This window comes from Lytechinus pictus, unplaced genomic scaffold (genome assembly GCF_037042905.1).
Source record: "Lytechinus pictus isolate F3 Inbred unplaced genomic scaffold, Lp3.0 scaffold_19, whole genome shotgun sequence".
NCBI lineage: Eukaryota > Metazoa > Echinodermata > Echinoidea > Temnopleuroida > Toxopneustidae > Lytechinus > Lytechinus pictus.
Window position 1 is genome coordinate 2,709,288 of NW_026974140.1, and position 60,948 is coordinate 2,770,235.

General features: G+C 34.7%; 1 protein-coding gene across 6 annotated transcripts; it reads left to right on the forward strand.

The window, feature by feature from the left end:
• Positions 1–5,633: 5,633 nt before the first annotated feature.
• On the forward strand, positions 5,634–59,813 carry LOC129261032 (serine/threonine-protein kinase Nek1-like). 6 transcript variants are annotated; one of them, XM_054899074.2, is made up of 37 exons: positions 5,634–5,779; positions 6,205–6,301; positions 12,829–13,010; positions 15,232–15,299; positions 15,705–15,791; positions 16,173–16,227; positions 19,350–19,474; positions 20,403–20,478; positions 21,101–21,218; positions 21,506–21,599; positions 22,267–22,303; positions 22,955–23,011; positions 23,815–23,862; positions 24,364–24,489; positions 25,244–25,518; positions 26,003–26,117; positions 26,551–26,634; positions 27,589–27,669; positions 29,158–29,211; positions 29,562–29,657; positions 30,656–30,728; positions 31,816–31,874; positions 32,289–32,317; positions 32,789–32,922; positions 34,225–34,386; positions 34,714–34,878; positions 35,756–35,893; positions 39,223–39,540; positions 40,300–40,363; positions 41,299–41,359; positions 42,610–42,875; positions 43,927–44,003; positions 45,153–45,347; positions 47,426–47,565; positions 48,567–48,699; positions 53,353–53,404; positions 55,521–59,813. In XM_054899074.2, exons 1-36 carry the CDS (start codon positions 5,663–5,665, stop codon positions 53,361–53,363), a joined length of 4,017 nt encoding a protein of 1,338 aa, XP_054755049.2. In that variant the 5' UTR covers positions 5,634–5,662; the 3' UTR covers positions 53,364–53,404; positions 55,521–59,813. The 6 variants fall into 6 exon arrangements, with proteins under 6 accessions (XP_054755049.2, XP_063970289.1, XP_054755048.2 ...); XM_064114219.1 differs by having other exon boundaries at positions 26,554–26,634; XM_054899073.2 differs by lacking the exon at positions 53,353–53,404.
• The last annotated feature ends 1,135 nt before the right edge of the window (positions 59,814–60,948 follow it).

A 60,948-nucleotide genomic window follows, 5' to 3' on the forward strand; every position in this document is an offset into this window, starting at 1 on the left:
TTGTAATGGCTTCTTAATTTTTTCCCCATTTTTTATTGTCTCACCTGCATAGCAGAGTGAGACTATAGGCGCCGCTTTTCCGACGGCGACGGCGGCGGCGGCGGCGGCGGCGGCGACGGCGACGGCGGCGTCAACACCAAATCTTAACCTGAGGTTAAGTTTTTGAAATGACAGCATAACTTAGAAAGTATATGGACCTAGTTCATGAAACTTGGCCATAAGGTTAATCAAGTATTACTGAACATCCTGCCTGAGTTTCATGTCACATGACCAAGGTCAAAGGTCATTTAGGGTCAATGAACTTAGACCATGTTGGGGGAATCAACATCAAAATCTTAACCTAAGGTTAAGTTTTTGAAATGTCATCATAACTTAGAAAATATATGGACCTAGTTCATGAAACTTATACATAAGGTTAATCAAGTATCACTGAACATCCTGCATGAGTTTCACATCACATGACCAAGGTCAAAGGTCATTTAGGGTCAATGAACTTTGGCCGAATTGGGGGTATCTGTTGAATTACCATCATAACTTTGAAAGTTTATGGATCTGATTCATGAAACTTTGACATAATAGTAATCAAGTATTACTGAACATCCTGTGCAAGTTTCAGGTCACATGATCAAGGTCAAAGGTCATTTAGGGTCAATGAACTTTGGCCAAATTGGGGTATTTGTTGAATTATAGCCATAAATTTGAAAGTGTGTTGGTCTAGTTCATAAAACTTGGACATAATAGTAATCAAGTATCACTGAACATCCTGTGCGAGTTTCAGGTCACATGATCAAGGTCAAAGGTCATGTAAGGTCAAAGAACTTTGGCCACGTTGGGGGTATTTGTTGAATTGCCATCATATCTCTATAAGTGTATTGGTCTAGTTCATAAAACGTGGAAATAAGAGTAACCAAGTATCACTGAACATCTTGTGCGAGTTATAGTAGTTTTCAAAATCAGCACTGCTGCTATATTGAATCGCGTGATGCAGGTGAGACGGCCAGAGGCATTCCACTTGTTAATTTTGTTTTATTCATTTTTTTCATTTTCTTTTGTTTCTTTTTTTTTCTCTAAATTTTTTATTTTTTTATTTTTTTCCTGTTCTGTTTTTTCTTTTTTCATTTTCTCTCTTTTGTTTTATTTCACTTATTTCTTTTATTATTTTTGTTTTCTTTTTTAATATACTTTTCAAATTGTTTTTTTTGCTTGTTTCCCCCTTTTATGCATTGTCAGCATATTTTTCTGTGATTTTCTCCTGCTATAATATGCTGCAAAAGAGAAAACAAAAATAAACGGGATTTGGAGCCTGCATAATCTAGGTTGTAGGATTCAAAGAGGAAGAAAGGAAAAATCATTGTTTTGTACATTTATCTGAGTTAGCTATGCACTAGTGGTAGTGGCTGCAGAATTAATATTTCAGAAGTTTGTTATATTCATTTTTAATTAATGTTTTTCTATATATTTTTCGGGCCACCAAAAAATTATTTGAAGGTTTTGGTGGCCCGAATGGGTCACCACCCAAAAAAAAGTTAATGTGGAGCCTTGCCTGTCGTATATATTATATACATGTAAAAATTACAGTGAGCACAACAAAATAATGAGATGTATAGTAGGAAAGTACACGACGGGTATGAATAGGATTTTTTCTCTAAAAATATGATTTTTGGGGTGAAATAATATGATTTTTGGTCAAGCGTGGTTGGCAGCTCTGCGTATATTTTCTTGATATATGTATAGTATCAAAAGAAAGATTAGAGTCTAATGAAAATAGTGGGCCTTTGTTCAAGATAATTTGATGTCATTTAGAATTTAAAAAAAATTAAAATCTAGACAAAAGCCGGTCGCCCGAATTGGCAGAAATGATTACACATGTATAGGCGCCGCTTTTTTCGACGGCGGCGTCGTCAACGTTGAAATCTTAACCAAGGTTAGGTTTTGAAATGTTATCATAACTTAGAAAGTATATGGACCTAGTTTATGAAACTTGGACATAAGGGTAATCAAGTATTGTTGAACATCCTGCATGAGTTTCAGGTCACATGACCAAGGTCAAAGGACATTTAGGGTCAATGAACTTAGACCATGTTGGGGGACTCAATATCGAAATCTTAACCAAGGTTAAGTTTTTGAAATGTTATAACTTTAAAAATTTATGGATTGAGTTCAAGAAACTTGGACATAAGAGCAACCATGTATCCTTAAATATCATGTGCGAGTTTCAGGTCACATATCAAGGTCAAAGGTCACTTAGGGTCAACAAACTTTGGCCATGTTGGGGTTATTTGAGGAATTATCATCATAACTTCAAAAGTTTATGGATCTAGTTCAAGAAACTTGGACATAAGAGCAATCAAGTATCCTTGAACATCTTGTGCAAGTTTCAGGTCACATGACCTAGGTCAAAGGTCATTCAGAGTCAACAAACTTTGGTAATGTTGGGGTTATTGTGGAATTGTCATCATACATGTATCCCTAAATACCCTGTGCGCGTTTCAGGAATATGGCCAAGATTAAAGGTCAATGAACTCTGGTCGTGTTGGGAGTATGTGTTGAATTGGCATCATAACTTAAAAAGTTTATGGATCTAGCTTATGAAATCGACATACATGTAATGGTAATCAAGTATGAATGATTGTTTTGCACGTCTTAAGTCACATGATTATGGTCAAAGGTCATTTTGGGTCAATGGACATACAGTATTTAATTGTCATATTAGTGTTTTCTTTTGTGAATAATTATTCATTAGCTGTTTTCAAAGGCAGCACTGCTGCTATATCGAATTGCCTAATGCAGGCGAGACTGCCAGAGACGTTCTACTTGTTTTTGTTTTTTTCAATTTGAAAAAAAAGAAAAATCATTTAGTCTAAGGCTAAGCCATCTGGCCCATCTGAAAATTAAGTAAACAATACGGTGGTGGTTCCCAAGGCAAAGTCCTCACACCTCACAATTTGAGTTTAGATTTAACATGAATTTCTTTTTATTTCACAAAATCTCTCAGTTATAAATATGATTAATGTTCCTTATATTATTATGAGTAAGTGGAGGTAAGTGCACCAAATATCTCATAAAAATTTGAAAGAAATATAGGATTTTCTTGGAAAAAACCTCGGGCAGTCATTTTCAGATTGAAATAGATGGCTGGCTTGATTGGATGATTGGATGGCTCAGAAAATACCAGAAATATTCCAAGAGTTTGGGAAAATATTTTACGAATCAGTGGAATATTTTACCATATTTTCCCAAACTCTTGGAATATTTCTGGTATTTTCAGAGCCATCCAATATAGTATAAATATTCATGCTGTTTGACCAGCGACGCGATGTTTTGAAATCGGCCGTGAATAATTACGTGTGAGGTATGAGATACTGGCCCAAAATCACCGATTTTGAGGATAACCGGAGGATGGACACGGAGTGAAATAAGGGTGAAGAGTAAGAAATAAAACTATTTTTCTTACTCGTTATATTTTTTTCTATAATTTTTACAATAAACCATTCTCTGCATTCTCTGATCAGGATAGGGAAGCGGGGATTGGCCTTCTTCACTTCTACATACTGTGTCTTAACCCATTCCCTGAGGTGGATAATCAATATAACAAAGTTCAAAATTTAAGATTAACAAGCTTAAAATAATTCAATCAAAAATGAATTTGCCATCTTTTCAATAATTCATTTTCCTTCCTTTTTCTCTCAGTTATAAATATGATTAATGTTCCTTATATTATTATGAGTAAGTGGTGGTAAGTGCACCAAATATCTCATAAAAATTTGAAAGAAATATAGGATTTTCTTGGAAAAAACCTCGGGCAGTCATTTTCAGATTGAAATGGATGGCTGGCTTGATTGGATGATTGGATGGCTCAAAAAATACCAGAAATATTCCAAGAGTTTGGGAAAATATTTTACGAATCAGTGGAATATTTTACCATATTTTCCCAAACTCTTGGAATATTTCTGGTATTTTCAGAGCCATCCAATATAGTATAAATATTCATGCTGTTTGACCAGCGACGCGATGTTTTGAAATCGGCCGTGAATAATTACGTGTGAGGTATGAGATACTGGCCCAAAATCACCGATTTGAGGATAACCGGAGGATGGACACGGAGTGAAATAAGGGTGAAGAGTAAGAAATAAAACTACCACCATTTGATCCCACCTTTGTCATTTGGTATATCCGAACTGGTTCACCGTTCCGATGTTCGGGCAGGTGGAGCGTAGTGTAGTGGCAGTGAAGTGGAGTGGAGCCTGCACGAACATAGCTCGAGGTAGGGGGGGCTGATTCAGCCCCCCCCCCCCCTTATGATCTCAGCCATCGATTGCGTGATCGCGACGAAGATTGGCACGCGCATTACCCATGGCATTATCTACAAACTATAATATCAAATTCTGCGAAAAATCTCATTGCTCATTAATTTTGTTGATTTATGCATAAAATCATGAGTTTGCTCTAATTAACAAAATAATGCCCCTAAAATGCTAATTTTTCTTTCACATACTCTAGATAAGCATCTGATTAAATTTATGTTAAAAAAATGTCAACATCACATTTATTTTTTATGTATTTTATTGTTTTCTAAATTTCTTATGTATTTCTTTGTTTTTCGACTTTTTTTTTCAATGGAAATTGTCAGAGACTTTATTTTGACCATAAACAAGATAAAATTAATTGATTTTGAGCAGTAAAAGGAAAAATATGATACATTTTATGAATTTTGGCAAAAAACACTTTGCATTGGATTTGTACACAAATTCATGTTTTGAGCAATTTTGGGTCTGTATGCAATTACAAAATGTTGTGTAATTTCGGAACTGCGTACCCGGGGGTCACAATTTTGGTCTCAAAAGTTGCGCGAGACTTAAAAGTAAAAAGTCAGCGAGGGACGCGGTCAAAAAAATTGCGCGGCGGATTTATCGCAAAAAATGTCGAGGGGGGGCTTAATCAGCCCCCCCTCCCCCAGTCTTCTTAGGGTTAAATCTATTTAACTTTGACATACTTCACCCATTGTACATAAAAGTATACATTTCCTGATAGGAACCCAAGTGTGGATTCCAAAAATGTACTTAAAATTATGGGATAGGGTATACAGGACTCAACATTAGCTGTGGTCCGGGGTAACCAAATTGAGAGTCGGGCCACCAAATTTCTGCAATAGCCCGCAATTGGTGGCTCAGTCGCGCTACCAAAAGTTTTGATAAATTGTAATGTTTTCTATTGTTTTAGGTCACCAAATTTCCTTTCAGGCCTCCAAGAATATGAAATTGATGATTTTGTGGACCGATCAGGCCACCAAGAAAAAAGTTAGTGTGGAGTCTTGGGGTATATGCATTAGAAGTTTAGGAGCCAAGTATACCCAAAAAAAATCTTCGCCAAAAATACCAAACTTTGAGCTTTTGTGTACAATTTCTTTTCAAATTCATAAAGACCGCAAATCTGTTTTCGTACTTTCTCTCTTCAAACTTACCATGACTCAATCATTGCCTTAATTAATGCTTAAGTCACAACTGTTAATGTCAAACTGTTGAATTCCACCATACATTAGAACAGTGTGAGAGGCTAAAGCTGGTTTGTTATGTTATTTTCTGTAATTTGTCAGCCCTAACTTCATTTTCCTATTTTCCTTTTTTTACAGTATCTCCTCCAGGTTAACCCCAGCTGCCACATCATGGAGAATTACATAAAGAGGAAACAGATAGGTGAGGGATCCTTTGGCAAGGCATTGTTGGTGAAAAGCAAGGCTGATGGCAAGGAGTATGTTATCAAAGAAATCAATATTTCCAAGGCAAGTAATAGTATATAATCATATGACTGCCATCTATCACAAACAGTACTATACCCCCACCCTTCCGAATATCTTTCCCCTCTCTTCCTCAAGCCCTTTCTATCCCATCTCTTTTTCTTTCTTTCCTATTCTTTCCTCTGCTGTTACCAGTCTTTCTCCCTCATTCTCCTCCCTTGTTTTTCTCCTTATCTCTTTCTTTCTCTCTCACCTTCTGTCTCATTTGTCTCAATCTTTCCTTTTTCTGTTCAGAAATTTCTCTTCTTTCTCTGACTTTTGTTTCATCATCTCCAGACATCAGTAAATAATGCAAATAATTCAAAAATGGAAAACTGTACATATACACAATTAATATGATGACATTACATTATTTATCATTTCTTTTCTACTTTACAAATATTTATTTCCTCTTTTTATTGCCGATGTAGATGAAAAGGAAGGAAAGAGAGGAATCCAAGAAAGAAGTTTCTGTTTTGAGGAAGATGAAGCATCCTAACATTGTGTCTTATACTGAGTCTTTTGAAGGTGAGTGCTGTAGTATCAACATTGTGCTGGAAAGTTAATAAATGAATTCTGTTAATTTTAGGGGAGCATTTCTTGGTCACAACAGGATGCATCATTGTGAATATGATTAGCTGTGAATGTGTGGGCTTTTAAATACCGTCTACATCTAGCAGAAGTCGTCTGTAGCCGTGCATATTATGTGTGCTATAGCAAATGAATTCAATGACTAGGATAGTAATAATCACATTTAGCACTATATAAATGTCGATTTTACTATCCTATCAATTAAAAGCAGCAGACTTTTATTCCATATTTGCACCTGGACTGGTGCAGAAAGCATGACACCCATATTGAGGAGTTATAGAATTTTCATGTGTCTTCTTTTTTCTGTCCTGGAAAGTTGCTGTGGGTGTGTTTGGTTTCAATAGAGTTGTGTTGATCACTGAGATATGATCATTTATGTCTGGAGAGGCAAACATTGATAATTACCTTCACCATGGAAAATGTATTAACCAGGACATGACTTGAACCATTGATCTCTATATTAATTTTTAAAATTCCGTATGAAACTGGGGCCCATTTCTCAACACCTGGACAAATTAGTCATATCTTTATCCACCAACCACAGAGTTAGTTCCAATCTTACTAAACCCGTTTCACGAAAGGCTTTCTAACTAGAATCCCTTGATATCGATACTATCGGTAAAAAGAGCAGATGAGACGTAGCCTTAGTTACAAAATAGCATAATTAAAAAAAGAAAAACTATGATAAAATTGCAAATATCGTGATGAATTGGGAAATACGTTTTCAAAATAATATCAGAGGTAAATTATGCATCATACAAACTTAAACCATGAAGACTGGAGCATTCAATTGCTGAGAAAATGAAATTATGAATAATTCATTTCATGAATAAAAAAATCACATGTGGATGTTGAGATGGGTACCCCCGGGATATCAAATTTTGATAGTTTATGAAAGTAACCATAATGGGTTTTTTGTCTCACCTGCGAAGCAGAGTGAGACTATTGGTGCCACTTTTCCGACGACGGCGGCGTCAACACCAAATCTTAACCGAAGGTTAAGCTTTTGAAATGACAGCATAACTTAGAAAGTATATGGACCTAGTTCATGAAACTTGGCCATAATATAAGGTTTATCAAGTATTACTAAACATCCTGTCTAAGTTTCAGGTCACATGACCAATTTCAAAGGTCATTTAGGGTCAATGAACTTAGACCATGTTGGGGATCAACATCAAAATCTTAACCTAAGGTTAAGTTTTTGAAATGTCATCATAACTTAGAAAATATATGGACCTAGTCCATGAAACTTGGTCATAAGGTTAATCAAGTATTACTGTACATCATGCTTGAGTTTCATGTCACATGACCAAGGTCAAAGGTCATTTAGGGTCAATGAACTTTGGCCAAATTGGGGGTATCTGTTGAATTATCATAACTTTGAAAGTTTATGGATTTGTTGAATTATTTTATTTTTTTATTTATTTATTTCTGATATTTTGACAGGGTAGCCCATTCACCAATAAGTAGTGGTCTTCCATGGGGCCCTGAATAACAATAAACATATTTACAAAATGCATAACGTATGTACAGAATGTTACAGCATTAAGATTCACATTAGGATTTGAATGTAAAACGAAACATTAACAAACTTTGCAGCAAACAAAACGCAGACGGGCACTCGTTTGACGTATAATAAAATATCAATAAATCAAATTAATTAAGAAGGACATCTTGAAAATACTGATAATATACACCAACTCATCAAGGTCATGCTAACACAAAATAAGCACAACAGTGGATGTTCCGCAAGTTATTTATAAATTACAAGTTCTTTTAAACATTCTCTTAAATGAAATGACAGAAGGAGCTGTTCTAATTGAATTATCAAGCTTATTCCATTCAAATATTGAAGATACGATTGGACTACACTTATAACAATCAGTGCGAAACTTGGGCACGCGTAAATATCCACTGTCTCTCTGTCTGGTATGATGTTCATGTACATCATTTGGATTGGTTAAGTTTACCTGAAGGTAAGAAGGTGCTAAATTATGAACACATTTAAATATCATCAAAACGCGACTGAGCTCAAATCGTTTGTCTAGTGTCATCCATTTAAGACTTGTGAACAAATCAGCCGACGGTGTGTCGTATGTCTTGTTCAATATAATTCTTGCAGCCCTCTTCTGAATTTTTTGCAGCTTAATTGTATGGGATTGAAATCTATTCGACCATACAGCAGAACAGTAATCAAATCTTGGCAACACTAAACTGTTATAAAGCAACTTTAAGGACTGCACAGGCAAAGAACTTTTCGCTCTCTTTATTATGCCAATGCTTTTCTGAGTAAGTTTACATACATTTTCAATTTGTTTTGACCATTTCAGTTCTTCATCTATCAAAACTCCTAAGCATTTGGTGAATTGAACTCTATTTATCAAATCACCGTTTAACAAAATCGTGAAAGAATCTATTTTCCTGAGATTAGCACGAGAACCTATTATGACACAAGTTTTTTCAGTGTTGAGGACGAGCTGATTATCTTTAATCCATGCCATGACCTTGTTTAATGCAACAGTTAATTTTTCTTCCAAAACTGTCGCATCATTCGCACTGACGGTAAGTGTCGTGTCGTCAGCGTACATATCTATAATACCTTCATGAATACATTCAGGTAAACTATTAACATATATTGAAAATAAAAGGGGACCTAGAATTGACCCTTGTGGCACGCCTAATTTGACGATTGAAGGGTGCGATTTGGCTCCTTTGAATTGTGTCACTAGTTGTCGATCAAATAAATATGATTTGAACCAAGTGATAGTCCTCTTACTACAACCAATGCAAGTTAATTTCTTTAAAAGCAGCTCATGGTCCACGGTATCAAAGGCCTTCCGAAGATCTATGAACGCAACTCCAGAAATTAAATTGTTATCAATGTTTAACGACCACTGATTTACAAGTTTTGCAAGGGCAGTAGTTGTTGAATGCATAGGCCGAAAACCAGATTGATTTGGGTGTAATAAATCATTCACGTCCAAGAATTCACTTAGCTGTTGGTGAACAGCCCTTTCTAAAATTTTACTAACGATTGGTAATATAGAAATTGGGCGGTAATTATTCAACGAAGACATATCACCAGATTTAAATATTGGTACTACCCGAGCCTTTTTCCATTCACGAGGAACAACTCCAGTAGTAAGGGATTTGTTAATAATATCACAAAGGGACTCTGCGATAATATTTTTTGTCATCTTTAAAAGTTTGCAGCTGACATGATCTTCCCCAGTTGATTTATCTATACTCAGATTATCAATCTGTTTCAAAACAAAATCTCTAGTAATCAACTCTAGCTCAAATTGAGAGTGAATTGAACCAACATTTGTATCATCTTCTACTTGAACTCTCTGTTGAGACGTATCCCTTTGCAGGTCCTTAGTAATATTAGTAGCATTTGAAATGAAAAATTCATTAAATGCTTCAGCAATATTTGCATTGCCCGACACATCTGTTCCATCTACGTTTATGGTGTTGGGAGAAATAGGTAATGACTTTGGCACAAGTTCTCTCAAACATCTCCACATTTTCTTACTATTGTTTTGATTTTGTGAAATCTGGTTAGCATTATATTCTTTTTTACTTTTTCTCATGAGATGAATAACTTTATTTTTCAGAAATTTGTATGTGTCCCAAATATCATTATTTTTCTTAACTTTAGCTGTTTTTAGAACCTTATCACGTTCCTTCATTAGCTTGACGACCTCGTCAGATATCCAAGGACAAGCTTTTTTTCTTATCCGCTTTTTACAAAAGGGAATGTGCCTGTTGATTACATCATTGAAAAAAGTCAAGCATACATCCCAAGCAACATCAACATCATCTATATCTTTTACGACCTGCCAAGGAATATTTCTCAATTCACTATAAAATGTTTCCTCATCAAGATTTTTAAATGAACGAAATTCTGCAAATTCGGAATCTTTATACATCTTAGCACTGAAATCGCGAATTGTATACACCAAATAATTATCATCATAACTTTGAAATTTTATGGATCTGATTCATAAAACTTGGACATAAGAGTAATCAAGTATCACTAAATATCCTGTGCAAGTTTTAGGTCACATGATTAAGATCAAAGGTCATTTAGGGTCAATGATGTTTAGCCAAATTGGGGTATTTGTTGAATTACCATCATAACTTTGAAAGTTTATTGGTCTAGTTCATAAAACTTGGACATAAGAGTAATCAAGTATCATTGAACATCTTGTGCGCATTTCAGGTCACATGACCAATGTCAAAGGTCAATGAACTTTGGCCATAATGGGGGTATCTGTTGAATTACCATCATAACTTTGAAAGTTTATGGATCTGATTCATGAAACTTGTACATAAGAGTAATCAAGTATCTTTGAACATCTCGTCCGAGTGTCAGGTCACATGACCAAGGTCAAAGGTCAATGGACTTTGGCCATGTTGGGGGCATTTGTTGAATTACCATCATAACTCAGTGAGTATATTGGTCTAGTTCATAAAAATTGGACATAAGAGTCATCAAGTATCACTGAACATCTCATGCGAGTTTCAGGTCACATGACCAAAGTCAAAGGTCATTTAAGGTCATTGAATTTTGGCCAATTTAGAGGTAATTATTAGATTGCTGTCATAACTTTCAAAGTTTATAGATATAGTGTATAAAATGTGGATATAGGGGTAATCAAATATCACTGACATGTTTTAGGTCACATGATCAAGGTCAAATGTCAATGAACGTAGTATTGTATCAATATATGACTGGTGTTTTTTGTGAATAATTATTTTATAGTAGTTTTCAAAGTCGGCACTGCTACTATATTGAATCGTGTGATGCAGGTGAGACAGCCAGAGGCATTCCACTTGTAGAATGATGATAATTATACAATTTTTATGATTCCAAACATCAAAATATACCAATAGTTTACCATAAATTTTTTAAATCTTTAGATTCCGAAAAATACTATTTCACAAATTCTATGCATAAATTAGAGATAGAATTTTTCCGAATGTTAATAGGAGTCTGAAAGAAACAAATACGACTACAGTTATGGATGGCCTGACGTGGTAGAATCTTTATTGATTCAATTATTTTACTATTTCAAAATGAATGGTTTTGAGGCGTTTTACCAACAGTTTTATAGTTTCTTTATATTACAATAAGTATTGAATGATCTATCCCACTTGTTTTGCGATGTAATTTCAACTTCTATGATTGATTACGTAAGATTATCAGGGTGCTACATAACTTTTTAGAAGCACTTGCCCAGTCGGGCAAGTAAATTTTTAAAAAGTTGGAATATGCTTGCCCTAAAATCTATTTCACTTGCCCGAAAAAAACATTGAAATTTTTTTTTTACCTCTCCAAAAGAAAGTTTTACGGTTTTATAAACCATTGACCTTTTTCTCTCTTTTGACATGAACTGATCTACTTTGTTATTGCATTTCTTTACCAAAGTGATTTTATCTTGCCTGCCATGACCAAAATTAGGGTAAATTTATCATATCGACCCTAATTTTGGTCATTCTATTGAGAGAATTTTGCTTGCCCAATTCGGGCAAGTACTTTTGGTCTTTACTTCAAAACACTTGCCCGACTCTAACTTTTACTTGCCCCGGGCAATCGGGCAAGTGCTTATATGTAGCACCCTGATTATTATTTCCAAGTTTCGAAGCAGCTTTGCATGCCATAGTCTAACCTACGTGATGCCACTACGTCGTTAAGAAAGAATTTATGACAGGTTCGGAGGTGTCATAAATATTTAGCGAGGTTGTTGTACCCAATCTTGGCAAAGAGGGCTTCGTGAAACGGTTTGCGAACAAGTAGCTCACTATCTTCGATTTAGTCAAGCAGTTAGACTCATGACGGTGTAGAGAAACGGGCCCTGCAGGTTTATAGATGCAAGTCCTGGGGAGCGTATCATGAAAGGGCTTGTCGGACATTTTATCCGGCAAGTCCCGATTTATCAGACAGTTACCATAGTAAATGTTCCTCTCAGCCAATCAAAACCTAGGAAAGATGTCAGATCTGACAATTTGTCGGACAAAAATGTTGATGAAACGCTCCGCAGTTGGAAAATTCAGGGAATTACAATAAAATGTGTTCAAGTCTATGAATCATTTGGCCTTAAAACTTTAATGATTTGATGGCGAGGCCTCTTCTACAAGAAAAGTTTCTTTATTTCAATACAAATGGGCAGTTCCATAAAATGATCAACCTTTTTGTACACCCGACACCCATTTTTTTCAAGTCTTACTTCACTTCATAAGCCTATCAAGTCATGGTCATTTGAGGGCATTACAGACTTTCAAAAGAACAAGAAATGAGAGAAAGAAAATTTCATGAAAGTCCCACATATAGGTTTTTTTTTATGGAATTGCCCAAATGGAAACAATTAAAAAAACAATATGAATTATTGAGGCCACACAATATCCTGACTTTGATGAATTCAAGCCCTGAATCATGTCTTTTGTTTGTATCCCTACAGAGAAAGGTAACCTGTACATTGTTATGGATTACTGTGATGGAGGTGACCTTTATCAAGCTATCAATAGACGACGAGGCGTGCTGTTTCCTGAAGATGAAGTCATGGATTGGTTTGTTCAGATCTGTCTGGCTCTCAAACATGTTCACGACAGAAAGATTCTTCATAGGGACATCAAATCACAGGTAAAAAAGAAAAACAGCATGGATTATTTTGTCCAGATCTGTTTTTATCTCATGCATGTCCATAAATAGAAGTGAGTATTGCACCTTACTGGCAGACTCCTTCTTGTGCTCTGTTCTTACCCCTCCGCCAAACCAAGTTTGAAGGGGGTATATGGAATTAGTGTATGGTCGGGTGGTCGGTCCGTTGCAAATCTTGCGCATCGAACTACTTCCTCAATTCTCGTGAAACTTGGAACACCTATTGGTGTTGGGGTATAGATGTGCAAGATACATTTTTCGTGTGTGTCGGAAATGGTGTTGTCATGGCAACTGTATATTATGGCAAAAATGTGGTAAAAATCTTGCAGTTCAAACTACTTTTTTAAAAGTTTTTAAGCAATTCTCTTGAAATTTGGCACACGCATTGGTCTTGAGGTAAAGATGTGCAAAACATATTTTGTGTGTCAGAAATCATGTTGCCATCGTAACGGCATATTATAAAGTGAGATTAGTGTTAAAATCTTGCGTTTTGAATTACTTAATCAATTTTCAGCCAATTCTCATGAAATTTGGCTCACACATAGGTATCAAGGCCAAGTCAAATTCCTATTCTTTTCTTGTCTTTCTGTTATTCCCACTTCATTCCATATATTTAAACAGTAAAACGTTTCATGCTTTTTTTTTCTTTTTTTTTTAATCTCGATGTATATTAGTGATAAAATTACCAAATAATGTCTTCTGCTTGGTTTTTTTATTCCAAAATTAAATTTCTAGTACTGTGTAATACATTGCCTTATGTTTTAATATGTTTTAATAATCATCTTTTTAACCCTAAATAGACTGGGCTATTTCGATGCCTAAGAAGACTGGGGGGGGGGGGCTGATTCAGCCCCCCCTTATGACCTCGGCCATCGATCAAGCGATCGCGATGAAACTTGGGATGCGCTTTACCCATGGCATAATCTACAAAACAACAAGATCAAATTCTTCGAAAAATCTCATTGCTAATTAATTATGCTAATTTATGCATAAAATCAAAAGTTTGCTTTAATTAACTAAATAATGCCCCTAAAATGCTAATTTTGGGTACACAGACACTTTATATGAATCTGATCAAATGTATTTTTTTTTTAATTCAAAATCACATTTATTTTTTTATGTATTTTATTGTTTTCTAAATTTCTTATGTATTTCTTTGTTTTTCGACTTTCCGTTTTTATTGTTTTTTCAATGGAAATTGTCGAGGACTTTATTTTGACTATAAATATGATGGAATTAATTGACTTCAATCAGTAAAAAGAAAAATAATGATTTATGAATTTTGGTTAAAAACACTATTTGCATTGGATTTGTACACAAATTCACGTTTTTGTGCAATTTTGGGTCTACATGCACTTACGAAATATTGCGTAATTTCGGAACCGTGTACCTGGGGGTCGCAAATTTGGTCTCAAAAGTTGCGCGAGACTTGAATGTAAGAAGTCAGTGAGCGATGCGGTCAAAAAATTTCGCGAGGCGGATTTATCACAAAAAATGTCAGGGGGGGGCTGAATCAGCCCCCCCAAGTCTTCATAGGGTTAATGTTTTTTAAATAATAATCACAGAGCCCTGAGGAAGACCAGCTTTTTAATGTTTGTATAATTTGCATATCTATATCATGTATCTTGCCATTTGTATCTCGTAACATATTCTTGTATTTTTATTTTTTATTTGTTCTTTTTTTCTGTATCTCATAATGTCCTGTTACTATGTTTTTCGTATATCTGATATATATGCTGATCAGGCCACCCTGTTTAAATATTCGAGAATAAATAAATAAATAATCATTTAAGCAGGTAAATTATTCAAGAGTTTTAATCTTGTCTGTGTAAGCCCACTACTATTGATTACGTGTTGCTACCATTGGGGAGGCACAACTGTGTGTAGTTAATATAGGGTCTCCCAAATTTGGATGAATTCCTTATCCGGATTGGTGCTGGTCCCAACATGTCCGGATAAGAGAGATCAGACTATACTGCTAGTTCACACAAATATGGGTACAGTAGTATTTATTCATCTTAAATGTTTTGAACTATTAAAGAAAAGTGCCTTTTGAGGATATTGACACCACATTTTTTATATTGATAATATCATAACAATATATTTGCTTTTGAGTTCATCTGTGTAATTTTAACAGGAATGTTTATGAGAGGATGTTTACTGGTATCTTGGTTCATGTATTTTTTTTTTCATTTAACTATAGAATATTTTCTTGACACGGAAAGGCATCATCAAAATGGGTGACTTTGGCATTGCAAGAGTTTTAAATAAGTAAGTATCTCCACTCCCCTATTTTGTTTTTATTTTGAGATGTGAAATGATGATGGTTTGTGAATGAAAGATATCCAAGATTTATTTGTATCTTCTTGTATAGTTTCATTCACTGATCATGAACTTCTTATTTACAATCAATTTTTCCTGACAAATTTAACTAATTAACAGCGCTCTCTATGTGCATGTAATGTTTTATGTATCTTTTTCATTGCTGAATAAATAATTATTTTCTAGTATTTTAACCTGTTCTGGTGTCTTTGTTTGGTTTAGCACAATGACTTGCCCCCCTTCTTTGCCCTCTGACCCCCACCCCTCCTCTTTTTGTTATGTAGGTCTTCTTCCCTTATCATTTATTTTCTATCTTCTCATCTCTCTGTATCTCTCTCACTCTCTCTCTTTCAGTACAATGGAATTGGCAAGGACATGTATAGGCACACCATATTATCTCTCTCCTGAGATATGTGAAAATAAACCATATAATAACAAAAGGTAAGTAAAAATCATTCTTATTGATTTAGGTTTGGAATTAATTTAAAAAAATCTTTTTTAAAAGTGATTTCTTTAAGTGTTTAAAAACTATTTCATATCATCATAATCACCATTACAAGTATTTCAAATATAACCGGTCTCATAAAACATAACGGTTGAAAATAATAAGGTGGTTATGAAAGATAAAAAAAGGGGGGGGGTTCTTAAAAAATGCAGACATAATGTATTTTGTCTTTATATGAGTTGTCTTACTCATTCATGTACAACAATCCAACCCACCCCCTCCTGTGTGCTGATTAAATCGCTTCATAATGACGTTGAATAGTTACCATCATTGTAGTGTGTCTAATACTGCTTGTGAATTATTCCTTTTTTTTCCAGTGATATATGGGCCCTTGGCTGTGTACTCTATGAGACGCTGACACTGAAACATGCTGTAAGTTTTTTGCACAAAGGCACTATAACCATTTGTTCTTGCAGTCATTATTACTTGTGTTCTTATTGTAACTATTAAGTGTTGCTTTCCTAATGCATTGAATATATCAATAAGTTTATACTTCTAAGTTATGAAACTTCAGTATAATGTTTGTGTAGTTTTATATTTTCCACATTTGTATTATGATGGGTATTGTAATAGTAAAATATAATTGAATGTCTGAATGTAATAATGGCCCAAGTCCAATTTTTGGCGAAATTGAGTTAAGTATGGGAAGTTGTTCCTTATACAATGACTCATCTTGTGTTTAAATGATAAATCTGAAATCATTTCAGAAATGCCTTAACCCTAAAAAGACTGGGGGGGGGCTGATTCAGCCCCCCCCTCAACATTTTTCGCGATAAATCCGCCGCGCGAATTTTTTTTACCGCGTCACTCGCAGACTTTTTAATTTCAAGTCTCGCGCAACTTTTGAGACCAAAATTGTGACCCCCGGGTATGCGGTTCCGAAATTACACAACATTTCGTAAGTGCATGCAGACCCAAAATTACTCAAAAACGTGAATTTGTGTACAAAACCAATGCAAATGGTGTTTTTAGCCAAAATTCATAAATGTATCATTATTTTTACTTTTACTGCTTAAAATCAATGAATTTTATCTTTTTTATGGTCAAAATAAAGTCCCTGACGATTTCCATTGAAAAAACAATAAAAAACAAAAAGTCGAAAAACAAGGAAATACATAAGAAATTTAGAAAACAATAGAATACACAAGAAAATAAATGTGATGTTGAAAATTTTGAAAAATAAATTTAATCAGATGCCTATCTAGAGTATGTGAAACCAAAATTAGCATTTTAGGGGCATTATTTTATTAATTAGAGCAAACTTACGATTTTACGCTTAATTAGCATAATTAATGAGCAATGAGATTTTTCGCAGAATTTGATTTTATAGTTTTGTAGATAATGCCATGGGTAACGCGCGTGCCAATTTTCGTCGCGATCGCGCGATCGACGGCCGAGATCATAAGGGGGGGCTGAATCAGCCCCCCCCCCCAGTCTTCTTAGGCGTCGAAATAGCCCAGTCTATTTAGGGTTAAATAAAGGAGGAAAATCTGGTATGAGTGTAAGAAAAGCCCAAGTCCAGGACATGGGCTTTGCTTACATTCATATCATAGCGCCCTCTCTCATTATTTTTACTACTTACTACAGAAGTCTACCATGTATATGAATGTAAAAATGACCCAAATCCATATGATTCTAAAAATGACCCAAGTCTACCAGACAAAAGGCCCCACCCATAAATAACATGAATATTAATGTTCATAAAAAATGTTCACTTAAATTTGTTTTATGTTCTCTGATGTCCTTTGGCCAAATATACTTTAATTGCCCAAATTTAAAAAATATCAATTTTTTTCTAGATTTTCTCGAAATTACCTCCTATGGACTTAGGGACATAGGGCCTTTTTTATATTCATATACTCAATTATTTGTAATAGGTTTTCATAGGAATAATATTCACAAATCAAAGTTTTTAAGTGTAAACGTATTTGGAATCCCGGGGGGGGCACTTCCATTGACAAGTGGATACCATGCGTGACCATGGGGTTTTGAAAAGCACCATAAAGAAGTATTTTCCATGTTCTGAAAATGCACCCCTTAACAAGTATTGGCGTGTGAAACCCTACCCTTAACAAGTATTGGAAACAAAACAGTACCCTTGACAAGTATTTCCTTAACCCTATCCAGGCCGGGGGGGGGGGGGCCTCGGTTACGCAACATTATGTTAGTGCATGTCAGACCAAAAATTGCTCAAAAGCGTGATTTCGTGTACAAAGTAAATGCAAATTGTGTTTTCAACCAAAAATCATAAATGTATGATTATTTTTAGTTTTGCTGGTCCAAACGTATTTATTTTATGCTGTTTATGATCTCAGAAGCGTCCCCAACAAATTTCATTGAAAAAACAATGAAAAACAAAAGGTCCAAAAAACATAGAAATACATAAGAAATTACAAAAAACAATATAATACATAAGAAATTGATCTGATATCGCAATTTTTTTCATGTACACTTGCTAAGAACACCACAAAGAGTTTCCAAACCAAAAATTAGAACATTTGGTGCTTTATTTAGGGAGTTAGAGGGATAAGTATGATTTCGCATACTAATTATGCATAAATTAGCATAATCACTTAATAGCAATTTGCATGAAATAAATTACTATACAATTTTGTAGATTATGTCCCAGACGACCTGCGTGCCAATTTTCGGCGCGATCGCACGGCCAACGGCCGAGATCTCAAGGCCCCCCCCCCCCCCCCCCCCGGCATTTGAACTCCCAAAATACCCTGGCCTAGATAGACCCCCTAAACAAGTACAACGATCTCTAATTGTTTGGATGTGATCACGGTCGTCGGCTTTACCTTTATTTTTCATTGGGTTTAGTATCACCCCTCACACCTCGCTCAAATCTGACTCTAAACACGTAGTGTTGGGGCAAAAGTACATCCTTTAGTTTATAAAGTATTTTAGTCTTTTTATACCCTCGCAAATTGGACCGTAAACATGTAGTTTTCCTAGCAAAATATATACCCTTTTTTCATTATTTTATTGTTTTTGACACCCTTATTACATTACGTACGTAACGTGCCCTATCTTGAAAAAGAGATCCTTTTTATATTATTTTTTTGGGGGTTACGCATGGTACATGTATCCACTCGTCAATGGAAGTGCCCCCCTTGATTGGAATCACAATTTTCCAATGATTACAGATGTGTCTAATACTCCTGACAGTTAACCCTTGTAATAGGGCAGCTACTGACTATTCATATCAATGATTATGATGATGATCAAGGGGCGTCATCAGGATATTTTGATGGGGAGGGAGCAAGATGGCATGAAAACTTAAAAAGTGACATTTTTGTTCTCAGTTGAATAGTAGTGGTAATAATAGTTACACAACCTAGATTTCTGTTTTTTATAATCCTATTCTTTTTTTTTTTTTTGTATCCTCTTTTCCCCCATTACTTGAAAAATCATAAAAGGGGGATGGTTGCCCTGCCTGTAGCGCTGCCCCTGATGATGAGATATATATCTTTTTTTTTTACATTCAGTTTGAAGCAGGAAACATGAAGAACCTAGTCCTAAAGATAATCCGTGGATCCTTTCCTCCTGTATCACCACGCTATAGCTATGAGATCAGGAATCTAGTGGCTCAACTATTCAAGAGAAACCCTAGGTAAGCAGGCCAGTGGGATGTAGAAACATGATTAATTCTTGAAGATTATTCAAAGTTCTTTGATGTGTGGCCTGGCTGCGTGTTGATGTGAATGTCTTCCTTTGTTTAACTTGTACTGACATAAGTGGAAAAAGATTTGATGAAAATGCAATTTGATGGTGTTTTTACAAAAACAGTGCAATAATTATTACATTACCTGTGTTCTCTACAATTTACAGGGAATGTCTCAAAGCTTTTATCTTGATTACAGGTAAACTCAAGTCATGATAACAGTCACAAATTGAATTGTTTTAGCAGAATATAATAAGAAGTTGGCTTAGTCGGCAAAGCATATGCCTGTCAAACCAAAGATGTTGGGTTCAAGTCCACCCTGGGCAGATGACTGAAGCCAGTGTATTGTGTGTAAACGTCTTTCCCCTGTTGCATAGATGCAGGCTATGTTACAGGGGAAAACACTCCGATCCTTGGATAGGTTGTTAAATGGGAGAGTCAACACTTTTGCACGTTAAGAACCCACTGCACTTTTCGTATAAGTGTAAGGGGAAACCCGGTGTAGTGTTCCACCTGCACTCCCCCAATCAGTTATATCAGGAGGAGAGAACTGCGGGTCATAGTGATTCAGTTCGCTTTTCACCTCCTAGGCACAGGTGACGCCAAACAAATAATAATAATCAATGGTTGTTGAACGACTCTAAAAATAAACGAGTTATTGCCGAGTAGTCAGAAAATGAGCAATGTATAATGATGATCATAAATGGTAAATGGTAGTGATTTTTTTTTTACCTGATTGCTAAGAAAGCATGGAAGCTTTGATAGTTATCATCATAATGAAGTTATGAGACTTTGACTTGACTTTCAAGAATTTCCCTTGAAATGATTTCTCATCCGAATTTAGACATCACTTTCACTTTTTTTTCTTACAATACAGGGACAGGCCTTCTATAAACTCAGTTTTGAAGAAACCCTTTGTTCAAAGGAGGATAGAGAAATTCTTAACTGATGCAGTAAGTCATATTTCGTGTTCAAATGCTCATTTGAAATAATTTTGCACACTTTTATTTTATTTTTTGTGTACCAAAGTCAGAATGATATAGTTATTATGCATGTACTTTGATGTGTAAGGTAATTGTCTTTCATTTCTTTCTTGAAGTGCTTTCATAGTGCTTCTTTAGTAGTGAGATTCATGCAAGTTAATGGGTATGCATATGGCCCTATAGAAAGCAACCCGATTTTAAGTGCCAAGTTATTTTGGTGTAAAGAAAGGCTGCTCAAACAATTTTCAGAGATCACTATTCCATTTTTTTTAATGAAACCCTGGATCCACCCCAGGTAGTAATTACCTTGAAGTAGATATTGATTTTTTTTTAAAGATTGTTATTCCCTAATATTATCTGTACACTTATTTGTTTGGTTGCATCCTCAAAACCTAGTAGTGTCAGTCAATCTTCAATATTCTTGAGATTCATTATATGATTGTTCAATCTATTTGTTTTTCCTCCAATTTTTGTTTTCTTTTGTTCCCCCACTCTTTCTCTCCCACTTGCTTTATTTTTCTTTTCTTATCTGTGTTTCTCTCTCTCTATGTTTCCCCCCTTCTATCATATCTCGTGTTTAATCTTCTACTAGGAATTGAATGATGAGTTCAGTCATACAATCCTTCATCGTAATGCTCGTCCAGCTGCTAGGGGTGTCGGAGCTCCTGTATTCCAGAAGCCTATCTCTAGGCCACCAATCAGTGCAGCTGGTATGTATTCTACATATTTCTTTCATTTTGGACTTTCAACGTGAAATGGGGCAATTCCCTAAAATAATCGGCCTTGTTCATCTTTTCACCATTTTTCTCCATTTCTACTTCACTTTATAAACTGCTCAAATCATCATTTCAGAGCAACCATTACAACCTTTCATAAGAACTAGAAAACAAAGACTGATCATTCAAAATATTTTACAGGTCTTTTCACTGATTAATTAATGTCTTGGATGACCATAATATAATTTCTCTTTCCTTTTCTTTCCTTCTTCTTCCTGCAGCTAAGAAACCACCCGTACCCAAACCCATTAGTAATCCTGCAGCTAAATATGGGCCTTCAGTTGCTGTTAAGAGACCGCCAAGTGCCGGAAATAGGTGAGCATCAATGGCCCGAATTCACCAAGGTGGTTTTGAAAACCATTGATTGAACCCATGATCTTTGCAAATTTGCTGTATTAATTACACTTATTTACCATGTATGATGAAAGATGTCTAATGATGATGCACGCTTTTGTCAAATTGTGCCAAGTGTACGCCTGTTGTCATGGTCAAATACGTTATTTTATGCATGAGTCTACTGTTTTGAATTAATGAGTCCACTTTTCAAAACAGTGGACTCATGAGTAGAATAGCATGCTTGACCATGACAACAGGTGTTAATTTGGCACACTAACAAATGCGTGCAGCAGTATTAGACATTTTTAAATATATGTGGTAAATTAAGCATAATTTATATAGGGAATGTGCATAAACCATGGGTTCAACCGTTGGTTTTCAAAATCATGTTTGTAAATTTGGGCCATTGGAACTGAATTCTGTTTAATAGTGGAGCCTTCGTATCAGTGTTATCCCTCTGACCTCCCTCTTTTCATACTACCCCTCTGCTCACCAACCTTCCTCCTTCACCCCCCCCCCCCCCCCCCCTCCCCTCCAGTCTGTAATCTTTCACATTTCAATTTCTTCCATCCCAATTGGAAGTGGGGAACTGTACCCTTTACCATTACAATTGATTCAATTTGTTTTTTTTTCCTTTTCACTCCAGAAAATCATCTGAGGACAGGAAAGATGGAGGAGCAAAGGTAGAAAAAAAATCTACATTCTTATTTACTGATACAATTCATTAATCCTCAACCACCAGTTTATAGCTTTAAAGTCATTATAAAAATGTTAGTTGAAGGTAGCATCAATCTGTATTTTGTAAAATAATTTTTTTTTTCCAGTTTAGTTCACTTCAAATAAACATTGATTTTTCTTTTATTTAGCATATGATAGAGATATTTTGTTCAGAATAAAGTGATAAATAACAAAGGAAAGCTGGTGAATGGTAAATTACAACTCATATTAAAACTTCCCTTGTGATAAGCTTTACAAGGCTTGCGATACCCTTTGATAAGCTATTAAATCACATTACATGAAGCAACAGTGATTTTACTGACTATTTGTTCTTAGCCAATCAGATGCAAAGATTTCAGTAGCTTATAACATTTGTCAATGAAAGTCACTAGACTATTTGAGTTCTCTCAAAGTAAAAATTAAGCCAGTTCTAAGATTAATATGTAGGAGCATAAATCAACCAAACATCTGTTATTCTCTTGAGAATTTCCTCAAAAGGCCTCATTTTCCTCTCTCTCTTACCTCAAGCCATAATGTTGATTGCTTACTAATTTGTATTATTCCATCAGAATGGCAATTTTTATTTCAACATTTATTCTTTTTTATTTTTCTCGAAGGATTTGGAGCAGAAGAAAAGAGAATTGAAAGAAAAGGAGAATGAAAGACGGTTCAAGGTTTGTATATCTTCAAGTTTCTCTTACCCTATTTCACAAATCCTGGCCTTTGAATGAAGTACATATGTGGTAGCAATTGTCTTTTGTACAAATAATTTGAAAGACTTAAAAAAAAGGGGTCAAAGCATGTGGAGCGTTGTGGCCCAGTGGATTATGTGGAGCATTGTGGCCCAGTGGATTAGTCTTCGGACTTTGAAACAGAGGGTCGTGGATTCGAATCCCAGCCATGGCGTAATTTCCTTCGGCAAGAAATTTGTCCACATTGTGCTGCACTTGACCCAGGTGAGGTAAATGGGTACCTGGCAGGAATTTATTCCTTGAAATGCCACCGCGCTGTAAAAGGCTGCGGGGCTAAAGCCAGGGTAATAATATCCAATGAAGCGCATAGGGACGCATTTGGCAGTGATATGCGCTATATAAGCATGTTGGTATTATTATTATTATTATGAAGAATATTTTCACAATTGCAGCAATTAGAAGAAACAGGAAAAAGAAGAGAAAGATTTTAGAATTTCAATTTAGAAGAAATAACATCAATTCATAAATGATGTTAAATATGTAGTACTACTATTGACTGTGTGGGCAGATGTTCTTGAGTCAAATCTTCATTTTACTCAAGCTCCATCATGATGGGATGTAATGTTCTTTACAGTTCATTTTGAATGAAAAACGGCATCAGAATGTTATGGGTAAATTAAGAAAAAGAAAACAGCGCCAGGAGAGGATGTTGAATATTTAGACTAGTTATTTATGAAAATCCAATAAGAAGCAAAAGAATGTCATATTCTTTATTTTTTTTAAAGGAAAAACAAGTAAGACAACAACGTGAAGAATTGAATGATAAACGAAGGGTAAGTAATTCAATATGGTTGCTTATATATTTTTTTATTTCTAAGTAAATCCCAAGTATATCTGAAGATTTTCTAGCAACAAATGTTTGCAACAAATTATTGCAGTGTGAAAAAGTTATGCCTATGTCGAGGTGTAATAGAAAATTCAACAGGTTCTTCTCCAATGCCAATGTTCTCTTTAACTTTTCATTTTATCAAACCATTGCCCCTGTATAATATATTGCATAGATGTGTTTGATGTGAAATACATATAGGTTTCTTTTGATATAATGAAAGTATACCATATTTGAAAATGCAGCTTAAGCAACTCTGATGAAATAAAACAAATACCACAATATTTGTCTTGTAAATCATATAGCTTAATTCATGCTTGCAAAAATGATGTCATAGAAATAGTAAAGAATAATACTTTATGATGAGTGAAAGACAGTAAGATAGTCTTCCTACACTCAAAGTAAGAATGGGTTTGGAATCATATATATACATTTTTTTAAATATCAGATGGTGAATATCAACAAAGCTCGTGAAGCAGGCTGGAAGAATACCCTTCTTAGTAGCAGCGGTAGTAGTAATGGAGGAGGTGGTTATGGAGGAGGAGGAGGAGGTATCAGGTCTTCTGAAAATGAGGTAGGTCCACACTTATCATATACACCATGAGATGCTGAAAGCTAGATTAAGCTCCAGGTAATATCGAATTGAATTTATGTTTTTTAGCTCCAGTTTCTAGTGATTCACAAATTATTGTTGCTAGATGGTTGACAGTCTTTCACATTTATGTCATTATTTATCTGATTGATGATGATGATGATGGGTTCTTGTATAGCGCCGGTATCCGCCTCAGCTGGGCGCTCATGGCGCTTGCTCAAAAATAGGAAATATCTCACAAATTTCAATGTCTTTAAACAGTGCTTAGGATCATCATTCAGTTCAAGTACTGTCCTAGTAATGCTACAATTGAGTTATTCTTGCAATAATGTTGGAGTGGGGAACAGAAAAGTCTTCAGGTAAGACTCAAAAGTTGATTGGGTCTCTGCTCTCCTGATAAATTGAGGAAGGCTATTCCACAGCTTTGGTCCAGAGATGTAGAAGGCTCTGTCACCCCAAGTTGTGTGGCTGAGAGATTGGTGGAAAATTTGTGTATGATTTTATTGTTTTGTGGAAGTTAATTAATCTTTTTTCTTAACCATTAAGCTGTAATTTTTCTTTATTACATTAGCCTATTATAATGAAATTATACTGAATGTTTTTAAGGTGAGGATGTATTTTTTTCATTATTTAAAGTGATTTTCTGCATTTCTGGTGAAGGTAAATGTGATGATGAATGGAATAATTGCTATCAAATCATATTCATTTATCATGGCAACATTGACTTTTTTTACAGTTGGAAGAACCACCAAAGAAAGAAGCTAAGTATGAGAAGCCGTCACTTCATGAAGGAGTTAAACCAGAGCAAGGTAACTATGATCACTATCACCAATACCTTGCCAACCTACGTCAACAAGCCAATGGGGCAGCCGTCGGTCAAGGTGGTGCTGCCATGTTCAGAGAGGAACGGGCTAAGAGACAACAGGAGGAGGAGGCCCTCAGGAGGCAGATCAGGGAGAGGCCGGCATCTGCTAGCGCCGCCAAAGCCGCCAAGAGAGGAGAAAACGCATGGTATGATAATCTGAAAGTCATTAATGAACAGCTAAATGTTTTGAAAAATATTAAAGATTTGACTTTCCTTAGTTGTGATAGATCAATACGGATGGAAAACTCTCTGATTTGAGCACACTTCCCACTTTCTTCAGAGAATTTTATCCAATTATCATTTCACATTTTTTATACTGGTATTATATCCATTGTAAATGACCCCTTAATTAGTTCTTTGATTGACTGTAAATGAGGAATGAATGAGGAAAAGGAATGAGTAATATCTTACTTTTGTCAAACTTTCTCTGACATAACGAAAAGGGATGTGATCGACTTTGTAATAAATATTTATTGCATTATGAATTTCAGGTCTATGTTGTATTTTTCTTCTTCTAAACCTATTTCCTCTATTTTTTACCCTTTATTCAAAGGTGCATTAGCCAAGTGTACTGTTCATATCTAATTAAGTAGTCAACCATTAGATGTATATTTTTCTATAATCATTCAGGCAAGCTGGTGTAGAAGCAGCTGAGAGAGCTAAGATGGTTCATGATTTCTTGCTAAGGAAGAGAGAAGCAGCAGCAAACAAAGCAAGAGTAGCTGTTCAACTAGGATGGGGAGCAGTAAGTACTATTCCAAATCAGATAGAAAAACAAAATCATTGCATTCATTTACACAATTATATATCAAAAACATGTAAAGACTTTTCCCAAAATATGTATCATTGCTACATATTACTATGCAGAGTAGATATAAAAGGGCAAGTTGTAGTGAGTAATGCAAACAAATATTTTCATATCTCAAAGTTTCTTGTCATTTTCATTGATTTATTTTGCATTGAAAAACGATAAACTCATGTCATATTTATAGTAGAAATTTTAATTTTCATGAAAACACTAAATCTCAGGATAAAAAAAAATCTTAGGTGATACTTGAAGAAGAAAAACATTAGCCATGTGGAAATGCCTGTGTTATTTTGCTTACACACAAGAAATTTTCCCTTTTCGATTTCATCAATTTTATATTGTGTTTGCTTACTCTTTATTTGTGTAATAGCAGCCAGTAGCAGGCGCAGGAGATGCTAGGAATGAACCTCTTCTACCGTACGGTGGACAGAAAGGAAAGAATAAAGATGAACAGGTTAGATTTTCATTATAAAACTTATATTTCATAATGATTGGATTAGTTTTAACAAAAGTAATAATGATTATAATAATAATAATAATAATAATAATAATAGGCATTTATATAGCGCCATCTATCTAGAAATATTCTATTCCGAGGCGCGTTGTTATTATTATTATTACCCCGGCTTTAGCTCGAGCTGCCTTTCAGCGCTCATGCATTCAAGGAATTAATCCTGCCGGGTACCCATTCACCTCACCTGGGTCAAGTGCAGCACAATGTGGATAAATTTCTTGCTGAAGGAAATTACGCCATGGCTGGGATTCGAACCCACGACCCTCTGTTTCAAAGTCAGAAGACTTATCCACTGGGCCACAACGCTCCACAGGTCTTCATACATTATAATTATAAAGATAGTATTCATGATGATAGTATTAATGATAATGATGATAATAATCATTATAATACTAACAATAATGTTGACACTGATGGCAATAATAGCTTTGAATTTGTTTTATGATTTAATGATGGTGATACTTCTAATAATATTATACTACTGCTGCTAGTAATAATAATTGTGATAATTAAAATAATAATAATGAATATGATATTAAAGGGGGAATAGAAAAATAGTCCTGTCTAGAAATGATAATAATGGATGGTTATATACAAAGTGATTGTGTCATAAAATTTTGTCTCATTTCATACAAGATAATATAGTGATAATATAATCTTATTCTTAATTCATAACCTTGAAAATGAGTAATATTTAGATTAACCAAACTATACAGGTTTCCGTGCAGTATACTCTCTATTCTGATTCAATTATGTGTTTCACATTCAAAACCAAACTGGATTTTTTTTTATTCATTCAAGTATTTTGGGGGTGGCACCTCTATCAGAATATTTTGATTAGTGCTTTTATAGTGATTTATTTCCTCTCCATTTGAATTTTTTCTCTTCAAACAGGCATATTTAGATCAGCTGAATGCAATCAGAATGCAAAACTACAAAGAAAGAATTAATGTCAGAAATAGGGTCAAAGAAGAAGTAAGTATAATGATACATCTACTTAAAGACTGCCTACATAAGAAAATGTTACGGTTGCAAACGAGTTTGATTTTGAAACATTATGTGTAAATACAATTCAAGGCAGATAAGGAAAGTGGTCTTTTAGAGGATGTATTTCACAAACAGGTTTCTTTTTTGATAATTTCCAAGGAAAAAGAAAGTAAAGAGAATAACAATTCTTACATAGGTTTAGGCTGTTAGAAGCTTTAAGATTAGATAATAGATGGATATTCAAGGAAAACTAAAAATGGAGTAGGGGAAGGCGGGGTAAGTTGAGCATAGGGGCAAGTTGAGCCACCAGCCCAGGCCAAACATGAATGAGTCAGACATTGTGGTGGTGTTATGTATTGATGACCCATTACATAGCCCTTAACCCCACTGCATTGTTTTCAACATTGAAACAAATGTACTTTTTTAGAGGGAAAAATACAAATTTCAGCAAAAAGAGTAAAAAAAGGATGTGAAATAGATCAGCGCTTTTTACTCACACACGTCTTTAAATATAATAAAGAAATAAGAACAATATTGTTAGTCCAGGTATGGATTCTCATTCTTGTCGGACTCTTTTACATGATGGATGCATAAGAAATGTGTGGATGTGAAAATATCGCATGAAGTTCGGACTGGGGTAATTTGAGCCAGCCAACATGGGGCAATTTGAGCCATGGTAATTCTTATAGTAATGTATAATAAAACAAACAAACCTTAAAAAGCCATTTAGATGCAGGCAGAAAGGAGCAAATTCATATGACAGTTCTTTTACTTTTACAGGATGTTAGTATTTATAGAGAATTAGCAAGTGAAAATACTTTAAATAAAAAATTGACATGCTGGTTCTTCCCACATACATTGTGTACATAGTTTTTGTGGCTCAACTTACCCCAGAAGGTGGCACAACTTACCTCACAGATGGGGCAAGTTGAGCCATTTGACATTATTTTTTTCAAAGGTCACAATGACTTTGAGTGTGGGGACACAAAGTTATATATAGGTGAAAAATATTTCCCAAGAATCAAATTTAAAGGCAAGGTACTTATTTCTACAAAATTATTAGTCATATCAATTCTAACATGCAAAATGCAAAAAGTGACACAACTTACCCCGCCTTCCCCTATATATATATATCTGGACAATTTTTGGCTGAAGGAAGAAGGTGAATGTGATTTTGCAAGAATTTTTTTTCTTTTTTTTTACTGGGAAAGGAATTAGTGTAGTTGTAAATGGGTAGCCTTTTCTAATGCTAGTTTGATTTTACCATCATTGAATTAACCTACCACATTATAAAGTCTTAATGAATCACCAAAGTTATAACTAGAGTTTACTGATACAGTGACTTTGTGATGCAGAGAGAGCTAGTCATTTTGTTCAAATAAACTAGCTTGGATCAACCAAACGGAATCACTTTCTGAAGTATATCCCATTTCTTTGAGTTTATTTGTTTATTTTTGTTATTTTCTTCATTTACAGAATGATCCACAGATCAGCGCAGAAGCTAGAAGGAAAAAAATTGAGGCACTGAAGGTAAGAAATTGCTTTACTTTTGAAACCTCCATTCTTTCGTAGACATGTCAATCTGATATCATTCATTTACATTTGGATACGTAATTGTATTGTCACCATTAGAAATGGCATTATTAATTTTTATTCAGTTTGATTTGATTTGAAATTATAAAATATTAAACCCGTTGTTTGATTTTGTTGTCTTCTCTAATGCTACGGTCTCAAATACCTTTACGATCGCCATACGAACAATTTTTATACATAAAAATACATGGCATGAAATAAATCATTAAGTAATCGTAAAGGTATTTGTGACCATAGCATAAATGAAAAAAATGAAAATGTTAGTTTTTAATATGATTTTATGATAGGCACAAGCTGACCAGCGAGCAGCAAAACTAAAAGAACAGCTTGAAAAACAGAGAAGAGAAGCTTACGAGAAGGAGAAGAGAGCATGGGATGATCATGTAAGTCTTTTCATTCAAAGCTCTTTTACTGGTACGGTCGCAAATTCCTTTACAAACACCGTACAGACCAATTTTATACTTGGCAGTAAATGGTATGAAATCATTCATATGGTGTTCGTAAAGGTATTTGTGACTGTAGCATAATATAATAGCATGTTTGAAAATGTTGAAAACTTGGAATTTAATATTTGTTAAAATTCAATTTTTTGACTAATCAAAAGATTGGGACTCGAATTAAATTTCAGATTTGTAGCTAACGTTAGAAATGCAGTCACTGCTAACTTGGGAAAGGAAGTTTTCCCTCTCTGTCCTGACATTTAGATAGTTTTACATTTGATTTTGCAACTTTCAGCTGATGATATGACCAAAAATCCAAAGCATAAATGTTTTTTTGTTCATGTTGTTAAAATAAGAATGCGAAATGCTCTTATTTGTTGCAAGAAATTGTTCAACATATTACTGTTATAATTGAAAATTATTTATTTGACATGATATTCTTCATATTAATGCTAGGAATTTAACTTCAAGGCCTTGACACATCAAATTCATTTTCAGTATTCTTGTTCCAAACCATATTGATTAACTCATGGAGCAAATACATAATACCAATTGTTTTGCTGTAGACAGACGTAGTTAATAATTTGTGTGATCATTCAGAATAGTAGGCCTATATAGAAATTATTAATTCCACTATTTTGTGAACCATAATCCTAAACCAAAGCCAAGAATTCATTTGATGAGCAGGGGCCTGGAGCCCTAATCCTGTTTCCAAATTCAGGGCCCATGGTGCTTACCCCCCCCCCCCTATACCAGATAAAAATAATTCTGTATGATATTTTCATTGATAAATGCATGCATGTATGCTTGTAAATGAATGCTTCAACTGATCAAATATAATATTAGTGTTAATAGAGGCATTTTATTCTGAGAATCTTAAGCCATTTGTAAAATGTGAAATATTAATATATCTTCTATCCATTATTTTATTTTATTTGTAGCTTGCCAAGAAGAGAGTGACAGATAAGCCTGCTGCTGCTCCAAGTAAACCTGTTCAGGGACCAGCAGTACCAGGTTAGTTTACACTCTCTCCTATCATCTCTTCTTACGTTACCAAATGAGGAGTTGTGTTCAGTCTATCATATATTATAATGTACGCAAGAGACATGTATGACAAATAAAATGGATAAAGAATCGTAGAACTTGACAAATTAGGAATATGTTAAGTCTATAAGATACTTCTCAAGACCTCTATGTGAAAAAAACATGTAAGAGTCTAGCGTAGTAGAAACATAGAATAGGGGCATATGTGCAGTCTATGAGTTACTCTGCAAGACACGTTTGTCTTATGAAACGTATAAAGAATCGTAGAGTGGCAATCGTAGATTAGCAGCATGTTCAGTCTATGACTTACTAAGCAATTCTGGGGACCGTTTCATGAAAGTTGTCAGCACTGACAGGTTGTCTTTCTCTGACAGTTACCATAGCAACAGTCAGAAGCCATCGCCTCTATGCCAATCAAAACCAAGGATTTCACTGAAATTGTCAGTACTGACAATTTAGTCAGTGCTGACAACTTTCATGAAACACCCACCTGGTATGTCTGATAAAATATAAAGAAGAATCATGAAGTCAGAGAGGCATACATACCCATGGAAATGTCATGAGAAAAATGTACAGCCATAAAGGCATACATACAAGTGACGTTTTAAAAAGAATCAACAAAGAGCGTTTACAAGGAGTAGTATATAAAGGCAACAAGCAGAGAAGCACTGTAGGGTTAATAAGGGGCTAAGGATAGTATTGCCCTAAAAAGTTCAGTGGGAAAGCATCTTCTTATCTGAAATGGAGCATTAAATATGCAGACAACAGACCACAACACCTTAACTCGTCAATAATTCAAAACATGTCTAGGCCAGGGGGGATAGTGTGTCTGGTGAGAAAAGGGCAATATATCAACCTAAATATGACTTATTGATGTTTCATGTACGACACCTTACTGACTTTAAACTTCCTCTATTATAATGAAGGCTGTTGATTTTGTAAGAAAATGTCAGGCAATACCAAACAGCAAGTAGGAAACAAAAGGGCAGGCAGAATACTTCTTGATCGATTCTCACAATGTGAATGGAATGTGATACCTTTTGTTTCCCTTGTGCAGTTGTGCCTCTTACCGCCGTGCTGAGAGAAGTAGGTGTAGATGTTACCCAACCAGAACAGGTATGAAGTATTAAGTGTGCATGTGTGTGTTTTGGGTTTCTGCGGACGTGTATCAATCGTATATCATTATTTACGTCTTGGGAGCAACTTTTAATGTGGTCCTCTGAAAGAAGACAACCCTGGCCTTTCGGTATGAATCTGATAGCAGATGCCTCAATTATTACTGATCAACAATTTACATCACGATAAAGCTAAAGATCTATGCTTCAGAATATTGAAGCTTCCAAATAAGTTGTGTTATTGGGTCAAAATGACAATTTTCATAGGCCAACTACATTCAGGATGACAACAAGAACACTGCATTCTGATAAGTCAAACAGACTAAACACTGAACCAGAATCCATGTTTCCTTACTGATTTGTCTCTTCAATTACTTTTTTTTTTCAACTGCATGTTTTTTTGGTTTTTTTTCAGGAAATGCCACTTGAAAAGGAAGAAAACAGGTGAGCTTTTATTCATTATGTAATATTAGTGAGAAAGAGAAACAAAGAAACAGAAAGCAGTGAAAGGAAGATTGGAGGATTTTTTTTTAAAGAGATTATTCAAACTCCCTTACATGTTCATCTACCAGAATAAATTTCTCGTATTAACAAATTTCTTCTTTTTTCTTGTTCTTTTGTGCAGTTTTGTTCACAAAAACATGATATCAGCTTTCAAATGGCACGAAATACCTGTCAACTCATTTTTATTGAGATATAATTCATCATGATCATGTTCAGACAACCCACATACCCCATGTTAGAGAAAGAGAGATAAAAATACACAAAAAGTAACCAGAAATTGTCAATTGATGGAGAGGTTTAACTAAGCATATACCCTGGATTTTTTTAGGTCATGCAGAAGTTGTTTTGTTTATGCTGTTATAAATAAAATATGTCCAAATAAAATCAAACCCTGTAAATGTTTCTCAACAGAGTACCAGTAATTTCAGCAGCATCTGAAGCAAACCAAGCCCCTGCTGCTCCCAGGAAGCAGTGGGCTGGTGGAGCTACCAAAGCAGCAGTCTTAGCCAACATGCCTCTTGAAGTCACAGCTTCTAATATGCAAGGTAATGGGTGATTTCAAGTTCAGTGTTGACCTTTTGGTGTTGATGTTAGGTCTTTTTTTTTTACACGAGTATAACACCAAACATAAAATGAAGATGGTCCTGAAAAGTCACTCATTAGTTGTTGAGGTGTCAATAATGTGATCTGGATCAGTTTTACCAACCCAGAATAGGTTTTGGAGCTAGGGGAAGCAAACCAAATTGGGCTTCCAACACCAGACTTGAAATCACCCATTGTTATTACTTGTTAAAGGTCAAGTCCACCCCAGAAAAATGTTGATTCGAATAAATAGAGAAAAATCAAACTAGCATAATGCTGAAAATTTCATCAAAATCGGATGTAAAATAGGAAAGTTATGACATTTTTAAGTTTCACTTATTTTTCACAAAACAGTGATATGCACATCTGAGTGACATGCAAGTGAGACGGTCGATGATGTCCATCACTCACTATTTCTTTTGTTTTCTATTGTTTAAAAGATACAATATTTCATCTTTTACAGATTCAACTATAAGGACCAACTTGACTGAACCATATAGTATTAAACAATGCTAATTCCACATGTTCATGGAGGAATTAATCATTGTTTCACTTGACAAAGAGGAGAAAATTAGAATATTTCACATTTCATGTAATAAAATACAAAATAAATAATGAGTGGATGACATCATCAGTCTCCTCATTTGCATACCGACCAGGATGTGCATATAACTGTTTTGTGAAATGAAACGAAACTTTAAAACGTCATAACATTCTTATTTTACATCCGATTTTGATGAAATTTTCAGTGTTATGCTTGTTGGATTTTTCTCTTTTTATTTAAATCAATTTTTTGTTGGGGTGGACTTGTCCTTTAAGAATAACATACATGTACACATGTTTATTTAGCACTGTCTATGGATATTCTATTCTGAGGTCCACATTTATTTTCACTATCCCCTACCTTTAACCAGCTGCTGCATATAGTGTTAAATTCATGCAAGGAATAAATTCTGCTGAGATTTTGTAAATGAATGCTGCAGTGGTTTTATTTCTGCTAATTTTGCAAACAGTGAGGCATTCCACCACATAGGTGGTATTTTTTTCTTTATGAATGTTTTGTTTTATTGAGGTTAAGAAGTCGGTCAAGAGTGAACAAAATATCTTGTATATTTAATATTATCTTGAGATATTTTAATTTTCAGCTGTGAGCAAGTCAGGAGGTAAAATATAAAGGGCAAATTTCATTATTTGAGGTAGATATGCATTTTGTTGTTGCTGTGTTATTATGAAATTTCCTGTTTTATCATGTACCTTTATGACAGCCACTAGTGGAGGTGATATGTTGCAGCCATCGTCAGTGTCTGCATCCAATGTAGAAGCCAACAGGAAGAAGTGGAGTGCTCCAGGTAATACTGTAGTCAATGCTCTTCAGATGGCTGAGATCAAGGCAGGAACTATGACCATGGCAGCGGTAGATCCAAAAGGTATGAATAGACATTGTGTGAAGTTCTTTGGCCCAAAATGACAAAGAAAGTTTTGATGTAAGGTTCTATGGCAAGTACCATGGTAACGAGGCTCATCAGCCAATCACAATCAGGGTTTCCATCGTAAGTTACCATAGTTGCAAATCTTTATGAAACAGGCCCATGGCTTTCTTAGACAGGGAATGCGCATAGAAGTGTTATTGAAACAGGCTTTTCTTTACATATATGTAAGTTATCAATAAGATAATTATCATATCACTGCTTTAGACGAAAGAGATTTTGATGAGTTTTTTTTTTTTTCAAACATCTCACCATGTGTTTTTCCAGGAGAAACTCAACTATTGCAAGCACCTGGAATGTACGATAGAGGGAGCCCTATGGGTGTGACTGTCATTAAGGATCAACCTATGAGCCCTAGGGAGAAGATACCTGTAGTCCAAGATAACACGTGTGTCGTTGATGGGAAACAGTCAGGTGACCACAAAGAAGCAGGTAAGGATGTCATATGATTGTTGACAGCATCTTCACACTGTGGAGACTCCGTGTAATCAAACATTTGGAACTATAGGATTACCTTAATCAAATTTTTGTTATACGCAGGGACTGTTTCATAAAGCTGGTCATAAAATTATGCATAATACCTTGGTCACATTTGCTCTACGGTGGCCGTACGGCGAGTCGAAAAACAGCCGTTTTAACATTCTTTGTACCTGCTATACATAGGTGGTTTGAATAAAACGGCTGTTTCCGACTCGCCGTACGGCCGCCGTAGGGCAAATGTGACCAAGGTATTACTTTGCACACAACTGGAAAATATTCTTCGGTGGTAAGTCAGATACATGTACATATTGGAAGGAAGGACAAGAAAGTCATGCGTATCTTTAATACGAACAGTTTTATGAACGACCCCAGGTTCTTTAGAGACAATAGAGGGGAGAGTTTCATGAACTGTCTCATCAGAAAGTTCTATTATTGACTGATATAAACTATAGAAGATCTTGCTTCTGAATGGCTTAAAGTAGTTTTGTCATGGCAGAATGGTATATTACATGTAAATGCTCACAAAAGAACCAAGTTGCAAGTAAAACATCTTGTTGAACTTTATTTATAAAAAAAAAACACTAGCCTTTAATATAAGATTCAGTACCACAAAAAATGATTACCTCTTAAAATCTTTTGATTTTTTTTCAAAGAGAAATCATTTCTCTTGGAGTTATCAATTCAATTAACTAAAAAATAAAGGCATTTCATCTGATCATTACCAAACAGACCTTTCTCAGTGGAGTAATGGTGAATTAGTAATGAATAGTCTCTTTATCATACTTGAATTCACCTGATGAATCACTCTCAAACTTCTTTCATTACTTAGCTGATCTTGAAACTATTGATGCAAAGAACAAGGAAGATGATATCAAATCCTCAGATGGTAGTAAACAGACTCCTCCATCTCCATCTAAATCAGCATGGAATAATACAGCATCATCACCTAGCAACAAAATACAAATAGGTAAACAAATGAGTTTATTATACTCCATGCCCTCAAATACTCAATAGAGCATGGCATTCTGGGATTCCCCTGTCTGTATAGGTAACATGTTGCTTTCCTTACAATATTTTCTCAAACGCTATCACATTTTTATTACATTTAGCAAAAAAGTGCTCGTCAACATTTTTAAAATGTTTATTTTATCCCGCATGAAAAATATCAAAGTGTAGTTGCAGTGATTTTTCATTCATCTATCCATCACATATTTTATTTATTTATTTATTTATTTATTTCACATCTTTATACAGGGTAACCAATTCAGCTATACACGATAAAAACATTAACAAAGATAAAAAGCTGGTTTGCAATTGGGCCCTGTTAATCAAAATACATACAAATTATAAAGTACATAATATGCAAAATATACAAGAAATAAACCTTTAAAAATCCCAATCCTCATCAGAAACACACAAACACACAGAAGCACCCAAACCCACACACACACCTCCATTACACTCTGCAGACTTGTAACATAATATTCAACATTATGATTACATATTAATATTACATATTAAGCGAAAACAAATTTTACAATAATATACAATTAAGATACAAAATGGTGTGGGAATATTTTTAAGAATTCAGAAGACGTTTGAATATTGCTAATGATTGAGCAGATCGAGTGTCTTGAGATAAACAGTTCCATTCACGTATGCCTACCGGTATAAATGTGTTTTTGTAATACTGCGTTTTGAATTTCGGGGCTCGTAGCATTAATTTATTAGTTCTTCGTGTTATACGCACTGATACATCATCATTAAAAATAAATTTGGTACTTAATAAATGGGGAGCTAATCCATTTACACACTTATATACCATACATAATGTAGATTTCCTGTACAATTCTTTTAAAGAAGACCAGGAGAGAATTTGAAAAATACGCTCTGATGGGGTTTCCCATGTATAACCGCTCACGATGTAAGCAGCACGTTTATGGAGTTTTTGCACCGTATTATAATTAGATTCAGATCTATACGACCACACATTTGAACAATACATTGCATGAGGGAGAACAAACCCTATGTATAATCGTTTAAGTTGTTCCACATTAAATATATGTTTGTTTCTTCTAATTAACCCAAGCTTTTGTTTCATTACTTTTACAATTGAATCAACATGGTTTTTGAATGTCAAAGTATCATCAATTATCACGCCCAAACATTTGTGCTGTGATACACGCTCTAAACTGGTGTTATTTATTATTACAGATAGTGTTTTGGCCCGCAAGGTTGATAACCGCTGTCGAGAACCAAGAAGCATTACTTTGGTTTTTTTATCATTTAATATCAATCTGTTTTTACATGTCCACTCATATACTTCTTTCATTGCGGAGTTAAGCTGATTTTCTACAGATTCTATAGTACTACCACTAACATACAACGTTGCATCATCAGCAAACATAACAATCTTCCCTGATTTGATACAAGAAGCCAGATCATTAATATAAATTGTAAATAGTAGGGGCCCTAAAACTGAGCCTTGTTGAACCCCAGAAGAGGTTGATTTTATACTCGATTTGATCCCTCCTATTTCTGTGTATTGTTTCCTAAAACAAAAATAAGATTTAAACCAAGCGATAGCATTATCAGAACATCCTATTGCAACCAGTTTTTGTCTCACCTGCATAGCAGAGTGAGACTATAGGCGCCGCTTTTCCGACGGCGGCGGCGACGGCGACGGCGACGGCGACGGCGGCGGCGGCAGCGACGGCGGCGGCGGCGTCAACACCAAATCTTAACCTGAGGTTAAGTTTTTGAAATGACAGCATAACTTAGAAAGTATATGGACCTAGTTCATGAAACTTGGCCATAATGTTAATCAAGTATTACTGAACATCCTGCCTGAGTTTCATGTCACATGACCAAGGTCAAAGGTCATTTAGGGTCAATGAACTTAGACCATGTTGGGGGAATCAACATCAAAATCTTAACCTAAGGTTAAGTTTTTGAAATGTCATCATAACTTAGAAAATATATGGACCTAGTTCATGAAACTTATACATAAGGTTAATCAAGTATCACTGAACATCCTGCATGAGTTTCACGTCACATGACCAAGGTCAAAGGTCATTTAGGGTCAATGAACTTTGGCCGAATTGGGGGTATCTGTTGAATTACCATCATAACTTTGAAAGTTTATGGATCTGATTCATGAAACTTGGACATAATAGTAATCAAGTATTACTGAACATCCTGTGCAAGTTTCAGGTCACATGATCAAGGTCAAAGGTCATTTAGGGTCAATGAACTTTGGCCAAATTGGGGTATTTGTTGAATTACAGCCATAAATTTGAAAGTGTGTTGGTCTAGTTCATAAAACTTGGACATAATAGTAATCAAGTATCACTGAACATCCTGTGCGAGTTTCAGGTCACATGATCAAGGTCAAAGGTCATGTAAGGTCAAAGAACTTTGGCCACGTTGGGGGTATTTGTTGAATTGCCATCATATCTCTATAAGTGTATTGGTCTAGTTCATAAAACGTGGAAATAAGAGTAACCAAGTATCACTGAACATCTTGTGCGAGTTATAGTAGTTTTCAAAATCAGCACTGCTGCTATATTGAATCGCGTGATGCAGGTGAGACGGCCAGAGGCATTCCACTTGTTGTAGTAAAACATCATAGTTTACAGAATCAAAAGCCTTTCGCATATCAATAAAAGCAATTCCACACTACTTACTCTTGTCAACTTCAGTTGCCCAATCGTCGACCATACACAATAAAGCACTTTCACAGGAATGCATTGGTCTAAAGCCAAATTGTTTATCACTAAAAAAATGGATATCTAATAAATGTGCCTGCAAATGCTTTTGTACCCACTTCTCCAAAATCTTGGAAACAATTGATAACAAGGATATTGGACGATAGTTTTCTACACATGATCGATCTCCAGTCTTGTGGATTGGACGAATTTTGGCAAGACACCAGGCTTCCGGGTAGTACCCTTTAGATAATGAAAGATTAAAGACATAAATAAGACTATCTATTACAGATGTGGAACATTTCATCATTTTCAAAATTTTAACCGATATTTCATCAGGCCCTGTGGCCTTTTTCACAGAAGCCATTCAATTAATTCAATTAATGATTTAAGTGGATACCAGAATGCAGGTCATGTTTTAATAAAAATTTCTTTTAAAATGCATGAAATGCTTGATTTGTACGATGTGTGGTATGGAGGTTATTGTTCCATTTGTTGTAATTATTCAGCTATTTTTCTTAATTGCATCACTTCGCATAAATTTCATGTATGAACAAACAGTGAAATTTGGTTAACCATCTCAATGCAGAAGCTGCACCTAAAACACAAGGTTCCCCAAACCAGAAGGATCAACCGCCCACTTCGGCAACAAAGGACAGCCCCAAATCAAACTCATCACCTCCGAGGCCCGCCTCTGATGCTGAGGCCCCTCCTACACCAGAGAAAGCCACGCCTCCCAAGAGCCCAAGGCTTAGTACCTCACCTCCTTCAGTAAAAACTGCCTCTCCTCCTGCCATCACACCATCATCACCATCCTCACCATCAGGAGTGAAGAGTCCAATTAAAACAGATGAGGAGAAAAAAGAAAAGATAGAAACAGGAGAGAACAACCCACAGGAAAAGAAAGGTTGGTAGTTTTTACATGGAATTCCAAATTTTCTGAAAATTATGTTTTCATTCATTATATGCATGTCAATTCTTAATATTTGTTAATGATATGCATGTCAATTCTTAATATTTGTTCATGATATGCATGTCAATTCTTAATATTTGTTAATGATATGCATGTCAATTCTTAATATTTTGTACATACATTTGATTTATTCTGTTTCACACAATAAAATCTTTACTGAAAACGTGCGTGTTGTATATTAAAAAGGTAGATATATTTCATACTAATTCAAATTATAATCAGATAAAAGAAATTGTGTATTTATAATTGATGCTCAAATCAAGGAGAGCCCTTGATACATGTATTTCAAAAACATACTTCAGTGAACATAGAAGGGAGTCATCAAAACAACCTTGTCAGCAATGGAGGAATACAATGGTACAATGTCAAATGATTATGGTTTACTGGAAATGTCTCTTGATTGTATTATGTGGTATTGAGTGTCAAATCTGACTTCAACACTTATATCCTGTGGCAAGACAATTATCTGCATTTACCACACTCAACCCAGGTAAAGTAAGGTACGCAAAGAATTCATTGATATGGTAGATTGATATGTTAGCAGCTATGTTATAAAAAAAATTAAGATTACTCATTATTAATACACAAGGAAGGTCAATTCTAATGATTGTGAGTGTTATTTAAGAACCAAGTAGTGATTTTCTTGTAAATCTTAATTTATGCTTATTATTTCCTTTAATTGTCTTTGGTAAGGTGGAATTGATGCTGTTGAACTGGATGAAGAAGAAGATGTGGATGATCAAGAGAGCAGTGAAAAGTAAGTTTAATTCTTACTCCAAACTCTATCAAGTTGTTTTTCCCAAAACTAATTATGAATACTAATTTGATTTACCCTATGAAATAGACCCAACCATCAATAAATCATCACCCCCTCCTAGTGTTCACCAAGTGGGTATGTAACTTTGCTAGTAAATCATTTTATGTCTTTGTGAAAAAAATAAATGTACAAATCATGTCGTCGTAAGTCCCTTTAGAACAAATTGTTCGTTAAAATACTTAATAAGAACTTAAAGCTACCACACACCTTACGATTGGTCTGCAACCCAATTTTGGAATAAAACGTAGTAGAAATTGATGCTGATATTGAGACATGAAATATCTTACTCTGTAATGTTCTAAATCATCGTATGAATACCTTTGTGCAAATTTGTGACTACGATATCATCTTTATTAGAATAAAAGCGAATTTAATATTTAGTCGTAATGACATCATAGCAATTATACGATTGGCTACAATTTGAAACTAATTTGGCCTTCACTCCAAAATAAAAGGCTTGCAATCATCCAAAATAGATATATTAGTATTCTTTCAGTTAATTTGAGCTTCAAATAGAAAGATACTTTTCATTTATATTTTCAGAAAATGAGCAAAATGCGATTTTTTTTGTTTGTTCTGAAATGGGATCGTGGACCAGTCGTAAGGTGTGCAATGGCCTTAAAGGCATGTACCTGTAACAACATTTTACATAGAAACGGAATTGTTATTAGTTTACTATCAACGTAAATAGCTGTCAATGAAATTTGGATACTAGAAGACAATTTCACGGATGATAGTTGTGAAAATATGTATTTTTTGGGGGGAGAATGAGTTTAAACAGTTAAACGTTTGTTAGAACTATTAATGAGCCCACTTCAAGAAGTCATGTATATGTTGTCACTCAATCATAGGGAATTGGTTTGTATATCTTGTAGGTCTGCCAAGAAGAGCGTGGTTGCTGGCCTGTCTACATGCTACTTTGATACAGAACCCAAGGTAAATAAAGGCTTTACACTCACTCAAATGGGATAATCTTGCAATTTTATCAGTCACCATTGACATATTGGTGTTATGCAAAGTAACCAAAACCCCACACCACAGTGTATCAATATTATTTCACTGCCCCTATTATTTGTGCAGAATGGTGGGCCGATCCAAAATATTTTGTCTAATCCGGTGAGATCTGCCACTGCCGGTGGTATAAAAATCAAAGTAAGTTTTCATTGTCCCAAACTTTTGAAATGAAATGAGGAATACATTCACAAAATTGAATAACTTTTATGTCTCTTTTTCTTCACAAAAATGTATGAATTGCAATGAATAATATTGAATTTTAACCCTAAGTAGACTGGGTGATTCTGACACCTAAGATTCAGCCCCCCCCCCCCCTTATGATCTTGGCCGTCTTTGCGTGATCGCGATGAAAATTGGCATGCACGTTACCCATGGCATAATCTACAAAACCATCATGTCAAATTCTGCGACAAATTTCATTGCTAAGTAATTATGCTAATTTATGCTTAAATTTAAAAATTTGCTCTAATTAATGTCTCCAAAATGCTAATTTTTGGTACACAGACTCTTTATAGCAATCTGATCAAATGTACTTAAAAAAAAATTACAACATCACATTTCTTTTCTTATGTATTTCTTTTTTTTGTCTTTTTTTATTGTTTTTTTTTCAATGGAAATTGTTAGGGACTTTATTTTGACCATAAACAAGATGAAATTGATTGATTTTAATCAGTAAAATGAAAAATAATGATACATTTATGAATTTTTGCTAAAAACACTTATTGCATTGGATTTTTACACAAATTCATGTTTTTGAGCAATTTTGGGCCTGCACGCCTTACGAAATTGTGTGTATTATCGGAACCGCGTACCCTGGGGGCGCAATTTTGGTCTCAAAAGTTACGCGAGGCTTGAAAGTAATAAGTTAGCTAGCTGCGCGGTCAAAAAAATTTGTGCAGCGGATTTATCGCAAAAAGTGTCTAGGGGGGTCTGAATCAGTCCCCCCCCCCCAGGCTTCTTAGGGTTGAACTGATGTGTGTTTGTAGCAAGTCCAATGTTAGGAGGTGATATGGATATACAGTACCAGAAATAATACTCCAATAAGAGTCATAGTGTTCAGTTTCATGTTCTTTGCTCTTATTAGAAATAATCTTGAGGAACTACCTCACTCCTGGTAAATGTATTTGTAGTGAGTGTAAATGAAGTTCTCACTTTGTTATTGTGATTGTTAGCTGTTGCGGACGTGTTCTGATCCGGACCTAAGACAGCTGTTCCGTACGACTATGGCCCTGAATCCATTCTTTGAAGCCGATCGGAACCTTGTCGCTCAGAGTGTTGATACTGCCCTCATCAAGCGGGAGGACGATGACCAAGATGTCATGATCGATGATGACCTGGATGATGATGAGGAACTTATTCGACAACTCCAAAACCTGACGGCCAAGAATGAGGAGGATGACGAGGAGGATGATGAAGAGGAAAATGGAGAAGATGACATGTATGTATGACTCATAGTGGGTTATATAGATCTTCATATACATACACATACTTGTTCAAATTTTTGGTCAGATTGTTTTGAAGAAGTTTTTCAGTTTGGGGTGACAGCGGTCTGTTGTAGGATGGTTAGGTTCTTGTAGAATGTTTAAATCTGATCTGATTGTGCAACAATATTAATATGTGCTTCTTTTGAGGGGGTATTTAAAAAAAAAACTTCACCCTTTTGGAGACTGAGCCCGCATAAATCCCGGGGGGGCCACTTACATTGACGAGTGGATACCATGCGCGACCAAAAAAACACGTAAAAAGGATGTCTTTTTCAAGATAGGGCACGTTACGTACGTAACGTGATAAGGGTGTCAAAAACACTAAAATAATGAAAAAAGGGTATCTATTTTGCTAGGAAAGCTACGTGTTTAGGGTCATAATTTGCTGGGATGATAAAACAAAATTAGATACGTGTTTAGAGTGGTGTGTAAAGGTAAAACCGATCGACCGACGGACCCGTGACATAATAAAATATCGCTGTGTACTTGTTTAGGGGTTCATTTTAGGGAATTTTTGCCAAGAATATCGTTTTGTTTCCAATACTTGTTAAGGGTAGGGTTTCACACGCCAATACTTGTTCAGGGTAGGGTTTCACACGCCAATACTTGTTAAGGGGTGCATTTTCAGAATATGGAAAATACGTGTTTAGGGTGCTTTTTGAGACCCCATGGTCGCGCATGGTATCCACTCGTCAATGGAAGTGGCCCCCCCGGGGCATAAATGCATGCTGAAGTCTATGGAAAACATGTTATAGCATAATCATTTAGTCTCCAACTGGCTAAATCAAATTCACTCATGATTAGCAATCTAGTTAGGGTATCGTTTGCAGATGTCTCAAAAGCTGGAGTATCCTGATCATGATTTAAATGATACAGTAGTTTGTCATATAATGCACATAGATAGGGTCTATAGGATTCGACTCCAAGTCCAGCTTAACTCTCTGTGTTCATCCTTTCAATGTATAAACCAGAATGTCCCTTTCTCTCTGGTTTTCTCACACACAGTGAACAAGTACTTGATGAAGATGAAGAAGAATACCATAGTCTGGTTGAGTCTATGAGAAGTGTCTTGGAATCAAATGGTAAGAAAACATTTCCATTGCAGAGTTTGATGAAAAATTATTTTTTTAGTATTATGTTAAAGGTTATTCCACTGGTTTCATGGAATGATGAAAACATCCTGACATCCATTGTTAAATCATCATATGTAACTCTTGGGATAGAGTATTTGAAGAAAAAAGAGAATATTAGAGATACAGTTATGATTCATTACTGATTTAAAAAGCAACAGAGATTGGCATGTTACTGTGATTGGAAAAAGAGTGTTTTGAAACTGTCCTAAAGTAATTGGGAAACATGTATTATTATACATCTAAATATTAGTGTCTGCCATAAGATGTTTGAATCATGAAAATAATCAGAAATTAACAATAAGTAATATTATTTCTGGGAGAGTTAAAAGAAATATATTGTAGATAGGCTAGTTAGCAATTACACTTGGGAAATGGGCAGTTTTACTGATGTAAAAATGATCTGAGCAAGAGTTATCTGGTGTCTTTTCAGTGAATTAATTCAAATGATCAGAGATCAAACTTACTCTTTTAAGGCCAAACTATGAGTTCTCAAGTCCCAGTACAACAGTGCACATGTTACACAAATGGAAATCTCATCAATCTGCATGTGAGGGATATTTCCATTGGTACCTTCACACACAAATCGTAGTGTTTATTTTTAGATGTCTTTGCTAATTCTGAAACAAATTTGCTCAAATTACAGCCTTTCCATGTTGAGGGTTCCCAGCCCATCAGGGAAAATTATTTTACTTTTTTCCAGTCGGGGAAAAATCAGGGAATTTGATTTTTAAAGATACTTTAAATCAGGGGAAAATTCCTCAAATGAGGGAAAAATCAGGGAATTTTGATCAGCCCAAAAGTCAAAAGCATGGTAGTCAGTCAGACTGTTACATCTTGTTGCATATCAAAACAACTTCCATTGAATGAGTGGTTATGATGGTACTAATTCGTCTTACGTTGTTTTTATAATGAAAATACATGTAATTCACTGCAACAACTTAGAAAAACATACAAAACTGGGAATGGGTTTAATTAACTATCATGGAATTTTGTTTTCTTGAAAAACTGGGAACCCTGATATTTCAAATTTGTAATTATAGTGAAGTATTGATTAAATTCCATGTAATGATAATGCATTATGGTCTTATCTTCACCAAGATGTTTCAGATACACCCGGAAAGAAACGGATACAAGATAAAGAGGAAGGAAAGAGCCCCGGAGCAGAATCAAATAACTCCTCCCCATCTTCGCCATCAGGGAGCAAAGACGATGACGATGAAGAAGAAGAGGATGATGACGATGATAAGGAGAATTCTGGCAAGAGCAAACCAATTAATGAGGACTGGGACTCGGGTATGAAATCAATCGCTCATTCATTATTATATAAGTTGTAGAGTGGATTCACATAGCCATAGATTAGGAGAGTTTGGCCAATTCTATCTGAAAAATGTGCACAATATTGACCCATATTTTCAAAAGAGGTTTCAATTTTACCGTGGTACAAAACCATGGTTTATGCAGATTTTTGTATTATCGCACAGCAATTAGGCACCCTTTGCCAAATTGGACTGTTCTGAGAGAAGGCGATAAAATAAGCATAATTATGTACACAAATCTGCAAAGTCCATGGTTATTTGCCATGGTACAATTGAAACCTATTCTGAGAATATGGGCCATTGTGTGTGTCTTAGTTCAGGTTGGATGCTATGACAGATACTACTTCCTCAGGCAAGCATTAAAGAATACAATATGCACCATGCAATACATGTAGATAATTGTGTTGAAGTTGGCCAACCCGCTTTAGCAACCACCCATCTATAAAGACCACAATAAATAGAGAAAAATCAAACTAGCATAACACTGAAAAGTTCATCAAATTCAGTTGTAAAATAAGAAAGTTATGACTCTTAAAAGTTTTGCTCGATTTCACAAAACGGTTATATGCACAACCTGGTCAGCATGTAAATGAGGAACTGATGACATCCACTAACTATTTCTTTTGTATTTTATTATATGAAATATCAAATATTCAAATTTACTCCTCATTGTCGAGTGAAACAATGTTTTATTTATCCCTGAACATGTGAAATAACATTGTTTAATACTATATGGTTCAGTCAAGTTGGTCCTTATTGTCGAATATGTAAAAAAATGAAATATTGTTTAATTCAAACAATAAAAAACTAAAGAAATAGTGAGTGAAGGACATCGTCGACTGTCTCATTTGCATATCACTGTTTTGTGAAAAATAGTGAAACTTTCTTATTTTACATCCGATTTTGATGAAATTGTCAGTGTTAGGCTAGTTTGATTTTTCTCTATTTATTCAAATCAACATTTTTCTGGGGTGGACTTGACCTTTAATACACGAACCTGCCCATATAGACCACATGCATATAAAGACAGTTTTGATTGTATTACTTGGATTCTCTATATAGACAGGTTTGACTCTTGTTTGTTCTCTTGATTCACAGTAGAGTGGGTAAACATATCGAGTGTTTCATCATGTGTATTTATGTGCTGATTTATTCACAGATGTTCAGATCGAAGGGTTACCATGTGACTTTTCAAAATGTCCTCCTGTATGTATAATCAATGGAAAGATAGCCTAATTAACATCTTACCAAACAGAAGTGCTTCCCGATAGGTCACTCTCCTCATTCACCATTGATACATACACAGGACAATCAACTGTTCACGATCATCAATTCACCATGATGCATCTTAAAGTGATCATTTCACTTTGTTCTGATTTTAAAAAATTCTCCTTTGGTTCCTGAAAATGGGCTAAACATTAGGCTTATAGTGTAAAAATACCATCCCAAAAGTTTCAAAGTATTATATTTACAGGATCAATTTTAAAACCTTGGAGATGTAAACCAAAGTTTGAAATAATTGGGAGTTGGTTTCAATGACTGTGTATACAGGGAATCTGTGCACCACAACACATTAATTCTAGATGAACACAGCATGACCTACATACAGTGTGTACAAGGTATACACTGAATGTACAGTGCAGCTAATAGCGTGTGTATAGGAGATACACACAACAGAAGGCAGTCAAAATAGCCAACGGACTTTTTGAATTGGAGAAAACTGGTCATAAGCTGAACCCGTCTACTAGACGGTTCTCAAAATCAGGCTAATAAATTGCTACTTGTATCTAAATTAGAGTTTTTCATCCTATATTGTGGTCCGTTTCAGGGTTTTTGAGGACAAATACAGGCACTCATACGCACGTTTCAACTCAGTTTGAGAATTTTTTTAATCAGCTGCTCACAAAGTTAAACGATCCCTTTAAGAAAAAAATTCATTAATATGTCACCTGTGGCTTAGTAATAAACACTGGGATGAAATCTTCGTTTTTGTGGGAAAAGTTTTGATTTTTTTATTATTTAGATATGATTATTTGTCTGTTTTTGTTATCCCAGGTGAAGGAAGTGAAGGAGAAGAGAATGGTATGTCTGCTGAGGAGAGAGAAAGTATATACAGCCGATTAGAAGAATCTAGACTACAGTTAGAGAAAGAACTTGGATGCGAGACATTTCTCAAAGCATATAAATCAATACAGGTCAGTGTATCATTCATCTTTTATTCTAACGTTATATTCATATTTAGCTTTGACGGTAGTGCATCGTCATGAAACTACATGTAAGACTTTGATTACTTTCTTTATTTGTCCTTATGAAGAGCAGTGTATTTTCTTTCTAGACAAGCTTTTGAATTGAATTCAGAAGATATTTCTATTGTATTATAGAAGAAGTAAAAAATGTAATTAAATTGGAAATTTGTAAGTAAATCTTCCTCTTTAATTTTATGTTTTGACTTTAAAGGACAAGTCCACCCCAACAAAAAATTAATTTGGATAAAAAAAGAAAAATCCAACAAGCATACCACTGGAAATTTCATCAAAATCGGATGTAAAATAAGAAAGTTATGACATTTTAAAGTTTCGCTTAATTTCACAAAACAGTTATATGCACATCCTGATCGGTATGCAAATGAGGAGACTGATGACGTCATCCACTCACTATTTCTTTTGTATTTTATTTTATGAAATATGAAATATTTCAATTTTCTCCTCATTGTCAAGTGAAACAACAAGTAATTCCTCCCTGAGCATGTGGAATTAGCATTGTTTAATACTATATGGTTCAGTCAAGTTGGTCATTATTGTCAAATCTGTAAAAAAATGAAATATTGTATAATTCCAACAATAAAAAACCAAAGAAAAAGTAAGTGACGGACATCATCGACTTTCTAATTTGCATGCCACTGAAATGTGCATTTCGCTGTTTTGTGAACAATAGGCAAAACTTTAAAATGTCATAAATTTCTTATTTTTAATCCGATTTTGATGAAATTTTCAGTGTTATGTTAGTTTGATTTTTCTCTGTTTATTCAAATCAAGATTTTTTCTGCGGTGGACTTGACCTTTAAGTGATTTTAAGGGAGGGATAATGGAAGCATTGACTGGAATCATTTATTTTTATAGACATCCTGTCATGGTAGGCCATTATGTCAATTTCATGTTTCTTTAATTTTGATTCGATCAATACCTTTATTTTCCAGGCCATGCATGAAGATGAAGATGAGAATATTGAAGAAGGAACTAAGCGTGTTAATACCATCCTAGGAGAGGGCAAAGGTCAAGTATACACAAAGATCCTCCAGCTAGTGATGGCTGATGGAGCATACACAGAAGGTAAGATTATTGGTTGACATTATTGGGGATTTAGTTCTTTTCCTATTTGGGTTGACTCTGTTGAATGGCTTGACATTATTGGGGATTTAGTTCTTTTCCTATTTGGGTTGACTCTGTTGAATGGCTTGACATTATTGGGGATTTTGTTCTTTTCCTATTTGGGTTGACTCTGTTGAATGGCTTGACATTATTGGGGATTTAGTTCTTTTCCTATTTGGGTTGACTCTGTTGAATGGCTTGACATTATTGGGGATTTAGTTCTTTTCCTATTTGGGTTGACTCTGTTGAATGGCTTGACATTATTGGGGATTTAGTTCTTTTCCTATTTGGGTTGACTCTGTTGAATGGCTTTACTCCTATTTATCAGTTTCAAATATACCAGAGTTATTATTTTGTTTCTTATAATTGATATTTTCTATTTCTTTCTTTCAAATTTCTGTTCCTTCCATCTACCCTCCATCTTCCATTTCTTTCCTTCTTTTCTTTCTTTTCTTTCTCCCCTCCTTCCTTTAATTCCTCCATCCATCCCTGATCTCCTTCCATTCCTTCTTACCTTGTTTCCCGTTATCATACCATTTCACCCTCCTATTTCCTCCCTTCCATTCATTTATCCATCCTTTCATCTTTTCTTTCCATCTTACCTCTTGCTTTCCCTCCTTTCATTATTCTTTTTCACCCCTCCCAACCTTCCCTGTATTTGTTCTCATTTTCTTTCTCTTTCTTTCCACCTCACTTTTCTTTCCTTCCATTCCTTCCATCCTTCCTTCTTTCCCTGCAACCCCTTCCATTCCTTACCTGAATCTCGTCAGTATTCTATCCATCAATCTCTATTCTCGATATTGTAACACAAAGGCTTGCAATTAATTCCAAACTTGCAATGACCAATTAAAGAAATTCAAAACTGACCAGTCACCAATCAGAATTGCCTTTTAAACTTTGTGATTAATTGCAAATGTGTTACAAGCGTCCTGGGGCCCGTCTTACAAAGAGTTACGACTGATCCAATCAACCCCAACTACATGTATGGAAAGCCAGCAACGTCAACATCTAAAACATGGTTTCGTTCAAAATGTTTTTGTTTTTAGATATCATACATTCATAATTTTCTTGAAAATTCAGTGTGCTTCTCATTGTTTACAAGGACATTGTGCAAATTACCTGAAGAAAAAAATATGACGTTGATGGATTGCCATATACTTGAGGTTGATCGGATCAATCATAACTCTTTGTAAGACGGGGCCCTAATCTCATTTCTCTTTTCTTCAGACACCTACATGTATGCCTAATGCAGCCATCCATATTATTAATTTTTTTTCTCACTACTTGATATTTGTATATATTTTGTGCAGTGAGATTCCACCTGCTGTATGTACACAAACAATACATTATTCTTTATTCTGTGATATTTCACTATGCTAAAATATCCCTTGGTTCATCTATCTAATGTTAAGATACCTGGATTAAACTGCTGTTGTGCCACAAATGTACTGAATGCTCTTGTGTGTCATTTTTAACCCCTTCACTGTGTGAAAATGTTTTGTTTTGTGTGTGTTTATGTGAAAATGAGATATGTTAGGTTTTACAGATAATTGTGAACATCTATCAAAAGTCTATTCCTGGAGTATCACCATCTATGTTTTTTTTTTCCTATTCTCTTGGCCAAACCTTTTTCATCCATATCCTCTATCTGTATTGTCTCTCTGTCTGTATCTGTCTCGTAATCTTGTTCTTTCTCTGATTTCTGGATCTCTATTCTTCTTTTCCTGCTGTCTCTCTCCTAATATTTCTCAGACTTCATCTCTATCATTTTCTTTCTGTTTGCAAACTCCACTATATAATATGCATCTATTTCATACCCACAATCCTTTCTTTTTCTTTTCTTGTACACTGTGCCGATGTTTATCTGCATATTTTGTTTTACCCATCTTTTTTACCCTCCCCCTCTCCTTGGTCTGTCCTGTCTGTCTGCCTCTCTCTCTCTCTCTCTCATCTCTTCCCCTTTTTCTTCATATATCATGTAGGTATTTCTTGAACACTTTAAGGAGAATTTTAATTTGAAGGCTAGTTAATTTAAGTTGTCTTATTATGATAGATCAGACATATCTATGACTACTGCTTGTCTTTCATTTGGAAAAAATATTTGTATAATTAGTTTTCAGTATAATCAACTTCTGAACAATCCCTTGATATACACATGCACTTCATGTTTAGGATAGGACCTACATTTTGGCTTGTGATATTACATTCACCTTGAAGAAGTTTGAAACACCTCTTTATTTATTCCAAACAAAATCACTTAAGGAAAATAGATTTGTTTAATGTACATGACCTGACATCCAAACACGTTTAGACATCATTTTTAATCATGAATAGAGTAAGACTAATTTAGCGTGTTTGTAAGTAAAATTTAAGCCTGAGTCGAATCGATTTTAAAATCGGTGTTTGATCAATGACATCGAGCGCCGGTGCAGATTTTGCGAAATCGGTGCATCGAAGAAAAAAAATACGTCGGCCGGCCGATTCGTTTGGTTCACACAATCATCAAAATAAACAGTAATGTCCAACTTGACTACTACTTACAGTACTAGTACTTGATTTATATTCCCCCCAAAATGAAACCGATTGTGTAATTATGATGCCTATTCACCATTAATTTGAAGTTTATTTTGATCATAGTTCGAGTCTTACTCGTCTGCTCGTGCGGAGATAATTTATGCACGATGAATTCATGAATGGAAGTCATCAATAAACCTTGCTTTCATGAACAATATTAATATCATGACCATAGAACATTATTTAATTGTAATTAACAATAATTTGCATATGATAATCATTAATATGAATTTAGAGCTTGATTTGAAACGTTTGTATTTCGTTTCAATTTTCAATGACGGACATCACATGACGATCGACTTGAGTGAGTGCACTTGTCTGAAAAAAAATTTATCACGTCAGGATTGATTCTCGAACATTGTCAACATGCAGAAACTCTTTTCAAGATCGTAATATGATATCACCATATAATAACATTTTACATGACAAAACAGAGAAAATTGCGTTTGATATTTTTTTCCATCAATTTGAAGCTAGTTTGTGCCCAACTTTGGGCTCTGATTTCATGAATGGAAAACATTTCATACGTCATCGAACGCGGATGCGCATTGTACTTCTTTTCTCAGAGATGTCCAGAGATGGAATACAAATGAAAATAATGGCCAGTATAATACTATTAATACATGTACTTCCATATGAAAATAACATACTTTGCTGACATCGTCAATATTTTTAGTATGGCCATAAAATCGTAATTATTTAACATCCAATAATAATTTATATGATTTTAGAGCTCGCTCCGAGACATTCGTATTTATTTCGATCGCATGCTCTTGTGTCTAAAATAAAAAATGGATTATCATATCAGGGTTAATTTTTTTAACATCGTCATAACTCATATTTCACAATATTTCCTCACAATTGTTATATCAGCATTGAATACCAATTTAGATGACCATCCAGAGAAAATTACGTATTTATTCCCGTCAATTTGGAGCTCATTTTGGATCCAACTACACAATCTCAGGCAAGTTACAGTGCTCTCCGCTGGTTGCACGTGTTTGCTGGCGCTGGCAAGCACGCCTATCATTTCGGGAGAGTGAGTAAATGGGGCTGCGGACGGGGCTGGTGTGTGCGAGTCTGGACTGCGAATGCTAGTTGACCGAAAAACATTCGGATCGACCCTGCTTGATTCATGTCTTTAATATTGTTTCATTTGCTGTCACCTGCAAATATCATTGTTGAAGATATTTTGGGAAGAATTCTGCATTGGTCCCCGGCCTTTTTTTGGTGTTTTGTGATCATGGAAAATACAAAAGAACTTTGCTCTGTCATCTGCTTCTGCAACGCTCACCCGGCCAGCGCATACCGTCAGTGCATGCAGTGCGTGCATATAGCGCATCGACGCGATGGCCGGAGCAAAAAAAAGTTGACTCGATTTTCCCCGCCTTAAAAATTTGATGCATCGATGTTCGATCGAATTAAAGCTGTCGAACACCGGTTTCCAAAATAATCGATATGACTCAGGCTTAGTAAAATTGATTATGTTTTCATGCTCAACTGTAATTTATTTATTTTAGGTGTCTTTTAGTAAGCATTCATTAATGTTGATAAAATGGGGGTGTAGTTGTGATATTCCAGTGGTACATGTATGTAAGAGAAGTTATTATTTAAAATGTTTTAAGTCATTCTGTTTTTAACATTATGAAGTGTGTTTTGGTATTGGTTGGAATTTGTCTGAACATGAGTCTGATATCCTTTGAATATTAAAATAAGGGGGTTCGAAATTGAAAGTGACTTGATAACTTATCCAAAAATGCTTGAAATTTGAAGTGTGCATCTCGTAGAATGTGTTTTAGAATTATATTGTGTGAAAACTGAGAATCCATTGGTCTATTATGATATTGCAAATACATTTCATAGTGTAATATTTTATCTGGGAATGCATGCTGGGAAGATGACATTAAACATTTATTCATAGTTGCTTCACATTACCTTTTAATTTACAAAATGTGTAAATGATTGGAAGTCAGTGTTCATTTTATATATATTTTTTATTTAAACTAACTTCCATTTTATTGAATCTGTTTATGTTTATAGATCATGATTAACTCCTCTTGATTGAGATGCAACTCATCTGAATTAAGTGCATGTAAATATTTTATTTCTATTTTAAGGAGCAACTAATCATATCATTGCATTATTTCCCGTTTTGTTCCCTTTTTTGTTTGTTTTTATGGCATGAAAAATAGCATTAAAGAGCCAGAAAAAATAAACATTGCACTGCATGTGACTGTAATCAGAAGCTTGTCACTCTTCTTCTTCATCATCATCATCATCAACCTGTAATCCTGCTCCCTTGTCATCTGCAAACCATCAAACCCTACATGATCAACAACCATCCTTCAGTTTAATGAAATGAACCATTTTATAAACTTGTAATTTGTTTCAAAGTAAATGAACATTCAAGTATTTAAGATAATCTAGACATAGCTGAGTTGCACGGTTTGTGAGAAGAAAGACAAATTGATTTTGGGATATGTAGCTATGGTTATAAATTACATAATTATAAAACTTGTCGAGCATCATGTTTCACATGTGTATACATGATTGTTGTATATCAAATCACTATTTGCCCTTTAAAGAATGGACATTATGGAATGGTTTGATAAACTCCCAGATTTGTAAATGTTTCATTCCATAGACACATTGTACAGGTAGTAATGACATTTTACAAGTCATTAAATGAATAGATTTATGATAGACATCTTTACACATTTGATTTGAGTAGATTGACCAGGATATATTAGATCATTTGCTACAGTAAATATGAATCACATAAAACACAAAATGTAAAGCATGTTTATTGCTGTAAAAGAGCATGTAGTTGTAAACTGTAATATAAATGTATGCTTATCATTGGTGTATAAGAGTCATATTGTTGCTCTTGTGAAAATGGTATATAGTGGAAATATGAATTGAATTGAATTGAATTTCATAGCATCTGCAATGCAGAAATTTTCTGGAACTTCTATGAAACACCCAAAGAGACATAAGATGCTTTTATTTTGTATAACTCGTTCTCAAGACTTGCTATCTCTTTTATTAATTTATTTATTAATTAACCAACTCATACCCAAGACTTATAACTTTTTTTCGTTCTCCCAGCATACTTTACAGTTAAGTTATATGTTGTGAGAATGAGTAGAAAGTCATGGGAACAGAGCAGTAAGTCGTGTGAACGAGTTGCGATAAATAAAAAAAAATATCCTGTCTCATTTAGGTGTTCTGTATGCTTCTCTGTTGGTATAATCATGTATACAATACCGCTGATGTATCCTTGTTTTAGCAGATATGAGTATTAATGGTGAAATTACATTTCATGCTATCACAATTCATGTTGTAATATATTTGTAAAATTTATGAATAATGAAAATATGATTAATTCAGTAATTGAAATAAGTACATGTATTTAATAAAAAACACGACGCACCAGTTTATTGCACAGGAGCACTATTTATAGTAGAAATGTGTGGGGTGTTTTGTTGGTGGTGGTGTTTAAAATTTGTCAATATTGAGCATTTTTTTGTGGTTAAATAAGCATACTAATCACTGCTTTGGTTCCTTACATACTAACTTTATATTTGTAACTAACAGAAAAATGTTGATTTTTATTTATGATATGTATGTGTACACAGGTGGAATCATGGCCTTTTGATCTAATGAAACATTATCAATCATTAACTACATCAGACATCTGAGGAATGTAAATTTTACACCTTCTTGCTCCATTTTGTTTTGTCACATACATTGCTGGCTGAAAAATCATTACTTGCTCACTGATGAAAATCTAAGTGATTTTAGTGTAAAATATACAATCATGAATTAAACTGCGTGGTGGAAATCACATTTCGCAGTAGTGTGCAAAAACAAGACGAGTTATTATTTTTTACTATTGCATTTAGTTCACACCACCTTCACATTCGCTCTAGATGTCTGGGGTTGTTAATGTTTAATTAATTTAATCGGGTAAATGGGAGGGGGGGGGGGATACAGCATCAATTGCCCTCACTAGAATTCTAGGTATGGCATCTCCCTTCAGGCTAATCTGTACTATGTATGTATATAAACTGAGATTCTTAATAATAGGACTGTACATTTATAGTTTGTCTTTATTTATTCAGTATATCTTAATGATCATTTTTTTTCAATCATGAATTTATAAATTATCAATTTATTGATTATCAAATATTTCTCTTTCTCAACAGATAATGATGAATGAAGATGAGAAAATCCAGATATATTGAAGAAAAAGACCCATGAAGAGAGAAATGAATAAATTTGAAGAAATGCTTTGGCAGTTTGCCTTGTATATCTTGTAAATGGACAAAAGTGTCAGGTGACTTATAAGATGATAGTATTGTCAGGTAGCCATGATAGTATTGTCAGGTGGCCATGTATAGGTAATAGATGTCAGGTGATATTTCAATGTCATGTGACCCTATGAAAGAATTAGTGTCAGGTGACTACATACAGAAAGTGGATATCAGGTGGCATGCCAGTGTCAGGTGATGTATTAAAGTTGGTCAATTTTATTGTGCCAGAGGAATGAAAGAATTGATTGATGATATTGTAGCTGATGAATAATAATAGATTGGATTTATAGTGCGCCAAATCCACTCTGCACAGTTTCCAAGGCAGAATGAAAGAAAGAAGAGAAACAGAAAAAAAGTATGATTATGCAGTACAGTGCAGTCTTTATTCTCAATGGAAATTCTGAACTGAATTGATGCAAGCAAGTATTGCTATGATATTATTTGTTTAGGAAGAAGAAGTTTTCATCATCTAACAGTAATAAGATAGATGAAATATAAAATCGATTATCTCAATTTAACTAGTAAATTCCATTAAGAATTAATGGATTACTTATTGTTACATATGATAAAGGTGTGAATAATGAAGATTTGTATATGTTTGCCTTGTAGGAATGAAAATAATTGTTGTGGATTGTATGCATACATAGAAGAGTTTTAATAATTCATGAGGGCTTTCTTTATGTATGTCAGATTTTTTTTTGCCAGTGTATTGTTGGGTGTTGGTTGGAAAATGGTATGTATTTGCAGAGGTCATAGAGATACATGTGTACTGCAACAAAAATTGCAACATTGGTAGCAATATTTATTAGATGGATCATTGTTATTTTAACATAAGACATTTGTAGAGTTGAGATGAAGAACTCAAGATTCCGTGTGGATGACAAGAACTTGCAACTCCATACTTGGGATAAATTAGCTCTTTTTTTATAATTTAGGGAATAATTTTGCTTTACAAATTTGAACAGCATTTTTGGTCAAAAGAGAAAAGCTCTCAACTAAGTAATGTACAGTCCTATGTAAAAATATGCTATACAAAAGACTTTATGCATAGCAATCTTTCAAAAATGTGGAGCAAATTGCGATGCGATACCAGGAAAATTATTCCCTGTAATGTTGTAGCTAGGAATAGCGATTTTGCTCCAGACGTCAAAATTGTCATGCAGGGAATTTGGGGAGTTCGCACTTGATCTCTTTCCACTTTGTCTTCTTAACTTGTTTGGACTCATCCCATATATTGATAATAATAATAGGCATTTATATAGCGCCATCTATCTAGAAATATTCTATTCCGAGGCGCGTTGTTATTATTATTATTACCCCGGCTTTACATAGTTCTACTTGTCTAAAACCATTTTGGTTTTGCTTTAATTGCTACTTAATATTTCATTGTATTCCAGTAAGACTATGTTTGTTTCTTTAGATATCAACTTTTTCCATTACAACACCTAGTCTATCTGATTAGATCTGCAAAAAGACCAATTAGATCAAATTACTCTTACCCCAACTGGGTTTCAGACCAAGTTATGGTTTGAACAGTTCAAGATTTAGACCAAAATCCTACTAGTACAAATCTATCGTTTATTGGTGTAAACAAATATTTTGGAATTATACCAGCTGGCATTTTCCAATGGGTAAAAACAATTCTTTCAACTTCATCATGTGTACTACTATAGTTGCATTGAAAAATCTAATTCCACAAAAGCATTTTATGCAGATTGAATAGATGATTTATAAATTGTAATATATTTGTGTGTGGATGCGTAATGCGTTTAGTATGCTTACATGTTTGAGATGAACATTTATTGTCATCTTAAATGTACATTTTTTGGACGTGTGCTGGTCCAAAATCTATATCTTTTTGTGTGTATATTGTGCAACATATTTTCTCCGTCCTTGCTATTCAATTCTTTATAGTATTCATTTTTTTTGCATTCCATTTTGTCATGTTGAAGTACTAGCTCATTAATTAAACAACATTGATTAAGATTAAGCAAAGAATACTGCTTATAAACCAAAGTAATGTTGGACATGATAGATTAAAATCTTGCTTTACATGGCCCGTAAACCTGATATTATAAAATCAACATACATGTATGTGGCCAAAGGCATTGTTGAACGTACCTTTTTTTCTACTTTTTGAAGAGACTTATGAAACAGTACTTAATTACCCATATCATGCATTACCATATATTTATTAGCCTAAGACTTAGAGAGATGTGATCTCCACCGATATATCGTCAGCAGCATTTTAAAATAAACATGAACAAACTGAGATGATTAAAGAGTAGTTATTAATGAATCTGTGTATAGAAGTCAAATATCTCTTTGGATCATAAAAAAATAGTTTAAAAATGATTTAGCTTGAATAGGATGGGCTTTTTGGGGCTAATTCAGAGCTCCCATACCCTTGCCCATATCCTATCCAAAGATTATTGAACAGGAAAAAAATCAAAGTTATGATTTACAGAAAAATCAGGAGGAAGCATCTTCATTTTCAAATTTATGTATTCTGTCTTAAAATTGTTTGTTCATTTCAGCCTCCAATCCATTCATTGTATGTGACACTGCGAGTAATATCAGAAATAGTAAATAAGATGTTGAACAGGCAAAAGTAATCTATTCATACATGTGAGGTACAGTACAGTGTAGTATACAAATCTTTGATTTCCGCAGTATTTTCTTTTTCTTTTAATTCATGGGCCCAACTCTCACAAGTTAGATGGTGACCCTTATGTCTTGTGAATTGAAACATGGTGATAATAACCAAGAATTCAAGCCCCAAAATACGACATGGGAATGGAATCTGATATGGAAACCATGGTTTTGATTGGTTATCACGCCATGGTATTAAACATTGGTGGTGAAGTTAATATCAATGGTAGATTTTGTGATATGGGACCCCAATCTATAATTGCAATAAGATGAACTAAACTTGTCCGTGTTATTGAATGTATTCATAGTAATTTCTGGCATGTACGTCCCTTTAGGATCATTCAGCTATAGTACAATGCATCTATGGAATTCTAAATTATTAAATGTATTCATTATGTATTCTCACATCACCCAGCTGTATTCAGATAGTATTCCTGATAGTATTCAATTGGAAGTTTTTAGTCATGTAGATTTGTAAAATTTATCTCGTACCTCACTTTGGAAATGAATTTTAGGTCTCGCAAAGTCTCAAGGAAAATAATGTAAGTTTATTGTATAAAAAAAAAACATGAGAGGTCACAAAATCTGATGAATTTGTCATATTCTGCTATTTCTAGGTGACAAAAAATATTAAGCTTTTTAAAATGAATGCTTTATATGAAACCCAATAAAGTGAAGTTCTTGAGGGAAAACAAATGAAACTTTGAAAGACTGCCATATTGGCACTTAATATAGAAGTGGATAGATTAGTATTGAAATGAGAAGTTTTAGTGACATAGAAAACTGCCTCTCAAATACTTGCATGTCAAACTTGTGGATTGTGAAATGTATGTTATTTGTTTGATACAGACCATATTTTCCCAATACACGTAGTATTACATACAGTCCTCAAAATTATTCAGCACCCTTTTCTTTTTGTCTTTTGAGCTAGATGTCTAAATAAATGGACCTTCTTATCCTATTGTGATTTATATGTGACTAAGTAACACGTAACATAGATAATCTGAAAACAGAAACAAAACTTTCACAGGGGCTTGGGGTGAATTTGTCAATGAAATCCCTGGAAATTCCCAGAAGGTAGAATGTAAAGTGTAATATTTTGGAGCAAATTTTAGCTCATTAGCCCAAAAGTAACCCTGGAAAGTTTTTTTCTTTCTTTTGTGCGAAATTGAAGGGTCTTTTTAAAAAAGACCCTAGTACTCACAGGTTTATAAAAGCTCAACCAGATAATGGTTTTGTGTTCATTCCAAATGATTATGTACTTAGTCGTATTCCCGTTCTCAGAAATTTGCAAACTTGTTATATATCTCCAAAGCTTGACCTCCCATTTTCTGTGTTTAGATATTCTTTCCTCAGCGATACCTGTTATGGGAATACTGTGTAACTGGATATGGAAATGTCTGTCTTGATAATCAAGTGTTCCATTGGAAAGTGTACTTACCATATTCGAAAGGTTCAATGTTGCCCCCATCTCTCTTTCTCTCTATGCATCCATTAGATGGTCTTTAATAAATACATGTATCCATAAGAGAATATTTGTCTGTTTTGATTTATCATATTTGGGGGGTGTTTCACAAATAGTATGACAAGTTGCATGTATTATAAAAGGCATCACCACATTGATCAGATCATGCTAAGAGGATACACTACTGTGTATTAATAACATTGCAGCATTGTGCCTTACATACCATGTGCGTGTCAGCTTTAAGTCTCACTAAACTCTTTGTGAAATACCCCCCATGGTGTAGCAGAGTTGGACTTGGAGCTCATGTTTTTCAAACGGAATTGGGGGCAGGCAGTAGTCTCCAAATAATTTTGAGTAATAGCCGTGAATGAAGAAAACTTATTTGTCCTTTTTTTTTTACCCTTCTAGTGAGCTTGTTTGGCGCTTCTACAGGGTTAATGCAACACCCATCAGTGAAAATATCTTTCTCATGTGAACTTAATCTATCATTGTTTCGTTAAGAAAAATCCCTCGCCCTTTAGTTTTTGTTTGTAAAGTAAAAATTTGAAGAAAAAAAAAATACCCTGGAATTTTCTATAAAAACCTTTCTTTATATATCCAAATTAGTCGGTCATTATTCCAAAATTCTGTCTTAAAATTTAAAATAACTGCATATTTCTATTATTTAACAATTTCTCGTAACAACTATTTTCTAAAGCATGAGAATGCCTGAAAATTATGGATTATTTTTGTTTGTAGCTTTCCGACATTCAGTCATAACATTTGTAAGATGGGTGTTCAAAGGGCCTGAAATAAAACACTACCTATCAAGGTTGCTGTATACCCTCGATGTAAAGTTTAAATGTTCACAAAGACTGGAATGTCAAATGATACTCCCATATCGATTCACATCATTGAACCTTCACTAAAAAAACTGGCTTTAAAGAATATGTCCACGCTAGTACCAAAATATTGATCAATTATAATAAAATCTAACTAGACATGCAGCAGAAATTCATCAAAATCAGATGTGAATTACAAATGTTACAAATTCTTTGGCCTACAAAGGCGGGTAACATGAACTGATGGATCAAACCAGATACATCCACATTTTAACCAATAGACTAAATTTCACACTGTGGTGTTTAAACTTGCATTCACAATTGAAGTTAAAAGCTACATCATTTATCTAGTCAGATGATGCCAAGAATTTAATCAGCCGAT

Excerpts from the sequence above, each read along its gene's own strand:
- LOC129261032 (XM_054899071.2), top strand. The coding sequence starts at position 5,663 with ATGGAGAATTACATAAAGAGGAAACAGATAGGTGAGGGATCCTTTGGC. Across the intron at positions 26,118-26,550 it reads TTCAACTAGGATGGGGAGCA|CAGCCAGTAGCAGGCGCAGG; the intron begins GTAAGTACTATT and ends TTTGTGTAATAG. Across the intron at positions 45,348-47,425 it reads TAATGAGGACTGGGACTCGG|GTGAAGGAAGTGAAGGAGAA; the intron begins GTATGAAATCAA and ends TTGTTATCCCAG.